Raw genomic sequence first — 71,703 nt, forward strand, 5'->3', positions numbered from 1 at the left:
GACGACAACAACAAAACAACACATTTGTATTGTTGTTATTTACAATTTAATTTTAGTTGCATTATAGAGAAGATAAATAAACACATAAAAATATCGCATACTACTATATTTTTATATGTGAAAGATGCAAAGTTATATACAGACACTGTTTGGTAAGTTCAATAAGCTAGCTTATAGCTTATTGACCTAGCTTATAAGCTTGTTTGGAAAAAATGTGAAGTGTTTGGTAACGAGCTTCTCTAATTAGCTTATAGCGTTTTTTGAGATGATATTTCAAGTAGCGTATGAGCTTATAGCTTATAGCTTTTTCATTTTATTCCATATTTACCCTCATTAATTTTCTTTATTTATTTTTTAAAAATTATAATAACTACCCACTAACACTTACCAAAAAAAAAACTACTCATTAACCATGTATTTTTATGTCATTTTGTACTTACAACAGCTAAATTTGCCAAACACTTTAATTTTATTCTACTAGCTTTTCAGCTATAAGCTACCAGCCATCAGCTATCAGCTATCAGCTATAAGCTAGCTTTTCAGCTATAAGCTAGCTTATCAGCTATCAGCTAGCTTATAGCTTATTTTTACCAAACAGAGCCATAAACTACCAGCCATCAGCTATAAGCTAGCTTTTCAGCTATCAGTTAGCTTATAGCTTATTTTTACCAAACAGAGCCACAGTAGTTGTCATCTATAAGAAACTTGGACTTAAATGACATCTGCGCTAAAGTTGCTCTAATCTTTTCAAATCATTAGTGTATGGCATTTTAATGTAGACATCTTCCTCAAAATGACTGTTGGAATGTTGATTATTTCAAATCAAGTTGGTGGATTTTTCACTTGATTCCAAATCAAGCATAATCTGCTCTGAACTTTTCTCTCTTGATCCCTCGTTTCTTTTCTACCACTGAATCTCCATTTTTATTCTTGAAGGTACTGCGGTTTATACAAATCGAAGGAATTTGGCTAATTCCAGTGAAACAATGAAATTTTCGGTAACAACGTATCGAAATCTATGACATTTCGGTTCGCAAGTACCGAAACAATTATTTCGGTAAACTTCTGTCGAAATGGCATAATTCCAGCGACCCAATGAAATTTTTGGTAACAACGTACCGAAATCTAGGACATTTCGGTTCGTAGGTACCGAGCAAGCTGACATTCGACTTCGATGAATATAAACCGAAGTTTTTTAACAAAAATATTTCAAACCACAAAAACAAAATGAAATTTTTGGATATAAAAGAAATCGGGGGTCGGGAGAGAAAAGTTCATATGCTCTATGTTACAGTAACTAATTTCGAAACAATCAAAATGAAATACGGTGGTGGTAATACAATGAACTCGTAAAGTTTACGTGCCAATGGGATTGGTTATTATACATAAGCTATCCTTATGCACCATGCATAAGTTACTTAGTGCACCCCCCAAATTACTTGTGCACCCCCGAAATTACTAGCACACCCCCAAATTTTTCATGCACCCCCCACATTACTTGTGCACCTCCAAATTTCTCATGCACCCCCAAATTTCTCATGCACCCCCAAAATTTCTCGCACACCCCTAATATGACTTTTGCCCCCCAATTTTATTTTTTTGGTCCCCTCCACATTTCTAGCCTAAACCATTTTGTTGTGGGAATGGTTTCAGAGATATGCACTCCAAAATCATTAAGTGTATAAGATGGTTTTAGAGTACAACCCTATAATTAGAATACAAACAATAATTGTGATTTGAAACCATTTAACCAACATAATGGTTTCCAGAATTTTTAAAACCATATAAACACACATAAAACCATTTTACAATACAAATGGTTTCAGTGTATAACTATCTGAAACCATTTAACCAACATAATGGTTTCCAGAATTTTTAAAACAATAAAAACACACATAAAACCATTTTACAATACAAATGGTTTCAGTGTATAACTATCTGAAACCATTTAACCAGCATAATGGTTTCCAGAATTTTTGAAACCATAAAAACACACATAAAACCATTTTACAATACAAATGGTTTTAGTGTATAACTATCTGAAACCATTTAACTGGTTTTAAATAATGATTATAATTGTACAAAAAAAAAACAATTATGATTCTAATTATAGGTTGTACTTCAAAACCATCTTATGCACTTAATGGTTTTGGAGTGTATATTTTTGAAACCATTCCCACAGCAAAATGGTTTAGGCTTGAAATATGGGGAGTTAAAAAAAAATTGGGCGCACAAGTCATCTGGGGGTGCGTGAAAAATTTTGGGGGGTGCGCTAGAAATTTGGGGGTGCGCGAGAAATTGGGGGTGCATGAGAAATTTGGGGGGTGCACGAGAAATTTGGGGGTGCGCGAGTAATTTGGGGGGTACGTGAGAAATTTGGGGGGTGTGAGATTAGGTGTGAGTGTGTGAGTTGAGATTGGCTAGGATTATTACATGTGGATGCTCAATCTAATGGATGTTATTGACTTATGTACCATGCATAAGGATTACACTTATGTATAATAACTTCTCCCGTCAAAAGAGTGTAGTAAACAATTAAAAAAAATCTACAATACCAAACTTTCTCCATGTCCCACTGGTTCCTCAACAACTAACCATACTCTCCTATGACAGAGAAGCCACGGATTCTTGAGTAGGGATGTTAATGTTAATAAATATCAATACAGGCTAATAATATGATATTAACGCTCATTTCATCGAATAAATAGATATTCATTTTTTTTTTATAAGCATAAATAGATATTCATATTCGCTCTATATTCGTGTGGATATATGTTAAGCGGAGATATTCACGGATATTTATATAGATAATAATTTATTTTTCCTAAAAAAAGATTGAATTATTTTTTATCTAATAATTAACTAAAATTTCATCATCTTCTTTTACATAAGCCAAAAAATTATTAACACATAATATTCATTCTTTTTACCAAAACATAATAATATTCATACATTTTCTTTAAAAGAAAATAATATCCATAAATTTAATTTCTAATTCTAACCAAAACAAAATTCATCACAAAATTATATTGAATTTAAAAGGCCCTTATATATTTAATAACTAAAAATATTCAAATGGTTTTTTATTTCATTTTATTAACGGTTAATATACTCGCGAGTGCCACGACCATTAAACTTGTATCTTTATCATGTAACGTTCATTTTATATGTAAATATTTATTATTTAACTATCCATCTTGTGTCTATGACAATTTTTATTCGTGGACCCTTACAAATACGGGTTTCTTTGACATCACTATTTTTTCTTATTCTTGACTCATTAAGTTAGGTCGAAATAGACTTTGTCAAGCATGAGCTTGAAATATCAAAAAATTGAAGGTCTGAGCCTGACATGTGGCCTACAAAGGCTTATTTTTTAGGCTTGAGTCTGACGTTTTTAAAACCATACATGACCTATTAGTCTGTTTAAAAGCCTATTTCACGTGAACATATTTAAATAAATAATTATATGTATTTTTAAATATATTAATGAACCAATAAATTAATGAGATCAAGTCTCATACGTCCTAGCTCAACTGACAAAAATGTCGAAATTGTTAGGCTGGACTTCGTGGCCCGGGTTCGAACCATGTATCTCACAATTATATGTGAGTTTAATTTCAGTAAATTACCACTTCATCTAAAAATAATAACAAGATTAAACTTTCTTTTGATATTTAACATGATATTTTAGAGAATTTGACCATATGTGACATCATATTCCAAGTTTAGTTTATAATAAGATATTTATACATGTGAAAAATTAATGTAGATTAATAAACTTAAACGACTGAGAAAAAAGTTGATAGATTTATAATTTAATCAAAGTACAAATTTTAATATATAATAATAATAATTATTATTATTATTATAAAAATATTATTCATATTTACTTAAATAAACCGACCTAGTAGGTCTAAAAGGTATTTTTAATTGTCTCGGATCTGACCTTTTTGGCTAAATAGACTCATAAAAAATATTTATCTACTCTATTTAAAGAAATAGACTAAACTATAAGCCCCTTTAATTTGGATTAGGGGTGCTCGCGATGCGGTTTGATTCGATTTTGTGCATAAAAGTCATCCTAACCGCGAGATAAAAATGCATGCGGTTTGGTTTGGTTCGATTGGTTTTTAAAAAATCATCCAAATCAAACGAAACCAAACCAATGTGGTTAGGATTGGTTCGATTTGTGCGATTTGTCACGATATAAAAAATATGATAATATTTCCAACTTGTTACAGAATAAACATAGAAAAATTTAATTTATTTTATTATTTATATAATACAGTATGCATATACAGAAATTGCATATACATAATAACTTATTTTTTATATCAACATTATAGATCTAGATCGCCTGAAATGATATGTTTTGACAACCTTCTGTTTTATGGACTCAATTTGGGTTGATTGCTAATAGTTGATAGAGCTAAGTTAAGTATTGCGGTTTGGTTTGATTTTCTGAAATGAAAACCGCAAACCAAACCAAATCATACGATTTAGAAGAAAAGTGATCCGTGCTGTTAAAATAAAATGCGATTTTTTACAGTTTTGATTTGAATTGGTTCGATTTACGATTTTACTTTTGGATTTGTTCGGATATGATCACCTCGTGTAGGACGCCCTACCCAATGGCAACCTTACTTTTGAAGTTGAATCTGACTTTAACAACTCCTGACGCGTCCCACGCACCTCCCTAAGAGCGTAGCCTTCCTCTTACTCTGTTTTGCAGTCCAAAAGATCCTTTCACACCAACGGCTACTTCTCATTACAAAATGCAACGCGACAATTATATACACTTCCAAACTAACCTTTTCTTTCCTTTATCGTCACCCAAATTATTATTAAATTCATTTAAGATAAACATAAATACAATATTCTACGTTTATTTTATACATTTTAAGTGTTCTACCAAGTTCAAGAGCCACCACCCAACAACAACATAGATTTATTCTTTCATTCATCCTCTTCAACTATTTTCCTAAAAAAAAACCACAACCTCGTACCTACCTAATTGCATTTTACACATGGATTGTTTGGTGATGCCAGTTTCATTAATTCGTCGAAGATCCACCACAGGTTCAAGGTTTGGTTATAAGCAACTAACCAATGATGGGTTGTTGGATCATCAAGATTCCGACAACCGCGTCACGGTGGTCGTCGGAAAAAACAAGAAAGTGTTCCTTGTAGACCCTAATATATTACAAGAAAATCCATTTCAGGTTTTGATGAATATCTCTATGAAGAAGGATCCAACAAAGACAGAGAAAGATAATTTCCATTTCACATCAACTCATGATCATGATCATGAGAGAGTTATCTTTGTGGATGTTGATGATATTTTGTTTGAGCACATGTTATGGCTTATGAACAATGATACATCTTCTTTGTTTCAGCTTAATTTGAAGGATATTGTTGATTTCTATATGTAATCTTCTAAATTACAGAGTATTATAGTTTTTCCCAAAAACAGAGGTACTATGTTAATTTTACAATTTTTTGTTCATATTTCATTGTTACATAATAAACCTTCGGTAAAATTATATATTATATTCAAATGATTGTTGATTTTATTTTAGATCTTTCTTATTCAATTTCTATTTTGTTTGCACTCAAATTAATTGATCCATCTAATGTAATTTTAATTTTAATAGAAAAAAAGGAGGTGTTTCATTGTTGATGGAAATATAATAATAAGATTAACTAATAAGTTTATGTGTAGATATAAAGTTAACCAATTTATTTATTTAGGATTTTACTTTTTTTATTTTAGGTGAAAACTGAAAACTACTCTAAAGTTTGTTACGTAAAATGCAAACCGAAATATAGTTCGCTATTTAGAATGCAATCAGTTTGACACTGTTGAATAAAACAACAAATTTAATTTGATTAATTGAGACAATAAAAGAATTGTGCTATAATGGCAAGAAATAAATACGTTGGCTGCATTATGATAATCGTTGCTATGACAATTCTGGAAAGAAATAAATCAGTTTCAGTTTAAAATGATTTGATCAAAACGTAAGAAATAAATAAATAATTTATGGTTGTATCCAAAAAAAATAAATAATTTATCTATATCTATTCTATACTATATAAAGAGCATACATGAGTTTTGGTGTGGACTTTTCATAATACCAACAATACCCTTGATTTTTTAGTAGTAACAAAAAAAAATTATTAACAAACTCACCATAACCTAAGACACATTTTTTTTAGCAGTAAAAAAATTTTATTAACAAATTGACCATAACATAAGACATGTCTTTTTTTTTTTTTTTTACATAAATTAGACACAGACAGCACTAGTGCTTTATAATGGCAATTGTGGCTATATATGTTGGCTGCATTATGACAATTAAAAGCAATTATTAAGAATTTAAATAACAATTATTTTTGTATGGATATTAGTCTCCAATTTAAATAGCAATAATAATGTGAATTTATATTTGTTTTTATGTGTATAATTTACTTCATTATTTGGTGTATCAGTTTTACTATATATGTACATTACATGTAATGTAATCTCTCAATATTAATATAATAATTTAATTCATAGTATTACTGTCTTATAAGATGAAGGTGATAAAAAAAAAAATATTTTTGTGAACCAGTTCGCATATATGTACATGTAATATCTCAATATCAATATAATTTAATTTATAGTATTACCATCTTACCTTATAAGATGAAGTGATAAAAAAAAAATTGTGAACCAGTTCGCATCCTAGAACGTGAATTATGATTTTTCAATTTTTACAATTTTCCACACTCGCAAACGTAGCATGTAAACAATGGTGTTTTAATTTTGCTATTTTCTACAGTCGCTTACCAAGTAACGGAGGATAAATTGAAAATATGAGGCGCGCATGTCAGGGGAAGTGAGAGGTAGAACTCATATATTGAACGTGTAAGGGGAATACAGCCTTAGCAAATTTGGTGATCTTATCAGCACCACTTTTTTTTTTTTTGAAGGATTATCAGCACCACATGTCCAATTAAAAAGGTGTATCAAATATTCATTATATCCACTTTATGAACAACTTAGACATTTCATTCAAGCTAAATTCTAATATGGATCACTTCATCAAGTAGTTCATAATAGACCAGTCATGAATAACATTATAACGAATACGAATTTTACAAAATTTACCGTTGAATTCAAAGTTTATATCATATAAATCATCCATAAAAAATTTAGAAAAATTGAAAATCATTTGATATGTTATTGAGACACATCAAGATTAACGATTTCAGTGGCGGAACCAGGAATTTTTTTCCGGATGGGCCGTTAATTTTTTTTCCTGTGAGTTTAACTTAGTTGACAGAGACATCACATTATATATGCAGGAGTCGGAGTTCGAACTCCGGACACTCTACTTATTTACATTTAAGGTGAATTTTCTAGTCATTAGGCTACTTGACAAAAAATGAAAATAGTTATGTTTTATTTTTTTGGTAAAAATAAAAATTATGAATTGATATATCGTATGAAAAAAAACATTAATTTTAAAATTATGTCTTTACATCAATGGTATGAGACAATCATTTTACCATCAAGGATGTGTATTAAAAATGATTTTAAAAACATATATAAAAAGAAAACAATCAAAGGCATGGTTAGAACCCATGACCTTCAACTCTTGAAGACAAACACGCCTCCTCACTACTTGCCTTCCTATATATATATATATATATATATATATATATATATATATATATATATATATATATATATATATATATAGGAAAATGTTAACTTGTGCCCTTAAGGCACATGTTAAGGAAGCAAAAATAGAAATTATTAAATGTTAATTTGTGCATTTTGACTTTTGAAGCATTAAATTTCTTGTATCATTAAATAATGAATTTCTATTTTTGTATATCTTAACATGTGCCATAAGGGCACATGTTAACAAGACCCATAACATAGCACAAATTAACATTTAATAATTTCTATTTTTGCTTCCTTAACATGTGCCTTAAGGGCACAAGTTAACATTTTCCTATATATATATATATATATATATATATATATATATATATATATATATATATATATATATATATGTATGATTATAAATATGTAATTTTAAAATATCCAACTATTACATGCCACCAAATTCACAGACAGACATTACAGTTAATTCATTGCAGGCTTAATATATATGTTAAGCTTCTTGTTTATTAAATAACGTAAATTTTGATGGGTCTCAATAACATAATAAATGATTTTAAAAAAAAATAAAAAAATTTATGGATGATCTATACGATATAAACTTTCAATCTAACAACGAATTTCGTAAAATTCATATTCGATAGATCACTTGTCCATGGTGGACCACTTGTAAAGGTGGTCCACCTTGGCAATTAGCCTTCCTTCTAACCAACTCACTATATATTTGAAGATGATTGTCTCCAACCCTTTGTGATCCTCTCAAACCACCATAATCAACAAATAGTTAATAACAATATTCAATAAATCTAGACATCAACATAAAAAAGCAGCAATTAGCTTACTTAATAGGAGATTGAGAAGGCGATACTTCAATATTTTTCTTTTTGTTAGGACAATTTCGTGTATCATGATCAGTTTGACGACAACCTGGAACATGATAATAACAAGACTTTTTTGCAAGTTGCAACTTCAACACCTCCTTTAGGTCTTTACCTTTTTGGTCTACGTACCTTTCGTTTTTGAACCAGCCTTGATCACGCCGGATTGAAAATCCATTTTTTCGAGTAAATACAGAGTAAAATTCATAAGCCTCATCATCATTGTTAAATATTTGTCCTTCAAAAAGATCACACTCATCAACGGTATTTGCTTGAGGCAAGGGTTCTTGTTGTGGCTCTTGAAAGGTAAAAGCATTTTCATATTCATTATCTTCACATACAGAAGGGTAATCTTTAAAAAACTCCAAAGGCCAATCACAAACATCATCTCTTACTTCCGATTTCATATCAACCCCCAATTAAATTCTAAATATTCATATTTGAAAAATAATAATTGTTACCAGCCATAAGTAGAAATTGACTAAACTTTATTAATACAAGAACAAGTATAAGAGGTAGTTGTTCAATTGAAGCAATACAAACCCCTATGTGCCACTTTTACTATATAAGTTTTTTTTTTTTTTTTTTTTGAATCGGCAAAATTTATTAAAACTTCCTCAATAACAAGAAGTACATGAGGAGCCAAAGCAGTACAAAAACAAAAGAATCCGCTAGCACATCCAACAAGGACTGCTACAAAGATCCAAAAGAAAGAAAACACCCCACTAACAAAAGAACAACAACTAGCTAGAAGCATGAAAAGAAAAGGAAAAAAAAACTAGTCCCCTACACAAGCCATGCAAATTGACAAGAAAAAGCCACCTCTAAAAATTATTAGCGTTGAAGACAATCCCCGAGGTCCCATGTCCATTCATAAAACATGCAAGGAGACACTTTCAATCTAGCCAAACTCCATTTCCAAGTCATAATTTTTTACTATATAAGTTTTTGATGCACCATAATTTCAATATCAATCTTTAACTAGTCAAATACTAGTAATTTCAATCATAGCTGGGTGTGGAGGTGTTATACGAGGTAGTTAAGGAAGTAGTTAGGTGGCTTTGCAAAGGGTTTGAGAACTTTTAGTGCATCTGTAGCAGAGTTGTGGGGAGATTTTGAAGGATTGACATATGTAAAGAGAATGAGGTTCTTGGCTATTGAGCTTAATATAAATTTTGTTGTAGTGGTTCAAGTGATAAAGACAAGTTGTTTGAATAGTCCGATTGATGAGGAATATTTGGCAGCTAGTGAATAAGAAGTGGAAAGTTCGTATTGTTCATATATATCGTGAATCAAATTAGTGTGTAGATGTGTTGACAAATATATTTTGGTAGTTGATGTAATGAGGATCACATCACTATCTTAATTTAAGTGTAATTTTCTTTCTTTTTTTTTTCCTTTGGATTTGAGTCCTCTATTTTATAAAAAATAAAAACTTATTTTTTTAAACATCTAGTGTGTATGAAGATCATATCTATCTTAAAATATTTATTCTCCCATTCTGATATTAGGAAAAATAATTTATGAAAATATCAATCAACAAACTCAGTTGTAAATAAATTGCCAACTGTTACTTCATCAAAAATAGAAATATTTCCTTTTATTTATATGTCATTTTCAAAGCCAATAAATACTAACCATTGTTTTGTAAATAATATACTTTTTGATCTTACTTTATCAGAGTTGACCTTGTCCGGCGGTGCTCCTCTTCAGCTCTGGTGAGTGGAGGGGGTTTTGTAATTGCAGGTGCTCCGATGCTCAAGTCAGTACAAGAAGTAGAGCAAAAGTTTTAAGAAAGAGTAGGATGTACCTGATTTCTATACATGAGAGGAGTATATATAGCCCCCGACGTTGGGTTAATGCCATTGATGATCATATCAATGCCATCAAGCGGTTGAGGAGCCATGATGTTCGTTGTCGGCCGTTACAGAAGACAAGCTTTCCTTGACCTTTGAGGAGAGATATGCGATCTTGAACCTTCAATATTTGGGTCGTGCTCGACGATATGAGGAGGAAGATCTCCTCAGCTTTTGGGCTTGAGGCCCAGTCCATAACACCTTTATTATTTATGGTAGACAAAAATAGATGAAATGAGGTGATAAATTATTAAATATATTATTAAAAATGACAAATAATTCTATCTAAAGTATAAAATTTATTAACTTTCATGTGTAAACTTTAAAACAAAGAAGATGGAAGAAATTGTAGTATCTATTTTTCAATGATTTTTATTTAAATATCTTCATGATGTATTGAAAAATTAAAGACCACAAAGGTTCAAATCAAATGCAAATTGATGAGAAATATAATAAAGAATTACATCTGTCCACACCACATATTTATTAGTTATTTAATTAAGAGCATGCTTGCATTTCAAAAAAAAAAAAAAAATGCTTGCCTAAAAGGTGGGTCAACTGATAGAAACTAATACAACCATGATTTGATATTGGGCCAAACTGTTTTAAATAGCCAAGCCCACTTAGCCTAGAAAAGCAAAAAACATAACTATTTATCAAGACTTATCTAATATCACATTAAAAATATTGAGTATGACAAATCATATCATATTTATTTTAATTGAGACGTTAATTGGACACAGTTGATATCGTATGTTGGACGCCATGTATTTTTTTTTAATAACAAAGATTTATTTGTGACTTGTGAGTACTGTAAAAGGTGCTCAAAACTCATTACAAAATTAAGTGTCATACACTTTGAAGGAATTGTAATGAACAATTCTACCAATCAAAATATATGAAAGTTTTCTTCTACCCTCACAGTTAACAAACCAAAACCAAGACCATGAATTCTTTTGATGTTAATACGACAAGTGTGGGGTGAATAGTCTCACATTGCTTAAAAAAATGGAGGTTAAACATTTTATAAATTAGACAATCCATAAACTTAATGCCTTAAAATTTTGGGTAAAATTGTAGTTGTCTAACTCACTTGTATAGTTGCTTAATTTCAATATGGATGATCCTTCAGCTGTCCCTCGTGACTCAACGGTGATATCAAAGTTGAATCGAAAGTTTCTCTGACAAAGGTGGTCAGGTGGTGTGACCCGTTGTATGCGCCCAAAGACGGTGAGATTGTTGTGGCAAATGTATGCAGGCACCGTATGAAATTGAAAATATTATCCCCGTGAATTTGACTCAATTGATAAAGATATCACATTTTATATACAAGAAACGAAATTCAAACTCAAACACTTAACTTATTCACATTATCTATATGACTCAAATTTGTGTCCAATTAAAAATCATTTACTGTAAGTTGTTTTAATTAAATCTAAACATGTCACTAGATTTGAGACAAAGAAAATTATATTAATTGAATTTGATTTGAAGTTAAATCCAGGGATTAATATAAATAAAGAGTAACAACACAACACTTACTATAAGTTCTTAGTTAGTGTAAGGACTATATGTCTGATTAATTATATTTTAATCAATAAAAATTAAAAACAAGTATATACAATGATATATATTAAGCCCGCAATGAATTAACTGTAATGTCTGTCTGTGAATTTGGTGGCATGTAATAGTTGGATTGTCGACATAAACAATGATACATAGTATATACAAGAACGTAAGAAGGATGTGTTTCTTTCTTTGGTTTGTTCGTATAAAGGCGAATATAGCTATGTCTCCATAACTAGTATAGCTATATATGTCTTATGTCTTATATGAAATGAATTAAATTATTAATTAATATATATTGAGTGATTAATTTGCCTCTGCTGCAGGGGCCTATGGATACTGACAACAAGAAACTAACACAATAGAGCATTAGAGACCTACTTTAACTATAGCTAGCATTCTCTAAACATAATATGACAACTATTTTTTGTACTCAGCTGCAAATTTCACATATACCGGCTATAATTACTTATTGCTTTCTTAATTTTATTGTATATTATAGGGAATGTGAAAATATATACTAATATATATCATACTTAGAATATATATATATTGAAGATTAGTTTAGATGAGATATATAGTTCAGATTTTTTTCAGTTTAATCATAGATCATATATACCCATTACAAAAGATAATTTTACTGTCCATTATGATCATATTTAGCTCACGAGATTAATTGCTTCTTAGCTTAATTAACATCACTTGACTATGATATGGATGATTAGGAAGAAGTAAAAGTGAAATCTAATAAGGAGATGAATGTTAAATGCAATATATTGATGGATATTGTATTAAATTATCTTCTTGAAAGTGTTTCTTAGATAAATCTTTATGGTTTTCGTGTACTTTTTATGAGTGGATAATGAAACCCTTTACATGAGGTTTATTGAACTCTGGTTGGAAAATTTATTTTAATCACTTGAGCATAATATTTTGATTATTATAATTCAAAGAAGAGTTTTTTTCAATATGAATTCAGTCTAATTAAAATGAATTAATCATACTATTTATAGTAAATTTGTATCCTTCATTTCTATTATTATAATTTTTTTACTATAAATAATAAAGATCTATTTTAAACTATTTTTTAGAGATTCATATTTAATGATAGACATAAATACCCTTCAAAGAAAACAAACATAAAAGGAAAGAAAACACCACACACTAGTTCCTCTAGATACAATCTAGGTGTGGTCCTAACATGTGCCCACTCAGTCTCATAAAATAAACAATGTATTTGTATCACGACTTGAATTAGATTGAGTTATTTTTTTTATTTTTTTCTAAACCATCACCTTAATATGCTCCACCACTGCTCCACAGTATCAGAAATCAATTTTGAGCATTAAATCAAAAGCCAAATTGAAAGGAGTACCTGCTAGGGTGGTTTTGACCGTAGAGACTCTCTTTGATTTTATTGACCGTCGTTGAAATTTACTTCTTTCTGTACATAGGGCCGACCTATATCCATGTATCAGGTGTGTGACGATATTAGATCTCAAATTTGTTAAGCTATTTTGAGGTCTTAAAATTTTGAAGCCCTATAATAATGAATATATGTGTGTAAAATTTTAATGTTAATAAAATATCAAATGTATATCAATAGTTTAGTGGTAGCCTTTCGTGTTTTTGACTGCAAGGTCATTTGGTTCAATCCCTATAATGTTTTTTTTTTCCATAATTTTAATTCAAGTCATTTTAATCATTGATTATAACGTCTCTTTTTTTATGTTATATAGATGCTAATTATTTTTTTTAATATATTTTTTTGTTATTTTCAGTTTAAATCTAGAGAATGATATTTTTAACTTTTTCTTACATTTTTTGTTAGGAACAATTTTTAAAATTCAAACAGAGCCTCTAAATAGTCGGAGACGGCTTTGTCCGTACATGCCATTGTGCAAGCTTACATCATGTTGTGGAGCTAATTCTTCCAAGGAAATATCAATGCATCATCACATGGTGCATAGAAGGTTATCTACTATACTCGTGTTAGGGTTGATTCTAATCTCAAATCCGTATCAGATTTAGTGATTAATTTTAGACAGTTTGACTTGAAAGAGCATGTCGCTATTGCTTGTCGCAGGGAGTTGAGGGTACACGATCTCTCTCCGTGTTGACAGTCGGTTATTTCCCAATTTTCATTGAATAAGTTTTTAGGAATCATTTTAGATTTCCTAATTTTAAATTCTCTTAAAAATTTTTGTCTTTTTTTTTCTGAGGTTAGGTTTGCCCCCCGCCCTCTTGTACTTTTTGTTCCCTTCTTTTATATATATATATATATATTTAGACACTTGACAACGAATTAAGGTTTACAAAGATGTCTCAAAAATCATGTTCTAGCATATATTTTAATATAATTTAATTTAGTGATCATTCTTAAAAATCTTAAAATCAATATATATTTATAATGCATACCTGCTAAATTAAAATAGACACAACTATATTTCAATTTGTATTGTAGTGCAGGCTTCAATTTTATGAATTTATTCTCAGATGTCAAAATTAAGGATATACGGTCAACATAGATTGGTTCAATTGTTAAAGCTTCTTTTCCAGTAATTTTCATTTTATATTTTGAAATTAAAAGTAGTTTCTATTTTGAACGTTGATGTCCAAATCATTTCATTGATTGAAGATGGTCTTTCAATATAAACTAAATGAACACGGCAACAAGACGGGAAATCAAACAACGTCGTACCAAGACGACGACTAACACAGCGCCACACTCAGACGATAAAATCACAAATACAAAAGAAAACAACTAAAAGACTCAATTGTGAAAATCACTTATTTAGGTTAAAAGCAAGGAAAAAAGATACATGGATGATTTTAGGCTAAAAATGACCTAAAATCACCCCTAGGAGTGGAGCAAGAAAAGAACTCAAAAGAAAAAATTAGGGCCGGCGTGGGGAGGTGTTTTCATCATCATTTCATTTTGAAATAAATAAAACATTATTAACTTTAATCTTTTAACTTATTTAACCCTTGAAGTGTATTTGGATGATAGAATATTGTAATTTTTTGAGAGAGTTCAAATTTTTCTTTATAAAATTTACAAAGAAAAATTTAAATTCCTTCAATAAATCTCATTACCTCACAATATATTTCCTCATGCAAAATGAGTAAGACAGAAAAACAAACAGACAAATTAATCAAAAAAAAATCAAATCTAGTGGTTTCTATATACGCTTTATCTTATGGAATTTATTAAAAATTAAAAGGAGGGGAAGAACATTAAGGATTAAAAAAACAATTGATGTGCCTGCCTGATTAGATATAATTTCAATGGCGTAGATGCCAAAGGAAAAAAATTGTCTCTATTAAGCCAGCTAGTTTTATATGCTAATAATTAACTATATATAACTTAGTATAATTAACTATATTAAGTTAGCTATAGCTAGGAACAAGTATACTTTTATTGACTATTATTAGTAAAATAATATGTAGTGTCAATCTCAATATGTCCCAACTGCTATCTATCTTGCTTACTTAGAATTTATTAAATTGGTGATACATTCGATTTGATGTTTTAAAGCTTGACTTTGTCTTGACCTCAAATATTAATTATAATAACAAACTCCCCTATTTAACCAATTATTTTTATCTACAAAATTTCATATCCAACCCCCCCATCACCAATATCTATCTATCTTTCTATCTTAAATGTCAGTGACAGTACCATGGCTACAGATATTGGCCTTCTTTCCAATATGACTCAGATCCAAAAATCTTCACAATCACAATCTCAACAACATCAACCAAACCCTAACTCCAACACAACCATAGCCTCACAATCACCATCAACTTGGATGTGGAACCCTAAACATCACCAACACCAACAAAATGATGAAGAAGAAGATGAAGATTCATGGGAGGTAAGAGCTTTTGCTGAAGATACAAGGAACATCATGAACACAACATGGCCACCAAGATCTTACTCTTGTACTTTTTGTAGAAGAGAGTTCAGGTCAGCACAGGCTCTCGGCGGTCACATGAATGTTCACCGCAGAGACCGTGCTCGCCTGCATCAAAATCAACCACCATTAAATTCCTCTCATCATCATCCTTCGTCTTCGCCGTTCATAAATATCCCTCCTCAAGAACTTGTTGCAAATGCTGGATTGTGCTTTCTTTACCATTTACCAAACCCTAATAGTAATAATGTTATTGGTTCTTCTTTCAATGGTTCTAATGGAGAATCTCCTTCAACTCTTCTTTCTATTTCATCATCAACATCTTATCCACCAAATAATTTGATGATGCAAATGCAAATGCAAACTTGTTCTCCTCCTCCATCTTTTAATTTTCAGGCTAATTCAGCTAGGAATATGATCAATCATAGCATTTCTTCTTTTTCTAGCAAAGTGGATCAACAAACTGCTATTTGCACCTCCATAGATGATAATAATGGTCATGGAATTGAAGAGCTTGATCTTGAGCTTCGATTGGGAAACAAGCCATGAAAAAGCTAAAGCTAGCTACATAGCATAGATATAGATGGATATTTATATTTGATGCTTTGAACCATATATATGGTGGTTAATTAATTTTAGTGTGTATTATGAAAATTAAATTCTTAACTCCAACAAAGTACTCTTATATTAATTTGTTCTTTCTTTAATTTGAGATTTTGTGGAAGAAAGTGTACTGTAATTTGTTGGGGTTCTAGGGGTTTCAATAAATTTTAATTAATTTCTTTGGTTGAATAATTGATTTCATTATAATTAGTGTGTATCGTGAATATGAAGGTGAAGATGGAGGAGAAATTAGTTTCTAATTTGGGGAAGGAATGGGAAAGGAGGAGAGGGGAGAAATTAAGGATAGGCACCAAATGTATAACTTTTCATAGAAAAAAAAAAAAGAAGAAAAATGTAAGTTGGTATTAATTATTTTTTTTAAAGGAAAAAAGATTAGGGTTTTGAATAAGACACTGAAAAAAGTTGCAGTGAAGTGTCATTTTCTGTTTTAGTGTTGTCTAAGTACACACACATTAATATGTTTCTAGGCATACATTTCCGTGGGGATTATTATTATTTTCAACTTTTTACCTAAATAAATAAAATGAAATTGTTTACTGTTCACACCCATTTTTACACAAAACTACAAATATGCCATTTTGTTTATTTTAGTACTTTCTTATTTAGGTTTCTATTTTTGACGACATTTGGTTTAGTATTTCTTCTTTTGGTTTTATTGTTGATGTATGTATTTTTATGGGTGTGTGTGTAATAGAAATGGCAAAAAATGTGTTGATGTATACAAGTCATAAAAATTTAGTATAGAAATGCAATATTTCGGCAAACAAATAATGTAATCCTTGGAGTATTGTATGATTTGCCTCCATATGTATATATTTCGTTTTCAAAGCGATGTTATTTATGATTTTTTGGGATATATGGAGACCAAAGTATAGGAAGAGATAAGAGATGATTTCCTAGCATGGACTATATATAACAATAACAATGTTATAAAAGAAGAAAAATGTTAATTTGTACAAGATCAGTTTACAAAAATCACCATAGAATTTTTTTTATCAAATCACCATAGAAATAATATAATCACCTTAGAAATAATATAAATGTTGGCTGCTTGTAATTGAAAGAGAGTATATATATTAATATTTGATCCTATTTTGACATAAATTTATGAAGAAGAAAAAAAAAAGTCATTTTGACATATACCGAATATAATTGAATTCTAGACTTCCTAAACCGACCAGAGCAAAAGATAATCATAAATAGGTTCAAAATTGAAAAAAGTATAACAGAACAAATAAAAATCAATTTTTTTTATAAGCAAAAGTTGAATTATAAGAAGTACAAGGGGTACCAACACTTACAATTCAGGAACAATCTCCTTAAATAAAAATCAATTAGAGCCAAGTCAGTTCGACCTAAATAATCTACTATCGTATAACAAACTACTATCGTGCCAAACATATGACATGTTACGCCATCCACTCGTACAACATATAAGGATGACTCAAGATCTTGCTAATAAATCAATTTTATGAAGAAAAATTTATTTTTCGACCAATTATATCTTACCTAAAATAGGTTCTATTGAAAAAAGAAAAAAAAATTAAACAAATAAAGATCAACCAGAGCCAAGTCAGTTCGACCTAGATAACCTCACAAGCTGCTATTGTGCCAAACATAGTAAATGTTATGCCATCCACTCATACAACATACAGAATGAATCTTGCTAATAACTCACTTTTATGAAGAAACTTTTATTTTTTCGACCAATAATATTTTACCTAAAATTTCAATTCATTTCATGACTTTCATATAAACTATACAGTTCGAATCAGGGACGGATCCAGGAATATTCTATAAAACGGGGGGTTGGAATAACTAAATAATAAATATTAAATAAATAATAATTATAATAGTATTTAAATATACTCAATAAAAAAAATACATCACAATTTTTATTTAAATTGTACACGATATTGCTCTATATCATAAAATTCATCAACAACTGAATTTGTATTAAATTTTTTAGCAATTCTTCTCTCGGTGTAAGTAATCACATAATTAGTTTGAAATTCATTTTCTATCTTGTTTCTCAACTTATTTTTCACAATCTTCATAGCAGAAAATAATCTCTCACTTGTAGCAAACAATCATAACAACTTAATTGAATTTGACTTTAGTAGTGTATAATATATATTATCAAAATATTTTTAAGTAAATTGTTACAATTACTATATTGTGGGTACATGTTTTGCACCAAACGGTAGTTACTAATCTTTAAACACGTCTCTCAAATATCAATTTATGTGTACATATGTATCAAAAACAAGTATATGAAAAAAAAATATACGACAAGAGGGGGGGGCCTCAGCCCCTACTTGCCCCCCTTATGTCCGTCCCTGGTTCGAATGTCACCCTATACTAGAACCAAACCAAGTCTAGATCTAGCTCCTCAACAAGCCCCCCTAAAATAACATACAAACTTGTAATTTAACAAAAAAACAAAAATAACAAATAATATTATATATAATAACCAAAAAGAAAGAAAAAAAATTTAATTACAAATATATTATACTCCTATATTAATATAAAAAATGAAAAAAAACAAGAAAAAACTACAGTGTACTTATGCATATAAATTATAATACACGTACAAGTACGTTATTTTACAATAGTAAATAAACTTGTGTAAAAACAATAGTAAATAATGATGATGAATTAAAAAAATTACAGTGTACTTATGCAAGTGATCATAAACACATAAAGGTACAGTACTAGTAATACAAACACCAATACAGAAACGATCGATCCCCCAGCTACAACTTTTAATACCTATAAAAAAAAAAGTTCATAACTTATAAATAATTATGTACAACATGTATAATAATTACCAAAAGCAATCTAAATCCAATGGAAATTGAAGTATTAGAAAATGTTGAAATAGCGATTAAAATTTAATCAGTGACAAAAAAAATGTAAAGAACATGTAGTAAACTATTTTCATGCAAATTTAAATATGTTGGTTTTCAAATCTTTTGAATGGGATTAGAAGTGATCCTCTAATTAGGTGATGCTTGTTTTGGTATTTTTATCGGTGTTCTGCTTATATATGACGCTTTTGTTTTTGTAGTTCCTCGAGCTTGTACCGATCTCTGTTCGTCTTGTACAGAGACCTGATTATTAATAATATTACATTTGTCGTTAAAAAAAAAAACTAATTCTATGGGACTATTAATATGGACCAATTTAAATGTGGACTCTCCTACTTTTATTAAGTTTAAATAAATTTTTTTACAGTAATAAAATAGAATTTTTGTTTTCAATGTTTTATTATACACAACAAAATTATTTTTTATTTAAAATAGTAATTCACATTTGGACCACTTTTGAGAGGTTCATATAATAGACACCATATTTTCTTTTACTCCTTTTCTGTTTAATTATAAGACTTTTTTGTAGTTTGTTCCTTTTTTTAAAAAAAAAAGAAAAAAAGTTTCCTGAACATTTGTTTGTTTGTTTGTTCTTATGTATAGGATATTTTAATTTTATAATTTTTTAGATATAAATCGAATACATAAGTTATTTAATAAATTTTAAATGATTTTTTTTGTAACATAGAGCGAAGGTTTTTTTTAAATATTTCTCATATTAGAACCGTTTAACATAGATTTGGTCCAAAGATGAATCGTACTATAGAAAATATTAATAAAATATGACTTTCACACTTTTATTTTTTATTATTATAAAATTTAGTTTTCTACGTTCCCGTGAGTTTGGCTCAGCTGGTAGAGACATCGCATTATATGTGCAGGAGTCAGGGTTCGAACTTGGGACACTCCACTTATTTACCTTTAAGATTGATTTTCTAGCCACTAAACTACTTGAGAAAAAAAAATTAATTTTTAACTAAAAATAGTAAAGATCGAACCACATGTAGACCATTTTTAAGATATTGGAGTACGTATATTAATACTACTAATTTGTTATGAATAGTAACCAAAAAAAATTTGTTATGACATACTAGTTTGAAAAGACAACATATAATGCACAGAAAATGACAATTTAGTAATATTCATGCAAATTATATACATTAAATTTGCAAGGTAAAAAAATTTGACCTACGGTCCAAATTTAAAATAGGCATTTTTTTCTCTTTTTAAACTATTTTATATTCGGACTTTTATTTTTTTTTCACCACCAGTATCTGATCTACTGGACCGCATAATAGGATTTGGAGGTCAGTTTTGACATCAAGTGATTTCAATGTCCTCCCGATCATAGTTGCGGGGATCGAACTGTGATCCTTCCTATCAAGTCCAGTGTCAATCACCAGTGAACTAACTAATCAATTAGACAATCGAAATTCGGGACTCAAGGAGGCTTAGGAAACAAACCATTGGGTACGTATTAATGCTAAAGAAAGAAAGGGGAAGCAGGGAGTAATAGAGGTTGTCTGAGACTGTGTCTTCACTGTAAAATCTGAGCTTAAGGAGCCGCAAAAAATGAGTAGAATGCGTAAACAACAAGTATATATGTTTCTTATTCTTTTTGGTACATGTATATGTTTCTTATTCAGCATGTTTTGCTCATAGCTGAATTAATTAATGACCCTTTTCTTCATGCAATACAACTCTGGTGGAGTATAGTACAAGTTTATTTTCTCAAATTATTATTATAGTATAATATTTACCAAATAGTCTATACCCTATATATTGGCACTATATATTTATGTCTACTAATACTATTTATTTATTTATTGTGTATACCCCAGCCACACCCTCTCCTGAAAAGTAAATAAACACACAACACAACACAACACAACACACATGAATGTCACTTAAACAACCTAGCTAACACACTTAATTATGTCGTGAATAATTAGTTCAATATAATTAATTAACATGATTTTGGAAATTAATTAATAATATGTGACATTAATTAAATGAGTACTAGTATGTCAGTGGTTACAACAAAACAGGGGACCCGAGGAACATGTATAATGTATTTTTGCTAGAAGTAATTAATTACTGTAGCAGAAGCAGTACTGGTTTGGAAAATAAAATTAATCACTAGTCACTACTAATACTCATACATAGCTTTCTCATTTCATTGCAAATTTAATATTTTTTTCGTACACAGTGGTCCCTAACTCCTAACCAAAACATATCCCCGAATTTAACGTGACTAGTCCTTTTTTATTTTCAAAGGTCAATTTATTATGTCACTTGAATTATCTATATATAATATAATATAATATCAATGTCAATTCATTCTTCTTAGAGTTATAATTCATGTTCAACAACCATCAAGTTATTATGCCAATTTCAGTAATTAATCAGCACTAAACTATTACCATATCACCCATCCCTGATCAAAACGCAGGCCCACAACCCTCCCTGATCACCAAAGAATAAGAGTCACCATGATACAACACTCTAACGGTTTCGATATAAAAAAGATTGCACCTCCCATTCATATAAAGGGCAGGAGTGTGTAAAATTTTTGGCCAAAATACCACCTCAAAAAAATAAAAAATCACTCTATCAATCAGATATTCATTAGATGATGTTTCTCGACCCTAAGTGAGTCCTCCTACCCACACTCAACTCAAAGCAAAGCTCGAACGAAATTCGTTTCACCTCATGTATAGGTGTCATTTTTAATAAAAAAAGAGTTTTAGACTATATCTCTTTTCTATTGAATTTGATACACGGACATAAATAATGGTGATAACATATTAATAAGTATTTATATTTAGTCTAACTTATCATTTTAAATTGACTTAAAAGGTGACGTGTATCACTTTTTATAAACTCAATTTAAACCATATGTGAGAATTTTGTTTTTTCCAATAAATATCGCATTCAATATATATATATATATATTATCGAATCTATTTGAATGTTATTCAAAATGGTGAATGTGAGAGATTGAACGATCTAGAGTCTCATTTTCTTTTTTTACTAAACAATATTGATTTAAATTGGTATAGTATAATATATCGGTAGAGATGGTTCCAACTATTTGGAAGTCCGATTTCGAATGTTAAAAATAGACCCCTTAATAAAAAAGATGCAATTTTTTTAAAAGAACAATTCGATCCTTATTTAAATTGTAAATAATATTAATAACATAAAAAATAGTCATCATTGTAACTAACATACAAAGTATTCATATTCTAATATAAAACAACCCTCCCTTCTAGCAATATAGAAGTAAACACATCGATCAAATTTTCATTGTATTTTTTTTTTCACTTTGTATTTTTTCTGAATCCCAGCCACTTTGAGTTGGACATTTCAAATTATTTTTTGACAAATACATATTCAAAAAATATTGGACCTTTCTATTTTACTTTTTTTTAATCAATCTTTTCATATTTTTTAGAGATCTACTACCATTCTTTTTAGGCTCCAAAAAATAGAGATCGGGCTATATAGCACACTTTGCACATGTTTATGGTAGACTTTGTACATCAAATTTAAACCAAACATCTTGAAATAAAAAAACTTATAACATTCAAATTAGTATAAAACAACAAAATACCTACTCTTAGAATTGAGAGTTTGACCTAATTCAATTCTACAAAACTAACTTTAAATAAAATTATGGAAAGACTCTGATACCATCTTAAAATTGAGAGTTAGACCTAATTCAACCCTATAAAATCGGTTTGTAAAGTGATGATTATTTCTACTTTATAAACTCATGTTTATGCAATCTTACATCTGATGTGGGACTTCTTAACACTTACAAATAATATGACAAACCAACCTTCCGGTGAATGAATAAGAGAGAACTTATAGAAAAAGTAAATCTTATCTAGAGTATGGAGCTGCCTTTTTGTCACCGTTTCAGATTTTATATTTATGTTTTTAGTTTGCTCTTTGTGGTTACCTCTGATGCTATGCTCTTTGTACTATGATCGTTTTAATCTTTTCTATATATTATATTTGTCATTTAAAAATTAACTTATCTAGAGTGTGACTGTAAATGTGATATTTTACAAGAATTAATTAATAAGTGCTAAATATAAAAGTAGAAAATCCTCATTGTGTATGATGTTAACAATAACATTGGCTGCTGCTAGCCTGTTACAGTGTTACTTACATTGCACAATCTCTGTATATGTGTGTGACAAACACCTCTCAGAAAATAACATATTCATCATGTTAGCCACACTTTAAGCACATAAATCAGCTTAGTAATTTTCAAAAAAAAAAAAGTTTCTGCACTACTATAAAGGAAGGCCACTCTTCAGTAATCAGCATTGAATCAGAGTGTAAAGTAAATCTTTTATCATTGGCAGTACTTTTTAAGACGCAGATACTGTATCTCTGTTAATGATCGGTTTCACTGCTACAAGCTTCTTTACATAATTTTTATAAACCATATAATGTGTGTTGAAAGAGGGGACCAGTGTAACAATCATATATATGAGATTAAGTTCAAATATTCTTTTTATACATAATTATATTACTCTCTCACATTTACTTCAATTATTTTCTTTATTTGATTTTCAAACATTTTTTAGTTCTACAATTTTTTTGGATCTCAATCCTAGTGTGGTTCACATGAAAATAGATATCTGATAATTTAAAGTTCAATCAAAAAGTAAATAAATTACTGCCAAATATTTAAAATTTCATCCTAAACTCCTTTTTTTTTCCTCCATAGATTACATGCACGAGAGATTCAACATACGTCAATACTAAAAATGTATATTTCTCTCGGTCAAAATTCAAACATTAATTTGTCACGTTATGTATGTTCAGTATCTTCAACAGGATTCAACAACGTTGATATATATAATTCGTGATTAAGTTATAGTTCTTACTATAATTAGCATTTTAATTGATTTGTTGATTGATGGTACTACTACTAACATGTTTAACTATTGATTTTAAGATGAAATTAATTTAAGACAATGAGAATATAAATAGTAGTGTACTGTATAGTAGTACAACAATGCAAGCAACTGGAATTAGCACTAATTAGCATTAGACTGTGGAGGACCCCAGGAAAAGCATAGGAGAAGAGGACAGAGTAGACAGCTAAGAGGAGGTAGCACATATATTTATGGACTCTGCAGCATATATGACTGCTTCCAACTCTCATTTGCCACCACATTACTGTTCATCTTCCTCTAGGCTCTATGTGCTCTTGTCCTTCACTCACTGGTCCCCTCTTCTACTTATTCTAAATTGGAAAACTAATAATCATTCACATTCTTATTTTAATCTGGTTTGGCGTCAGTAGTTCTGATATTAAGTGATTTCAGTCTCCTTCTGATCGCAGTTGTGGAGGATCGAACTGTAATCTTCCCTATTAAGTTCTGCGTCAATCACCAATGAATCAACTAACGATTGGTATTCACATTCTTATATATATTACTCCTAACAAAGTATTTACAATACAATGAGGTGATTCAAATTGTTAAGCATTGTTAAATTTGTGGAGAAGAATTTAGGTTTGTTAAAGAAATACTACAAAGAATTTTAAACCACAACCTATGTAACCCTACTATACATGTCTATGATGTTAGTACAAGCTAATAGTTTGACTGAAAATAATTGTGGTTGCGAAAACATTTTATGTGAGAGTTTGGATTCAATTTCTGATGCCCACACTTTCTTTTTACCATGTCTATTGAGTATGTGTTGATCAACATGTAAATAGTAAGAAAAAATAAAAATAAAAACTATAATACATATTACTAGAATTCCTCTTTTTATCAATATATATAATTTACCCTGTTTCTTGCATGTTATATTAAAAATTGGATGTGTGTCATGAGTTCCACATCGAGTATTTTAAAACGTTTAATGTGGTATTTAAGTTAAGAAGTTCTTCCATTTATTGGAATAATTTTTTTTGGTTGGACCTCCTCGTATGCTTAAATCTTAACAATTGGTGTTTTTATTGAGAGTTGGGTCACGGAAGGGCTATCTATAGGTTGGATTAAGGTGCTCCCCCTGATAGGTGAGTGAAGCCGTCGAAAAGGAGAAGGCTATAAACTGATAGGTGAGTGAAGCGGCCAAAAAGAAAAAATCTATCATTGGATCAATGCCGATAGAATCATGTGCTTAAATCCTAACAATGTGCGTAAAATATTTTTGGAAAAAAGAAATGAGAATAGAGACAGTGAATAGTAAAATATGAACAGTAGATTTGTTTCCCTAAAATATGACATATATCCCATTGTATTTATTTAGGCAAGGCAGGTTCTGAATCTGAACACTGCCCTCTCTCCCTCCCTTTGTTTTCTCTCTCTTTGTTTCCGTAACTGATATGGATGTTCAGAGATCTCACAACCATGAATTCAGTGTCCAATACTACTTTGTGTTGTAGTAGTAAATAGTAAATGTTTCTTTCTTTCTTTACATCTCCGTCTCGTGTGTGCATTCACATTACTCCCTGGAAGTAGAAAGAATGCTTCTCAGGAAGAATAAACCTACATTTACTAGGTACCACATAAATGCTACCTAATTAAAGCTACTTTGTATACAATACATAATTTTTAAAATTTTATTATTATCAAAGACTAGTTCTCTAACCGATAGGTAGCTGATCCAGTGATAATTGATATATGATCCCCGCAACTGTGATTGAGAGAGAATTTATGCCACTTGATGACAAAACTGACATCTAAATCAAATTACGCTGAATATTAGTTGTGAAAATTAAAAAATAAATAAATAAATAGTTTGCTATATATAATATAACTTCTAATTTTACTATGTAGTTAATCACGGGGAAAAAAAAGTCTCAATAATATATGCAGATTTTTTCGTCAAATTTAATATCTCAAAGTTTACGACACTTACATATTATATGCATTAACACTTGCGTTTGATCTAATGATTACAATTATATTTTCGTAGTCGAAGTAAAATTCGCAATATCTCTGCCGATTCAACTAAACTCACATAACATTTGTAGCCTTATTTATTTGCATACTTATAAATATGAGAGATGGTGATCTGCAACTCCGCATTTTTAAGCGGGTGATGAGAGTGATAATTTTTTTTTTTTTGACGCAATGATGAGAGTGATAATAGGAGTACAATTACAAATATGCCAATTTTAATTTAATCTAGATCATTTTTTATTTTGGTTTTCACCACAAGTTTAATCTGGCTCAGGAGTAAATTTTGACATCAAGTGGTTTCAGCCTTCTCCCGATAATAGTTGCAAAGGATTGAACCAATCGAGGTCCTTCCTATCAAGTTTAGCGTCAATCACCACTAAACTGAATCTATTTATTGAAGTATAGTACCACTCATACCTAAGATACTGTACTATTGGGTGTAAAAAAAAATAAAAAAAGGTGACAACTTGCCTACCCATTTCATAAAAATGGGTCAACCAGCCCATCCTAAATGTCTCAAATATAGTGGTGCATTCATTAAAGTGTGGTTATTTTTCAATTATGTCACTACAACTTTTAATAATTGTAAATTCACCCATCTAGTAAAAACAAAATTGAAAATTCATCCATGTTGGAATTCAAGGTTTTCTATCGTTTTCTTCCATCTTCTTCACCTATATTCCCCCTGTTATGGATTTCCAAAAAAAACTCTCTTTTTACTTCTTCTTCTCACTAAATGCTTCTTCTTATTCTTATAGAAATTCAATCGGTAACATACTATGGTATCAAATTCAGGCGTTTCTTCAACAAATTTGGGTAGTTCTTGAGCAAATCTGAATATTTATACTTGTTCATATTTTGTTAGATTTTGATTTTAGTATTTGATTTAACACTTCTTTATCGAAATTAAAATCAGAAAATATTAGAAATTTGGGTAGTATTTGATTTGTATGATATTTCTGGGTTGTGGTTTTTTTGTTAAAATTGATCTGAAACTTGCGAGTTTGAATATAAATGTACGGGTCAAAATCCGGGTCACTTTGACACCAGCCGAAGGTTGAAGATGACTCATTTGTTAATGACGCAGCGTATATGGTATATATATTAAGCAACAAAACTTATGAACAAACATATGCTTTGCCGCAGTGGTCACTGAGCGCATCCCGAACCGGGACTAGTAGGTTGTGTGTTCAACCCTTACTAGTGACATTTTTTCTTTAACTTTTTTTTTTTTTAATAATTGAAACTTTATTAATTATTACTTTGGTATAATAGTAAATTCCTTTTGAAATTTTGTTAATTTCTATTTTAAAAACTAACTTATTTTTTTACAAAGATGTTAACTTAACAATCAATTAGAAACTTAAATTTTGAATTGATAAGATTGAATCGTTTGATTGTCAAAATTTAAATGTTTAATTTATTTTTTAGTGTCATTAGGTATATATATTGAATGGTTTGATGGAAAAAAATTGAATTTGTTAATTATGGTAAAGTTAGTTTAGTCCAATCAAAAGAACTACAATTTCAACCATTTATGGCTTATAAAAAAAAACTCAACCATTTTTTCATTTTTTATCTCTTTTCTAAACTATTTTTTCCCTTTCTTTATGAATCATCACCCTTATACGAGGAAAATGAGAGAGAGAAGCATCAAAAGAGCATGAGAGAATCCAAATCCAATTGAGATCACCTCTGAAGCAATTGTTTGCCACTTTGTGAGAGAATCCAAATCCAATTGAGATAAAATAAAGACCGATAATTTAATTTATTTTTTTATAGATGGACAAAATGGCAAACTATTGAAAATTCAACACACACAAAATGGAGAGATCGGGGTTCGAATTCCGATTACGACATCTAATCTAACAAGTTTGACATTTTTGTCAGTTAAACTATAATGTAAACGCATAAAAGGATTATGCAACGTTTAGACGACTAAAATTGTTAACATGTGCTTTCTATTTTAATATATAAAAAATATAAATAAAAGGATTCCACGTTCATTAATATTTTAAACATGCCTCCTAATAATATAGTAAGATATGTATTCTATTTAAATGACAAAATTACTCGTTCAAATAATTTCATATCCATTAACATTTTTTCTAAATTATTTTGTAATAATTTATAATTTTATAAATGATTTTGTTATTAACTAATTAAATAATCATATATAATTTTAAATAAAAAATCACTGGCGGCATTGAATAAACAATATCAAGTTTTTTTATAAAAATCGTGACCAAACAAATAACTCTATTATATATGTTAGATGAGCTAAATAAGAGGTATGGTATATCTTATTTGTAAATAATAAAATTATCATTGTAAAAAAAGTGTATTTAGTTTTTTATAGAATTTAAATTAATATTCCTATTTTTGTAAATTTTAATAAATATCATAGTTTTCATTGAATTTTGATTTTTTAGATTATATAAATTATAAAATTACCTTTGTGCCAAAATCATGTATATACTTGAAAATTTATTTAAGGTTTGTTTGTTTTAGAAGAAATATGGGAGAGAGAAAGTGAGAAGAAAGTAGTTACTCAATCCGTCTCAAAATTATTGTCACAATTTGACTGTGTGTATTATTCATACAATTTACTAATTTTGGTAAGTCTGATCCCAATTTACTAGAATAACTCCATCTTTTTCGTGATTTGGGTGCCACTCGCCTAGCTAGCCTTTAGTTGTCGTTGTCGTCGACGTCGTGTCGTACTCACCAAATGCTTATCTAGTTAGGGTCGAGTGTGGTTTAATGGGCTCGCTTGCACGTTGGGCTTTGCCTTATATAATCGAAATAATATCTGATTGAGGTTAAAAATATTATGACGGTAAATATAATTAATTATTTAAAAAGAATTAAGATGTTTTTTTTTTTACAAAAGAATATGTAAGTTTATTTTTTTTTAAAACAAAGAAGTTAAAGGGTTTGAGAATTTAAGAAGGTCCACACTTTTTACAAAAGAATATGAAAGTTTATTATTATTTATTAAACAAAGAAGTTAAAAGGTTTGAGAATTTGAGAAGCTCGACACACCGTAACACATGAAATAACGAGTCAATTATTGAATTGTTTATCTGTTTTTAGTTCCCTACGTTCGTGTAATTTGATTACTTGATCCCCTAAATTGGTTTCCATGACGCGAAAATAGGCTAAAAAAATTTAATTTTTAGTTTTTGTCTCTTAAATAGAATTTAATCGTATGATTTTGTCAAGAATTTGAAGGTTGTTATAATTAGAGACAGATATAGAACGGAATAAACTACGACTCAATAATTAATCGTACATTGTTATACAATATCTATTAAGGAAAGTGAACATCAACATAAAACTCATAATATATGATATTATATTTCTGATATATTTTTTTAAAATAATACTATTTAATTTGTTTTTAATTAATTAATATAGTTGTTATATTTTATAAAAATAATTTAATGCCTTAAAAAAATTCAAAAAAAATATCAGTAAAATAAATCTCATTAAATAAAACGCAACGCAAAAAACGGCGTACAAAACGGATGCTCCTAGCGATCACACTCTCCCTCACTCTCTCTAACTCGCGAGTGGGCTTTACACGCGCATGAACAGTGTCACCTTCAACCTCAGCCGGGTCGACCCATACCAGAACCGGGTCAAACCGCGGGTTGTTGCTCCAGCATCATTATCTTCGGTTTTTCATCTCCATTTCGTCCGATTTTTTGTGGGTTTCAACCAGAATTCAATGTATAACACAAAATTATAAGTTTTAAACATCAAAACATGAGATTTAAAGCAAAATTTGTGAACTTTGTGAACCCATAAAAAGAAAAGGTTTTTCTTAGATTACTCCCTCTATGATTGTTGAAAAAACACAAAATTTGTGGCATTAGTTTCGAAAAATCATGATCTACAAGAGCCTTGTAATATTTCACTGCAATTTAAAGTTTCGAAATTTTGAAAAGAAAAAAAAACGAAAATTATCTTTTTTGACGGTATAAAAACGAAAATTATCTAGAAATTAAGAAAAGAAGAATTAGAGATGAAAAAATAAAATAATTTATTTGCAAACCTGAAGTAGATGAAATCATGAAACGAAAATCATCGGTGTTAATTTTGTGTGGGTGGTTTTGCAATTACAAGATTTTAGCTTACTAGTTTTGCAAAGTTTGTATTTTCATTACATAAATAATAGAAAATAGATTGGATGGTTTAGATTAAGCCAACTCAAATGGGTAACTCAGCCCATCTTAACAGAATGGGTAGATAAGAATTTGCCATAAAAAAATGTGGAGGTGCTTGTAGACCATGGTTGTAATAAATTATGCAGTTATACATAGAACATATAATTAGTGAAAGGTACATAAAAACTTAAAAAGCATTTTTTGCAAGGGTAAATTATTGTGAAAAGTGTTTCGTAAGTATAGATAAATGTTAATAGGTAAAGATGAGAGTTTAAATTCAGATTTTTTGATTTACTTAAAAGAAAAAGTATATATTATGAAAAGTGAGAGAGGGTGTGGGAAGTGGGATTGAGAGGTGTAGTCGTGATCAGTGTGTGGGCTCAAATTAGTAATGAGTAATGATTGCCTTTCTCTTATCCTTATCTGCATCTGCATGGAACCAAACCAACCCTCTCTCTCTCTCTCTCTCTCTCTCTGCTTTCCTTTGTCTCTTTTTTTCCTTTCCCTTCCTTCTAAACAATTGACTGTTCTTAATAGTGACACTTCCCTCACACAAATTCACACATACTTTGCTTCCCCAGATTCCGATTATGACATTTCCCACTTGGCCTTTTTCTACTTTCATAATCACATCACATTGCTTTTAATTACTACTTATTAATTCATTTCTATTTTGTTCAATTCAAACTTTATTTTGTTCTATATTTCCAATTTTGCTACATATTTCATAAACACATATCACATGCATGTCTCTCAATCTCACTTTTATAACATTGAAAAAGTCTTGTTTTAAACCCTAATTGGATTACCGGTTCAACTGATTGGATCGGAGTAAAGCTAATGTTGTCTGAACAAGCATAAATAATTGGTAGTTCAAATGAACCAAAGAAATAAAAAAAAAAACCTAGTTAAAATCCATCAACATACTTTATTGATGTGTTTTGTTTTTAGGACTAATAATTTTTTGGATCTCGTATTAGCGAATTAAAAAGAAAAATAAAAGAAAATTTTTAAAAATATAATTTAACATCAATTCTAAGACTTGAATACATAACTTTTAAAATGATTTTTTTTTATATTTGAATTTTTTACATGTGCTTGTTAGCATTTGTCTTATATTTTATACTAATTAATATATAGTCAGTTCTAAAAACAATTCTAGTATGCAATAATAAAATTGAAGTGCAAATAAAATCATTGTAATTGCAAAAAGAAATGTGAATATGCAAAAGTTGCCGGATATTCTGAATTTTTTTGGTACCATCTGCATTAGTGTATAAGCCGGATCTAGCGCTGCATAAAAAATCTGCACATTGTTGGTAATTTGGATAAAAAGCGTCGGATCTAGCGTTGCTCTACTAGCCGACACATACAATTAAATTTTCCTTTTAAATGTGAAAATCTACATTAAATATTTTGTATAAAGAATTAAATGCTGAAATTTTTGTAGTTTTTTATTTTATTTTAATCAATTTAGGATGTGCAGATCCTTCTGCACTCCATTTGCTTAAAAAAAGTGAATTAGCGTTAGCCCAATTGATGCCGATGTTTTTTTTTTCCCTAAAATTATTCTTGATTATTTAAAAAATTAAATGTTTGGCACACAAGTAAGGGTGAGAATAGGTCAAACTGGCCTATAAAGACATACGGTATGCTAATAAAATAAATTTTTAAAAAGGAAAACATTTCATAATAGACTTTCAAAAAATTATGTTAATAAGTCTAGCTCGGCCTAGCATATTTCCACTCCTATACACAAACATGTTCCAAAGATGAAAATCTCTATTTATTTTTCTCCCAAGCTGGGCTTATTGCAGGCCGAACGTATTGGACTTTTTAATGGGCTTGTTTTTTATTTGCTAAGAGTGGGTCTTTTTTTAAAAAAAATTGTTTATTTGTTGTCTCTATCAAAGTATCAAAGTAATTACGATGGTTTTTCTTTAGATCTTCCATGGTTCTCTTTCCTTCTTGGATCTTACTTTTTTGCCCTTCAATAAAAACTTCGATTTCTACGAATCGAATTTTTTTTGCCTTCGGTTTTTGTTAACCGAATTTTTCCTGAATTGCAAAATTAAATTTTTTGGGTATAAAAAATACATGGGCCTAAAGAGAAATCATCGGTAACTATTACTAATTTATTTTCTGGTTCTACAGTTCAGCCAGCTGAATCTTGATCTGAAGTTCTGACAGGATCTCGTATCCAATTTTTAAAATTTTGGTGAAAATTGCAAAAGCCTCTTATAAGTTAAAAATAAAAAAAAAAGTATAAATCAGGAAGATGATTGTAAAATAAAATCTTATTTATATTTCATTTGAAAAGAGTTGATTGGATTACAAATCTTGTACATTGTTGCAAAGGGTGTCGTTTTTCCATGACAATATATATATCTTAAGCCAAGGGATCATTCTGGAGCCACAAGAAGATCATTCCAACAGATTTAAAAATCTAAGACAAACTTTAAAATGTGCTTTTTTTTCTTTAACAAGTGACCATGCATATACTGATATGCATAATCTATATTTGAGGTCTAATCATAAGCTTTAAATTTTACACTCTAACAACTAAACTATGTCACACACAAGTTAAAATGTATTTTTTTTATATGAAATATAATATTAATGTATTTTCATTTTAATTGGACCGTTTTCTTTGTTAAGTAATTTTGCCGAACTCTTCCTAACATTACAAAAGGACCTTTTACAGTTCACATTTTTTTATATAATTTTCTTTGTACCATTTTCTTTCTTAGGTCTGAAGTAACTGTAACAGAACAAAGGAAGAAGAAGAAATTCAATGGCTACAACGACGAAGTTGTTGGAGACATTAGGAAGCTTAGAGAGGGATTCATTTGTATCCCTTCTATCCAACCTGATGGATGAATCCAGATACTTGCAGAACAATCCACCAGAACTCGTTCCTGAAGAGGACAGAGTAGTGAAGCATGTTTTAAACTCCCTCTTACCGTTAAGCACCACTACCGACGGTGGCCCTTTAATCCTCAACCATGTTACATATTTTCCCGGTAGAGGTAACCTCATTGTTGAATACCCTGGAACCGTTCCCGGAAAGATCCTCTCCTTTGTTGGTTGTCATATGGACGTTGTCACTGCAAATCCCGACGATTGGGTATTCATTGTTTACGAGTAAATCACTAATTCACCCATGAAACATGTACGGATCATGCATTTGCACCCTTGAAATTTGCGAATATATGAAGATAAAAAATAAAAAAAAAAACCCGAGTTTGAATTATGTCGGACAACTAATTGGACATTTTATTAACTCGTAAGGACTAATTTGATGACGGTAAGTAATATAATTCAAAGACTAATTTAGAAGCTAATTTGATAGTAAGTAATATAATTTGAGAGCTAATTTGACACTAAATTAAATTTAAGTTAGCAGAATGACTAAATTGTTCGACATAATTTACCTATTCGCAAATTTCACGATATAAATGTTAGACCCCTATTATTTCAAGGTGGAATTGTGAGTATTTATTTATCTATCTTAGAACCAATATTTTATTTTATATTAAGTGTGTGGAATAACTTGAATTTGGTGTTTGTGAAGGATTTTGATCCGTTTACTTTGAGCATCGATGGTGATAAACTTAGGGGACGAGGAACTACTGATTGTTTGGGACATGTTGCACTTGTTACTGAACTCATGAGGAAGCTTGGAGAAACCAAGCCAAATTTGAAATCGAATGTTGTTGCTGTTTTTATAGCAAATGAAGAGGATGTTGTTATAACAGGAGTTGGTATTGATGCACTTGTTCAAGATGGTCTTCTCAATAAGCTAAAGGAAGGTCCCATGTAAGTCATTTTTTACTTCAAAATCTATCTGATGCATACAAAATCTATGTAGCACCTTCCGACACTTCAAGTTAAAGATGCATTGACTATTGAGTGTCTGATATATATGACACAATTTTTGTTCGTTATTGTGGCTAATTTATTTCCAATTATTGTTCAGGTTTTGGATTGACACGGCTGATAAACAACCGTGTGTTGGAACTTCTGGTATGATACCTTGGAAACTTCATGTCACTGGGAAACTTTTTCATAGTGGATTATGTGACAAGGTATGCTCCATTGCTCTTATATTACTGACCTTGGAAACGCGTTTATACGGTCAAGAAGTATTTTTGTAACACAAATACGGAGTTGCGTCTGCTTAGAATACTTATATTATATATTTTGCTGTTTGTAGGCTATAAATCCATTGGAGGTAGCCATGGATGCTATAAAGGAAATCCAGCTGCAATTTTACAAGGATTTCCCACCTCATCCTAAGGAACAGGTTTATGGGTTTACAATCCCTTCAACCATGAAACCAACCCAATGGAGTTGTAAGTGTCTAAAGCAATTATAAATTCATTATTTTAATGAAATGTGAAATATAAACCCTTCAATTTCATTACATTGTATTCCTTACCCCAGATCCTGGAGGTGTAATCAACCAAATTCCAGGAGAATGTACTATTTCAGGAGATGTCAGGTTTATTCCCCTCCTTAATTAGAATTATTCAATGCAATTTTTTATGTGCAGTATTATTACTGATATATTTTCTTGTGCTTGTTTGTTGCAGGTTAACTCCATTCTACAAGTAAGTTACATATTATATAGTCTTTTGGAAGATAAGACAAAAATTACATCTTTCAACTTATTTATTGTTTATACAAATTTTCATACACAATGCTCTAAAAACTTGTTCAGTGTGAAGGATGTAATGAAGAAGCTGCAAGAATACGTGGACGACATTAATGACAACATACAGAAGCTAGAAACTCGGGGTCCGGTTTCAAAATATGTCCTATCTGATGAAAATTTAAGGGGGAGGTGTGGCTTTCTAACCTTACTCAACAGATTGTATTATCAATTTTGTTTCCAACTCTTGATTGGATTTCATTGTTCCTCTTTTACAGTCTTACTCTAAGTTTTGATGAGGTTTCGTCCGGTGTTGCTTGTGATCTCAATTCTAGAGGTTTCCATGTTTTATGCAAAGCAACTGAGGAAGTAGTTGGGAATGTAAAGCCTTTCTCAGTTGCTGGGAATTTACCTCTCATCAGGGAACTTCAGGTGAAAATTTAATCTCATTGTTGTCCATGAAAACTTTTGTATTACTTATTTCTTACTACTTAAGCTTTTTTCTGTCACAGGATGAAGGTTTTGATGTTCAGGCTTGTGGCTATGGTATGATCTACCTAAGAACAAATTTCTGTATTTGGAAGTTTATAAAGTACTTTCTCATTGCATTTCACATTAATTATGTCCAGGTTTGATGGAAACTTACCATGCCAAGAATGAGTATTGTCTTTTTACAGATATGTCCCAAGGATACCGGGTGTTAGCGAGCATCATCGCTCAATTAGAAGATTCAGAGTAGGTCAGGTACTGATAATAAAAATGATTAGGATTTGTTGTAGTGGACCATGGTTTCAAACTACAGTCTTCATCCACAAGTGCGACCATAATATTGTTGACGTGCTAGTTTGTGCAACTGCATCGCACTGCAATTGCATGTTATTTTTAATCACATGTATGTCTGCAAACCACAAATGTTGTAGAGCCCTCAAATTGCTTAGCAACCAGTTACAATTGATTGATTTGATTTTATGTTGTGAATTGAATTGTAATCAAGTTATTGAATTATGACCTTTTTTTTTTGCATAAGTAATTTATGACCCTTTGTTTGTAGTATTGCATATACAGCAAATTGATAGAAAGTGAGAGGAAATAAAATTTCGCAAATCAATGCATGAATTTAGACTAAACTAACTTTAGTCCAATTTCATGCATTGATTTGCGTAATTTTCTTTCCTCCCACTTTCTTTCCATAGAACCAAACGGACAATGGTACTCATACCACTAGCACTATTATAGTTTTAAAATTGTATAAGAAAAAAATATGATTGCTATTCGCCCTCGTAAATTGATCAGAATTATCCGCGTCCTCCATCTACCGGAACATATCTCCTAGTAGTACAAATTTTACAGGAAGATATTTTCTAGTATTGTGTTTTTTAGTGTGAGCAATTCAGGAGACGAAGAGCAACCATCTAAGAAAAAATATATGGGCCACAATGGACTCATCGATGGCCCATTTGCGCAGCCCAATAGAGAATGAACCGAAACTCAACCTGTTGTTACGGTTACCTTTACCCAAAGTTTGAAGTAACAAAGTTAGAACATTAGAAGCGAAAGAGGAAACAGAGGAAGAAGAATAAGACTTACTACGAAATTGAATTGAAATGGCTACAACGACGAATTTGCTACAAACATTAGGAAACTTAGAGAAGGATTCATTCATATCCCTTCTCTCAAACCTAATCTCTGAATCCAGATATGTTCAGAACAATCCACCAGAACTCATTCCTGAAGAAGACAGAGTAGTCAAACATGTCTTAAACTCTCTCTCGCCGTTAAGCACCACCACCGGCGGTGGTCCCTTAATCATCAACCATGTCACATATTTTCCCGGCAGAGGTAATCTCATCGTCGAGTACCCTGGTACCGTTCCCGGCAAGATCCTTTCCTTTGTTGGTTGTCACATGGATGTCGTCACCGCAAATCCCAATGATTGGGTATGTAATCACTTTTTAGATTCATTCAATAATTTATGCATCTGTTCGATAATATAGACAAGATACATCAGTTTTTGTTTGTTTATTTGACACATGCATTTATGGATTTATTATATTGAGTGTGTTTTGAATTTGGTGTTAATGTGAAGGATTTTGATCCGTTTAGTTTGAGCATCGACGGCGATAAACTTAGGGGACGGGGAACTACTGATTGTTTGGGACATGTTGCACTTGTTACTGAGTTGATGAAGAAGCTTGCTGAAACTAAGCCGAATTTGAAATCAACTGTTGTTGCTGTTTTTATAGCCAATGAAGAGAATTCTGCTATTACTGGAGTTGGTGTTGATGCACTTGTTCAAGATGGGTTACTCAATAAGCTAAAGGACGGTCCTTTGTAAGTTGTTAGTATTTACTAGAAAATCTCTTGTTGCATGCAAAACCTATGTAGCACCGACACTTCAGATCAAAGACATGTTCCGTGTCTGACACAATACCGATATATATGGTTACAGTCGATTACTTATTATGTCATGTGTCAATACTTTATGATGCATAAATTTATTTCTGTTCTTTATAGTAGCTATTTTGATTCCAATTGTGATATATTTGTAGGTTTTAATTTGTGCATTTTTTTGCTCAGGTTTTGGATCGATACGGCGGATAAACAACCTTGTGTTGGCACTGGTGGTATGATACCTTGGAAACTTCATGTCACTGGGAAGCTCTTTCATAGTGGATTAGCTCACAAGGTATGCTCTTATTTTTTATTTTTATTTTTTGAAGGAAGGTATGCTCTTACGTTAGTGTCTGGATTCTTATTATGATTTTTCATGTAATTGTGTCTGGAATGTTCTGATCTACTTCTATTGTGTATCAAATAGAATATAGCTCAGAGGAGGATCATATGATATGTTCTGTCTTGTTTTGGTCCATCTAACATAGTTTTTAGTCCGGATCCTCTGAGAACCTATAGCATGCATATGAGTAAACATAAGGAGTTCTGTTGAGATCTGCATATAGTTATAATTGTATCCATGACTTTTCGGTGAAATAATGAAAAATGTCTGTCCCATCCAGTCATCCTCCTGCTAAAATAATGTTAGGATGAAAGATCTGTAATCATTTTAAATAAAAAGAATATCTTCTCATGTAAAGGATGCCACATAAATGTAGCCATTTAAAGACAGAGATGCATTGCTATATGCATCCTACTATAATATCAGAACCTGTGAGAAGAATGCAGTGCTTTAGTCAATTTAGTTCAGAAGGGAACCAAACTTAATAACTACGAGCCTCTGTAGAGGTAGTTAAATTGTGGTACTTGGAGCTTGTAAGTAATATGTGATACAGTGATAGGGCTTTAGTTAATTTAAGAACAATTCAATCATGCAAATATTAGCTTGACGATTATGCATATTGATGAGTTTCAGTTTCACTTGATTAACTTAAGGGTCCTGTCTATGACCTGTCCAGTGGAAGCTGGGACTTATAGTAGTTAACTGCTCTTCATATTGCGTGAAACCCAGTTTTTCATGAAGAACCAAACTTAAGAGAAATCGGTTCTCATTTAATCAGAGAAAAAGATCTATCTTAGGAAATTTCTCGAGTTCATCAACTGTAGTGATCAGATTTAGTTCATTTGTAGCATGATTGGTGCTTACAACTTGAATGCGCTAACTTGAGGTGGGAGTGTTGGAAAGTATCTTCTATTAAGTTTCCTCTTTTACGATTTCCTTTTACAAACTTTCCTTGATTAATATATAAATATTGTGTATGAATATAAATGTTTATGCGGATGGTTTCGTCAAGAAATTAAGAAAATTAGTTCTCCGTCTTAAGAGTATTCATGAATTTGATCCAAGTTAAGGATGAATAATATGATTCCCAATCTGCAATCAAGATGCTGTCTTGACTGGTAGGTATTGCAGTTGTAAAATTATCTTACATGTTATGTTACTTGTAGGCTATAAATCCGCTTGAGCTAGCCATGGATGCAGTAAAGGAAATCCAGCTGAAATTTTACAAGGACTTCCCACCTCATCCTCAGGAACAGGTTTATGGGTTTGCAACCCCTTCCACCATGAAACCAACCCAATGGAGTTGTAAGTTTTGGGATCTAACTGACTGAGTAACTATTTTCATACTTGATTATTTTAATGAAAAACAAAACCCTTCAATTGTCATAATTGCATTGCCTATTGCAGATCCTGGAGGTGGAATCAACCAAATTCCAGGGGAATGTACCGTTTCAGGAGATGTCAGGTTTATTCTCCTGCTTAGAATTAAACAAGGATTTTTTTTTTATTATTAATGCGGCTTTACTGATATATCTTTTTATGTTTGTTTGTTGCAGATTAACTCCATTCTACAAGTAAGTTACATCTTATATAGTGTGGCCATATATCAAACTTTTGGAAGCTTTGGACTCACTTTTTGCTCTTCTATTTTACTAGTTTCTTGCAATTGCTAAATATACAGACTACAGATAGAAGCAAACATGTGAAAGAGTTTGGTTTTTTATGAATTTTCATGCCCAATGTTCTAATGATTTGTTCAGTGTGAAGGATGTAATAAAGAAGCTGCAAGAATATGTCGACGACATTAACGAGAATGTACAGAAGCTAGAAACTCGGGGTCCAGTTTCAAAATATGTCCTATCTGATGAAAACTTAAGGGGGAGGTGAGGCTTTTATCCTTATTTGTTAAATTGGCTTGAATCTAACAAAGAAATCCGCTCTGCTCAAGAGTTGTGTTGACATCTTTAGATTTAGTGTTATCAAAGAGTTTGTTTTACTTTCGAATATGTAATGACTTGATAATTTTGTTTCGATCTCTTGATTGGTTTTTTTCTTCTTTATAGATTTTCTTTAACTAGTTATGGTTCCCTTGCTCCTTGATTGCTCCTCTTTTACAGCCTTACTCTAACTTTTGACGAAGCTATGTCCGGAATTGCTTGTGATCTCAATTCTAGAGGTTTCAAAGTTTTATGCAAAGCAACTGAAGAAATAGTTGGCTCCTTGAAGCCTTTCTCAATTACTGGGAGTTTGCCTCTTATTCGGGAACTTAAGGTGAAGATATATTCTCTTTGTTGTCCATGAAAGATGTGTATTACTTGTTTCTTACTTAACCTCTTTTCTCTGTCACAGGATGAAGGTTTTGATGTTCAGAGTGTTGGCTATGGTATGATCTGCCTAAGAACAAATTTATGTATATATTAAATTTGAAAGTTTATAAAGTACTTACTGCATTCCATGTCATGTGCAGGTCTGATGGCAACGTACCATGCCCAGAATGAGTATTGTCTATTTACAGATATGGCCCAAGGGTACCGGGTGTTTGCAAGCATCATCGCGCAATTGGAAGATTGAGAATTGCAGAGGAACTAATAGTACCAAGTGTCTAGTGGCCTATGAAGATGTCTTGTTGAAAGATTGAGAATTGCAGAGGAACTAATAGTACCAAGTGTCTAGTGGCCTATGAAGATGTCTTGTTGAGATTAATATTGGTTAAAATTATGCAAATGATAATTAGTTTGTTGTTGCTAAATTTTCTTCAACATTTACAAGATGAAGGAACAGTCCACTGTTTAAATTTAGTTCCTAAGATGTCTTTAAAAATATTTACTGTGTGGATTTGTTTGGATGCATGTGCAAAAAGATTTTACACCGTCAGTCTATGAAAAGTAATTTCAATTTTATATGGCTGGAACAAGTAATAAAATCAATTGGGACTACTTTTCATTCCACATTTATATAATCTACACTTATTTTGGAACAACTACTTTCAAACGGCATATTTTGTCTAAAAGTATAATCCTAAATGACACAATACATGTTTCTTTGAATGTGGACATTGGAGGTGTGGAGGAAGTTTCTTCCAGATCAACATCATTTCTTTAAGCTGGTCCCAACTTACTAGAAATGATTCAGTGTATTTAAGAGAGATATAGGTTTGTTTGGATTAGCTTATTTTTCAGCTTATACAAACAGCTTATGCAATATAAATTAAGTTTTATGCTATTTTATAAGTTTCCACCGGTAAAAATTATATTTTTATAAACTATTTTATCATAAACTAACTTATAATAATAGATAAAAAATTATTTATTTACATAAGCAGTTTGAATAAGTTCAAAAATAAGCTAATCCAAACGAGCTTATAGACAATTAAATAAAATTATTTAGATGAGAGAGAATGATAGGTTATAAGAGCCGATAGAGACAAAGTTATCACAACTATATCATTGAGATGATGATTTCTCTTCTTTTCTCGTGTTGTTCAGAATCCCTCCAATCCTATTGTGTTTTTTTCCCAGAAGCTAAAAACAAAACATATATGATATTTTATTGCATTAATCCAACTTTTGGATTATCCAATTTTATTACAAAACAGCAAAAACATTGATGATTCTAAATTAGAGAATCCTATAGTGTAATCAAAACTTTGCATCTTCTGTATGTATGAGACCTCAACTAACACATAATTATACACATATTCTCTTTACATTATTAACAACTCTAATACATATACAAATTTTTCACCAAAATCTGTCATGAAGATCATTTCAAAATTTAGTTGAAATTTTTTTCTTCTGATTTGAGTTTTTGGATTCTTTGCCGTAGTCTTCGCTTGTGGTCGTGTATCTTCCAAAGGCCATGTCCCAATATAACAGTGGAGTAAATCCCATGTGTGATAATGGGAGAAAGAATATTATCTGTCTGTAAAGTAAAAATTCCAAACATCCACAAATCAGTTTCATTCCATAGAAATCTTAAGACAAAAAATTAATGAATATTTTAAAAAGACAACAAATGGTATTACTTGGATCCACTCGAAACCGAGGTAGAGAGCCAACAGCCCTTCTAGAAGTGGAGAATAGATTTTCTTCATTTGCCTTTTCTCATACCATGCTGCAAACCAAAATGAAGTGGATGATCAGGTTAAGATACGATGAAACAATGTTCGGGAAAACAAGAATGATGACGACATTTGTATGAATTGAATATAACATTCAACAGTACGAGAATAGGATTGAACCTTCAAACAGCTTTTTCAAATCTTGTCGACTAGAGGGAGATTGTAAAACCGGCGCAACAATGTAGGTAGGATCTGAAAGAGAGGGAGAAAAGAAGCGTTAATCATTAGTCAGGCAGAGAACAAACTAGGAAAAATAAGCTACATAAAAGGGAAAATAAAAATGGGATATAAGAAAAAGTAACCTTTCGGAGAGGCAGCCACATAATAGAGAGAACCAGTAAGGATAGCAGTAAGTACAGCTGCAAGCGCCTGAGCAAATGGAACAAATGGAGGCAGCACCCCTGACTGCATATTACCGTATAAAATGCTGGTCAGTTACCGGAATGAAATTCTTAGTTTGAAATATTTGCAACATAAAAAGTAATGAAAGGGTGGCCAAGGGCATTAAATAGGGTAAGATGTACACAGCCTTCAGCCTTGAGAGCCGAGAGGGTTGTTTCTGCGACTAGAACCAATGGCTGTTATGTCAAATCAGTAGCAACTAGTAACCTTATCATTGCACCAACGCTCACCCTTATAGTATAAGAAGGAAAAGGTAAGAAAATGGTACACATACCAAAGACGCCATTCCTCGAACATCTTGTATAAGATCACTGCCTCGTAAAAATATATCAGCAAGTGCCCCCTGTAGAAGTTTCAAATATAAGTTATTAAAGCTAAGATATAGTATTCTATGAAGACTATTAAACCAGCAAATTTCTTCTTTTATTCACAAAATGAAATTGTCTTTATGAAACTAACGTTATTCATCTTATGAACAAGCTTACACCAAACACATTGAAAGTATTCTTTGTTGGAGGAAAATGAGAGAATGAGAGAAATTTCTTAACACACAATCATCATTCATATTTAATATATATGTAATCTGATCCAATCATAGCTACAATACTCTAACTAATTATCTGGTAACGTTTTTTTTTTCTTTTTGAAAACTCGATGAACCGAGAAATACAAGCATCTCTTGGCAGATACAATCAAATACGGGCATAGAAGCTACAAAACAAACCTGAACTGCAGCCCTATAGAAGAGCTCCTCTCCTACTGAACTTGCAGCAACCATCAGTATAAACTGTAAATTAAAACCAAATTACATTAATCTTAATGGTTACACTAGATTAAAGATGATTTATTATACCAAAGCAAGCAAGTTTTATCAAATTACCTGCAAAGGTGACATCCCATAGAAAAAACTCCATAGTTCTTCATCCTCTACATCTCTAATGGCACGAGCATGGGGTGATAGCTTAACAACTTCGTCCTAATAATCACCACGTTGATGAAAGCTCAATTCAATTCAACAAGGAAACCAAATAACAAGGGAAACGTACAAGTTCCCATTTCTTACAAAAAATATTCCAACAAATATATAGCATCCTAAAGATTAATATTTGGATAAACAACCTAATTAAACACTTATAGCAAAAGCATTTATCATATACTAGTAAGTGCATATGTATAAGCTATTTTGATGACAAATTCAAATTGTATATAAGTTGTTTTCATAAGCTATCATGGATAGTTTACGGAAATAAGCTGAAAATAGCTGATGGACATGTCATACGCTGTGCAACTAAGCTCTATCAAATAGTCTCACAAGTTCTTATGTCACTAGTAGATAAGTTCAAATTAGTTTATCTAAGTTTCAAAAAGGTCATTTCCACTTGAACCAAAATATTGGATCGAAGGAAGTTAAAACACCACACAAACACACACGCGAGCGCACACACAAACACACAACCTAATCATAATTGTCTAAATGAACAAACTTACATCAAGTATAAAAAGAAGAGCCATAATTGGAGGAACTGCATATCCAAGCCCTTCAAGAATAGCATCTAATGATAAATGAAAACCCCCAAGAGAATCAATTCCAGTTATCGAACATATAAAACTCCCCGCAACAGCCATAGCACCATAAATCCCTGAAACAAATCAATTCATCAAAATCCAAATTGCAGGCACACAAATATTTAAATCCAACTAAAATCCTCCATAAATAAAATCAAAATTTCCCATTTTGGAAAAACATAGATTCAATTAAAAGCAAAAACATAAAGTTTAGTTTTCCTTTTCTATTTGGCCCAATAAGCTAAAAATTAGTTTTTCAGTAAAAGTAATCAAAAGGGTATCCAAAAAGTTCCAAAATTTGTTTCAAAAAGTTCTCACCGATTCCATAGCTGAGTCTAACAACAGCACCAATTTTTTCCCAAACAGGAAAATCAGCAGCAGAAGCATCATTGAATCCACGGTTGAATGTGGTTGTTACTTCCATAGCAGCCGGTGTAGTGAACCCGGTTCGAGTCTCTCCCCTGTCATCAATTGTATCACCGGTTCGTTCTGCAGAAGCTTTAATACAACGAAGTGAAACTACTCTTGAAGAATCCAAAAAGGTTACTCTTTTCTTCCTTTGATGAAATTCACATAGCTTGGAAAAGTGAGAGAGTGAAGTTGAAGAAGGGTTTGGTGTTAGTGTTAGAGAAAGCTCCATTCAATTGAAGAGAGAAAAAAAGAATTCAAATTCAAAATGGGTTCTTGTTTTTGTTGATGTTGTTGTTGTTCATATTGAGTTTGTGTTGAAACTTGAAACAACAACAGCAACAAAGATTCGTTTATCTTTTATTGATACTACGTGGTTTTTTGTGTGGTGGTGATTTTTGGTGTGTTTGTATATGACACGATGATGATGAAGTTTGAGGTTCAGGTTGAAATTGGGAGAGGTGAGAAAATAGTCAACTAAATTGGGACATGTATTTAAGATTATTTTGAGAATATCTAAATAACCAATCACTTTATGACATGTGGAGATAACGTTGTTAAATACATGTCTTATAATGATTATTGATTTTAGACAACCCAATCTTAATTCTTAACTTAGATTACTCTATTTATATAACTTCATCATTTGCTGTCGTAATAAATGTGTCTGTTTTTTTCTGTTGAAATATCTAACTTGCACGTATATGAAATTTTTACAGTTCAATCAAAAAATAAAAAAACAGAGATTTTACGGTAAGGGTGCTGCTAAATAGTATACTCCCTCCGTGACAATATATAAGTAAAAATCATATTTCTAGGTTCATTACATAATTAATGTATCTGACATATAATATAGATTAGATACATTGAATATGCAATGAACATAAAAAGATGATTTTTGCTTATATATTGTCACGGATGGTGTATATTTGAATAGTTAATACAATTGATTAATGAGTTTAGGTTAAAGAAGAGTCATGCGGAAGAATTCGAATTTGTGTGTTGTGAGAGAATTGTATGGAAGAATTTGAAAGTTAAATTAATATAAGTAACTACTCCATCGGATTTTAATTATAAGTAGATATTAACTTTTTAAATTTATTAATATAGATCAGATACATCAGTTGTACAATAAACATGAAAAATAAATATTTCCTTACAATTAAGGCCGGAGGGAGTAATGAATAAGTTATAGTCGGTTGATCAATATTTTAAAACTTTGTCGTATATTATTTAGTATTATATTATGCTGTCAAGTATTTATTTTTAGATGAAGCCTACTTCACAACATGTGTGAATAAGCCATATAAGTAAATTTGAATGTGGTATCTACAACTAGCTCGTAACTAACTTTGATTTCGCATATATATGACTTATTCTCATTAATTGATGGGTAAATACCTTCAAATTATGAATGGGTAGTTTAGAAGGAAAAAAAAACTTGTTTTTAACAAATTAAATAGACTATCATGGTCTTTAATGATGAGCATTATACTTATGAGTCATGTGGATATCACCGAGATTGATATTTGATTAACTAAGAAATTGAGTTCAATTGGTTAATGTGTTTTTTTATAATGAATTTTTGGTATAAATGGTTTGTTTGATCTGCTAAACAATACGGGACTAGATATGACAACTCTAGTTCTACTGTGTTTGATTGTAAAACTGTTTCAGGAACTGGACAAACTGGAAGGAATGGACAGGACAAAAACAGAAAATTTTGTCTCTCACTAAACCACAACACAACTATTTGTCGGCAGTACAAGTTGTCAAAAATATCAAAATATCATTTTGTTAACCAAATATTGTATAAGACAAAAAATTGTTCAATATCACAAAAGGTTGTTCTGTGCTTTTCTGTCATGTGTTGTGTTGTTCTGTCTTGTACTATTTTGTCCAATACTTATTCTTTAACTTATCAAACACACCCAAAATAAATTTATTAATCTAACATTTTCTTACATATTTAAGTAAGAGAGTATTAACGAAATACTATGCATGAAAATCACTAAATTTAGTCTAGTGGTAAAATGTTTGGATAAAATAATAGAGGTTATGGGTTCAGTTCTTATATATTCAAATAAAAATAAAGTACTATGCATGAAGTTTTTCTTTTTTACTAAGAAACATTATTATTGTAATAAATTAGTAGAAGAGATAGTTAGAAGAAACACCATTGATTAGAGCATAACTTTGGGCAAATTGTTTTTGTCAAAACAATGGACAAAAGTTTAAAAACAACAAAAATAGGAAAGTTGAACACGGAAGTGTTTTCGGCCCCACCAAACCCTTAAAGCCTGAAACACAACCCACAGAAAATGTTACTTGTCTTAAATATGGATATGTACAAAGAACTATGTGCGCAAGTTTATTAAATCTATTTATGTGAATAAATTTTTCTTTATTTCTTAAGTATCTTTTTTGAAGAATTCTTAAGTATCTTTTGAAAAGTACATAGTAGTAATATTTGGTTAACGTGTATACATGAATTGGTTTTAAGAGAATTAATTTTACCATTCAAAAATATTAATAGTACAACTTTTTTTTTGTGTTTTTTATTCATTTGTAATTATTTTCTATAGTAATTATTAATGCATATATAGTTTTGAATATATCTCCGAAACAAATTTGAATTTAAAGAGAGAAATTAGTTGAAAAAGAGTGATAGTTAATTAACTCAAATTTAAATGACTTAATATAAAAGGTGAGTGAATTTATAGGTTTATTTAAAATTTGCATGAATTTAAATGCTTGGAATAAAAAAAACTTTGAATGAAAATGCGAGAAGTAAGAAAATTTTTTTTCCTACCCCAACAATCTTCACTTTACCCCAACAATCCTATTTAAAATGACAAATATACCCTCATATATAATGTAAATCTGAAGAAAAAAAAAATCATTATTTACCCTAGTCAAAAAGTGTTCCGGTGTGAGTTTGGCGAATTTGAGAGAGTAAGTGCAATTTTACATACCGGTACACTTTTTCGAAGTGTGCCGGTTTGATTTCTTTACCGGTACACTCGAAAAAAAGTGTACCGGTATGAATATTCATACCGGTACACTTTTTTTCGAGTGTACCGGTATGCATATTCATACCGGTACACTTGAAAAAAAAGTGTACCGGTATGCATTCGACGTCTGAGTTTCATATTACATACCGGTACACTTTTAAAAAAGTGTACCGGTTCACAGTGATTTTTTATTTTTTTTTAAATTTTTTTTTTCAGTGGTGCGTACAAGAGGAGGAGACGGTAGAATTAGGCATAACAGAGGACGCGGAGAGTCTCGGCCACATCAGGAGGAGCCGGAAGACGATGAGATGCCGCCAGTGCATCAGGAGCAGGTTGAGGAGCAGGCTGTGCAGCAGGCTTGGCCTGGAGGGCCGATCGATACGAGTCTTTTGACTCGATACGAGCATCATGTTGCTCGTCATGTATGGTTTGGTCAGGTACTACTTTGTTTTTTTTGTTATTATTTGTTAAGTTATATTGATCATTTTTTTTAATTTGTATTGTTTATACTCTCGTTACAACTATTAAATCCTTATTTTACATACAAATTTAGTGTTAAAATATTATTATAGTTCATTTTCAATGTCTTATGATATGCATCCAATTATCCGGTCTAATTTATTATTCACAATGTTTTTTTATTAAATATATGTAGGAACGTGTCGAAGGTGACAAAATTGAGCTACAAATAGTATCTTTAGGAAGAAAGTTAGCTGACAGGATTCCTGATTACCATCCTCAAGTTATTCAAGGGTGGTTGAATATTTCGGGGTTGTGATGGCTTGAGCGGACTAGCTTGAAATTTACTGATCCGCAGCTTATATCCGCATTTGTTGAGAGGTGGCACCCTGAGACATCGTCATTTCACATGCCGTTCGGCGAGATGACTATTACTTTGGACGATGTGGCATGTCTTCTGCATCTACCTGTTAGGGGTCAGTTTTATACTCCTGTATCAGTTTCTCAAGAACAAGCTGCGGAACTTGCAGTTGAGTTGTTAGGAGAGGAGTATGAATTTGCATTGCGAGAGACTGTAGCGCAGAGGGGTGGTTATTTTTCACAGCAGTGGCTATATGAGAGTTATAATAGGAATGCCAATTTCTACGGGAAATATGACTGCGCAGCTAGGGCATGGATGTTGATGTTGGTGGGATCTACCATTCTGGCCGATAAGAGTTATACACGTGTGGATGCCAAATGGCTACTTCTGTTTAGTGATTTGTCTGCAGTCCATACATATTCGTGGGCCAGTATTGCATTAGTTTGTTTATACGATAACTTGAACGATGCATCCATGTTTTCTACGAGGGCCCTTGCAGGGTATGCGACACTTCTTCAGGTATGCGACACTCACTACAAAGACATAATTTAAATATTGCGTAATTAAATTTTTTTTCTCTTTGCTGTGCAATTAAATTTTGTTTTTATCTTTGTTGCGTAATTTAATTTTCTTTTCTCTTTGTTGCGTTGTTAACAATTTTCTTTTTTTTCTTTTTTGTAACAGTGTTGGATCCACGAGTATTTTCCTACCCTTGGTAGGCGGGCTCAGTCGGATCTTAATTGTGATAATCCTGGATTTCCTCGAGCTATGCGGTGGATGTATAAGCAAGGGAAGACCAAGCTCCCCGATTATCGGCCTATATTGGATGCACTGACCCCTGATGACGTGATATGGCGTCCGTTTGAGACTCACAGAGGTAGCATTCCTTTTGATCTGATTACTCTGTATAGTGGTCATCTGCGTGGATCCACGGTAGTTCCTTACTTGCCCGAGAGGTGTATTAGGCAATTTGGATTTGTACAGTATATACCACCACCACCACCTCTAGCTCCTGCCTACTCTGATATTGATAGCGACTAGATTGGTTATCACGCGTCCGTTGATCGGATCCTTCAGCCGACACGTCCAGTGACATATGCTAGTGAGACTGTACCTGATTACATGTCCTGGTACTATAGGGTATCACATCCTAGACTGTGTCGCCCTGTTGATGGACCACATAGAGCACCACCAGTTCCGCACTATGCACCTGCACCTGCACCTGCACCAGATGCCCCAGTAGACGATGCACCAGCACCATATGCCCCAGTAGACGATGCACCAGCAGATGATGCACCACAAGAAACTGCACTACAGCGTGAGCGGAGATGGAGAGGTATGGCTCGAGGCGCGCTTGAGACATTTCTTACGAGGATAGACGCTGATAGGGATGATGAGGATTTTGAGGAGCTTTTTTTTGCACTAGATGTATGTCGTGGTGCATACCCATGACTAGTTTTTTATTGTTATGTTTTTTTGAACACTGGTTTATGTACTTTTATTTTTGGATTGTGTATTTTGTTGAACTATTTTTACTATATCGTGTACTTTATTTAGATTATGAACTTTATCGATCAAATGTTTTTTATACTTCAATACATTATTTTTTGACACAAATAACGTTGCTAAAGTAGGCATTGCATTTTATTGACATAAAATATTTTTTAACACAATAAACGTTACTAACGAATTTAGATATTTGATAAAACATAAGTAATATAAATATTCGACATAAAATAAACAATTAAAAATTATTCAACAGACATAACACCACTAAGAGGTTTCACCGGAGGATTTAGAAGGTTCCAATATTGTAGGCGTCCGTTTAAGTTTGACATCCAAGACCTTGCTTCATGTGAACAAAATTTCTTCCAATCAGCTGTAACTTCGGGCAACGGAAACCCCTTTGACATGTTTACCGGAACCCAATGATTTCCATTGACAAAACCAATACAAAAAAACCTTGCTGAAGAGGAATATGAAGTCATCATAGGAAAGAAAGTCTTACTAGGTTTACCCAACGTGACGAGAACGACATTATACCTATTTGCTACCAAGTAACCCATAGCAGGTATGGTGAACCATCTAATTGCTACCAACGAATCTCTCACAACCTGCAAATCTTGTCTGAATAATTTCTCATACAAATTGTTATTATTTCTAAGCTCTTCATCTAACTCCCGGGGGACGATGGACCAACCTTCCTCTGTGTAACCAAGTAAAGATGCAACAGCTCTAAAACCACAATTTCCATCTTCAAGCACATCAGCAATGTGAACAATATGTGGATGCATATGATCAGGAAATTGCCCCAAATATTTCTGAGATGTCAGTTTTTTAGACATCTGAGATAGTTGTTTCTGAGATGGTTGAGATTGTTGCTTCTGAGAGGGTTGAGATAGTTCCTTCTGAGATGACTGTGATTGTTGTGTACACAACCTCTTCGATGTACCTAGATTTATGTAAAAACAAAAAAAGTTGAATATATAATAATAGAATATAGACATAAAAATATAAGCAATAACTATATTATCAAAAAAATAAATTAGTAACCTTGTGAATCACCATATTCTCTTTCAACGTGTTCAAAGTATGATGGATCACGATACACATCATAACCTTTTGGTGCTTTGCCTTTATATTTGTTCTTCACTCCTCCTCTGGTTTTTATTTTTTCAGGTGGTGGACACAATGAACTTGAGGCTGGATAAGCAAGTTCAAACACTTTACTCTTCAACGCTCTTTTACCAACAATATCAAGTGACCGAAATCGAGTCCATATGGCCTCCATTGCATTACTCATGTCCAACTCATATCCATCCTCTGTGTCATCCTCCAATGGTTCTTCCATAGTTAATTTCTTCCAGTGACCGTGAACTGAATCTAACGGTATCGGTACACCGCTGGTTGTATATCCACTCAATTCACAAGCACAAGGCAACTCACATGTTGACCTAAGTTTGCAACCACACAAGTTTTTATTTGTTCCAACAATGCCAATTCTCTCCATTTCATCAGAAATTAGTGTCATAGCGGCCCTGGAGACAAAGTTTCTCAAATATTGAAAAAATGGACTGCTATGTGTCTTTTCTGTATAGTAAAAACTTTTTTGAAAAGACTTCTTTATTTTGTCAACTTCTAGTCTTATGTTGTCATTCATGCCTTCCAAACACTTGCATAAGTCTTCTTTGCTGTGTTCCAACATTTTCTTCAGTCTTCAATGTGCAGACTCAACTCTAAATATCAAATTGCAAACAATAGTCAATTAAACGCCAAAAAAAGAAAAATATAATTTCAATTTTAAAATAAAAAAATTATACCTATTAGTCGTTGTGTTTCCTAAATGCATCACTCGATTGGTCCATGCTTCAACAAATTGTTCTTTGTGAGGGGCCAACCAGGTGTTATTGACATATTCGACAAAATTGCTTGAATTAACACATGCTTGCTGAAACGCATTCAACCGTTGCTGATACTCCACCTCATCCGGACTTTCAACAACATCTCTCCACAAATTTTTCACCTTCTGTTTCATATCCTTAGGTATTTGCACGGTGCATCTCGCATTCACATTTTTGATTATGTGCCACGTACAAAGCATATTAGTAGTATGTGGAAATATATCTTTAATTGCATTCATCAAAGCAAGCTCCCTATCAGTCAAAATTACTCTAGGAAATATATCTTGCTTTGTAATCAATTGCTTCAGCTTACCTAACGCCCAATGATAATTGTCCGTCTTCTCAGATTTCATGTAAGCAAATCCAACAGCAAATGTCATGTTAGTTGACGTAATGCCAGTAATTTCAAGTAGTGGCTGTCTATATTTATTAGTTTTGTATGTGCAGTCCATAACCAAAACAATGGGAAACAAGTTCAACAACTTGATTGAATCTGGATGCGCCCAAAAAATATCACTCAAAACATCGGAGCCATCATCTTTTCTTCTATTCCAGCTGACATATTTTGCATCATCTAACAACTGCAGCAAGTGTTGCAGCTCTGTTCTGGAGCCTCTTTCCTGTATTTGCATCATGTGTCTTTTCCTATATACAAGTGTGGCATCAACAACAGACTCTGGATTTTGATCTTTCAAATCTAAAACAATGTGTCTTGGTGCTACTTTACGCTTTGTCAAATCTTGAACACGTTTGTTTTCATCAGCGGTTAAACGTGCCTTGCGAGGATGACCATGATATTGGTCAGGTAGCCCGTGGTTGTGAACTCCATGAATAACCTGAACTTTCCATCCTGAACCATCTGTTGAAGGTGCAGCTCTAATTTTAAATGGACAGTTACACTTTTTCGATGCAGATGTCGTGGAACTTTCTGAAGAGTCATACTTTCCACCTTTGTCACAACCCAAAATCAACTTGTCATTTCTTCCTCTTATTCCGTTCTTTTTATCCGACCGAGTAATGATAATACCGACTTTATTGGCATCTCCAACATCTCGAGCCCATTTGACAATATCATCTGGGGTAGCAAATTTTTGATGAGTTGTAAAAACATCCGTAGTATCTACCAACATTTGACTTGTATCGCCGAGATAAGCCATATCTGTTTAAAAATAAAAAAATAAATTAAAATTAAAAAAATTAAGAATAACATACCGGTACACTTATTACATACCGGAACACTTTGACTACCGGAACACTCTAAAAAAGTGTACCGGTATGTATAATGATAAACGAAATATAATTAACATACCGGTAGACTTTTTAAAAAGTGTGCCGGTAACATTAACGTACCGGAACACTTTTTAAAAAGTGTACCGGTAAAATAAACATACCGGAAACGTTATAAAAAGTGTACCGGTAAAATTAACATACCGGAACACTGTTAAAAAAGTGTACCGGTAAAGTTAACTTACCGGTATGGATAATTGCTTACCGGAACAGTTTTTCGTGAGGATGAAAATTCTACCGGAACAGTATAATACGACAAAAATTGTTTTTTTAAAATATATTAATTTTTAATAAGGGTATATTGGGTATTTTTAAAAAAATGTTGGGGTAAAGTGAAGATTGTTGGGGTAGGAAAAAAAAATTTCGAGAAGTAAATGACTTGAAAGTTAATTTGCATGTAAAAATAAACGAAAGAAAGACCTTTTGTGACAGACCACGGTCATGGTAGTTACTTTTGTTAAACTATTTTCGGCAAATATACACTTGAAATCGACACACACTTTAGTAGTTTTCTGTTTTTGGTCTATAATTGTTGAACTCATACTTGTTTTGATCAATGGTCATAAATTATTGATTAATTCATAGTTGCTCTCGACGCTTCCTCAAACTCTCTCAATACAGTTCACTCATAAAAATCGCATGAAGACTTTTCCCCCAAATTTGAAATTACTATTATGCATTGACTAATCTAATGTATAAAGGGTGCGTTTGTAGATTAAATGATAAGTACCGGACATAATAGCACAAGACAGAACAATATATGACGGAACAATACAGAATAAACTTTTATGATATTGAACAATTTTTTGTCTTATACGATGTTTGGTGAATAAAACTTGAAGTACAATCAAAATATAAATTAATTTAAACAAAATATATTAACACAACACAATTTAGATTAGATACATTAAATATGCAATGAACCTAATGATCAGTTTTCCTGGCATATATTGTTCCTTTTCTATCTTTTGGAGTACAATCAAACACGGTACAATTTGAATTGTCTTGTCCAATTTCTTATATTTTTAGCGGATAAATCACCCAAAAATAACATCGTACGTGGACACATATACAAGCAAAATCAGTTTGGATTTGTGCTTGCTCAAAGGTATGTTGAATTCAAATTTTACTCACATTTTGATTAAAATTGAAAAAATCTAATAATTATTGTTTATTACGTAGGAAGGAAACTTTATGCTAAACTCTACCATAAGGTAAATTCTAAAATTTTATCAAATATTTAAATTTAAACAAAATATATTAAAACAAACTTTACTTTACACCAATTACTAACAGTTAACTTGAAGTCCAATTTATTTTTAGCTACTAGAATTAAACTCATTCAACATTAATTTATAAGATTCGTAAATTATCATGAACGACTAATAATAAATTTGTCCAAGTAATAAGAATTTTGGTCCCTTTAAACATGTGGTCAGAAGTTCAATTTTTTTTTTTTTGGTTACAACAGAAGTTCGATTAATAACTCATACTCATAGAAAAAATTCGGTTGAAAGGAATAACTCATTTTGTGTGCTCCACAGATTCTCCGACGATTGGGTGATGGAGACTTAATATCAATATCATGATAAAGAAAAAAATATCATCAAGGAATAGTATATATTAATGTCCAACATCATGAATACCTATAATTGGTTGTCGAAGGGAACAGTGACATTTTGGCGAATGTTACCAAACAAGTCATCTTGATTGGGTTATGATTTCCTAACTTATGATGGTATTCATAAATTTTTAAGGTTAAGTTTAACAAAATAAAAAACATAAAAAAAAATAAAAATAATAAAGCAACTAATGATCAACCAAAACAACAAAAAAAAACAAACCAGCATTAAGAGCATTCATTTTCTGGAAGGCGAACACCTTAGACACATTTCGCCAACCAGAAAGCGAATGAACACAGTCGCAAAAATAAAAATGCAGAAAAATGCAAGAAAAGATCAAATGTGTGCTTACCTTATGTTAATCTTTAATTCCTTGATTATTTCGACCGCAAATGAGTAGCATCCTTCATTTTGGACGAATTTTCGCGTATTGGGGATTGAGAGTTTTTGTGGTTTTGTTTTTCACCTTATTTTCAACTTGCATAAATGGGGGGAAGAAGGTGACACACCTTATATATAAGACGTGTTCACCTTCTAGTAAGCAAACACATAAGAGAGTATTCGCCATATAGAAGGCGAACATGTTTTTTTTTCAAAATTTCTCCTAGGGGGTGGATGCATTCCAAACGGTGACTTTTTTACCCACTTTATTTCTAGAATGCAAACAACACTCACATTTTAGAAGGCGGGGGAGTTAGTTTAGTCTTTTCAAGAGGTGCGTGAGGAATTTTAGAGGGTGCGAAAATCAAATCCCTTATATATATATATATATATATATATATATATATATATATATATATATATATATATATATATATATATATATATATATATATATATGAGTTAGGTTCCGTTGACACCAGGTGTCAAAGTTTAGTTTGACACCAAATCTCAACCGTATATTTTATTTAATCAAAGGCTCATAATAATTTATACGGTGTATCTTTCCCTCAATCGCATATAGTATTATTGGTGCATCATTACATTCCTTATAATCTTATGGAAAATTTATTATACACACCACACACCCGTTAACATTATTCTTGTCTGCATATCTATTTCCGTTGGTTAATTCCTTGCATCGATATATAACAGCATGAAGAAATTTATGCCAAATTTATATTGTGACACTGCTCAATAAAATTAGTTTTATGGTTTTTGTATAATGAAAACTCCTTTAAATTAATTTGAATTGCTGGCTATTGAGTGCACCAAAAAATTAAGAGTTGTCTATACTGTGTAATTGAAATCGATGAGGAGAAGAGACAATCTCTTTTTTTTTTAGGGTTTCTCTCATATTTTCAAACTTTGCTACGTTATACTATCTGGTAAGGAAATTCAGCGTGCCTTTAAAGGGAATTAGGTTTTTGAATGATTGAAATAAATAAGATTGATTGAGTGGAAAGGATATACCATAAATAAAAGTGTGTTAATTTAGAAATTATTATGAGCCTTTGATTAAATAAAATATACGGTTGAGATTTGGTGTCAAATTAAACTTTGACATCTGGTGTCAACGGATCCTAACTATATATATATATATATATATATATATATATATATATATATATATATATATATATATATATATATATATGAAGGTGTGAAAACACAAGAAGGGGGGGGTTGAATTGTGTTTTAGCTAAGTTAAAACTTTTTCAAGTTCTTAACTCAACTACGATTGCAGCGGAAAAGTAACACAATAAATAACAAGATAAAGAGAGAGAGAGATCACACAAGCAATTTATACTGGTTCCTCTCACAAAACGAGAGTAGTCCAGTCCCCTTGCACTTCCAAGGGAGTTCACTATAATCACACAAGATTACACCTGCTCAAGCACACAAGCAAGAGACTTCTCAACAATGCTTAAGCACACAAGCTTAAGACTTCACACTTAAGCACACAAGCTTAAGTTTCACACTTAAGCACACAAGCTTAAGTTTCCTCAAGTAAATAGTAAAGTATATAAAAAATATACAAATGCTCTTAGATGAACCTAAAGTGAGCAAATACAAAGTAGTACAGAGTATTTGGCTAAAGTGCAAAAACACTTGACAGAGGTTCAGAGCTTGTATAACACAGAGTTCAGAGTTTGTTCAGCGCACGTTCAAATCTTGATAATTGTATATATGATGTAGCTGAATCTTCTAGTATATATATACCACTAGAAAAGAGTCGTTGCAAAAAAAGAACCGTTGGAGTTGATAATCTTTTGTCTTCAAGCAGTCTGTCTTGATGCAGTTGGTTGTATCCAAAACTAAGAAAGAGTTTCAGGTACTTTGACTACTGCAGAGTGGACTTTCCTTATTCAGCTAACAAAACTGAAGACCCACGTTCTCAAGTTAGGACAGACAAAACAGAGGTAGCTGAACTGATCAGGCTTGAAAGGTCCTTTTCTTCATTGGTAGAAGAGTTGACTAACAAAGAGAATCTTCACAGCTTTCAAAGAGATCTTCAGAGGTTGATGAAGCTTGTAGACAGACAAGAAGTTCTGAAGACTTCATCCTCTGAATGTTGTAACTTCTGAAGTCCAACATCTTCTGAGCGCTTGTGAACTTCTGAATTCACATCCTCTGAACTTCACTCAGAGCTTATATGATGCTTATATCTGCGCACTCAAAATAAATTTTTAGTCCTTCCAATTGTTAATTAATACTTTGTTATCATCAAAACCTTTATAGATTTAGGGGCAAACATTCTTAAATCAATTTTGTTCCAACAATCTCCCCCTTTTTGATGATGACAAACATCAGTATTAATTGACAATTGTTGTTAAATTAACTTATCATGTTTCTCTTAGGTTTATGAGGTTTGCAAGCTCCCCCTAAGATTGATACTTCATAAAGTCTGAACTTTATGTTTTATCCATGATATTTTAATTTAGTATAAGATTAAGATAATTTTGAAATAAAATAAGTTTCATATCTTTCTTCAGAGTGAGAGGTTTGCAAGCTCTCCCCCTAAGTCTCATAAGGCTAAGTTAAAATTGCACTCTTAACTTATCCTTACTTATGAAATTTATTTTAGTTTCAACTAACTTAGTCTCCGCATTGAAATACGTAAAACAACTTAAAAGTAACAACTTTTAATTTAACGGATAAAAGCGAGATCGGATAAAAGCGTGGTTTCAGTTTTGAGCTTATCACTTATCAATTAATGCGTAACTACTCCCCCTTTTGTCATTATCAAAAAGTAAAAAAAATTGATATAATCAAGACAGTCAAAGAAGAAGAGTGGTTGTTACAAAGGTGAATTAATTTCAAAAAACGAAAACCAACGCGCTCAAAGGTTTATAAAAAGGAACAAGTTAACATGCCTGCTTCACATAAAAACAAGAATAAACAAGTGAAGCAAGAGAAGGTAGGAATAATGAAAAGATTCAGTTTACGCATCGCTGAGTTTAAGAGAAGGAAGAACGAAGAGAAACGCGAAGACGATGAGAAAGATAAAGAAGATAACAAGAAACCACAAGATGCGGAGATAATAATCATCTCATCAGACTCTGAAGCTGAAGAGAATGAAGATGATGCTGACTATGTTGAGTTCTTGGCTAGCTATGTTCCAGAAGAGGAACAAGAAGAAGAAGAAGAAGCACAAAACCCAGATCCCATAGAGATTTCATCAGAGGATGCTGAGGAGAAATCTGAGATTTCCTCTGAGTATTATCCATCTGATTAGGATTAGGTTGTCTGTTTTTCTTTTTCTTTTTACCAATGTACTCAACATTGTTGGAGCATTAATAAAAAATTTTCGTTTTTAAAAAAAACATCTTGTGTTCTTATGTTCTTATTTATCAAGACAATATAAATACCAAGTGAACAAGAAAGAAGTAAGCAAGCAAAACATAAACAAAACAACTTAAAATAGATAAACCAGATAAAGTGTTCAGAAGATAAAAAATAAAGCTTAAAACAAGTGCAGAGAATCCTAGGGTTTCTTAAGAAAGGCTAGGAGTTGGTCGAATTTATCATTCAAGGATCCCACATTGGAAACTAAACCATCCACCTTGGTTTCCAATGTCTCTTGAGCAGCTCTTTGACGTTCTAAACCTTCTTGCTGTTCCCTCAGGGCTTCTTGAAGTATCTGCAATTGATCAGCCACAGCAGGAGCTTGATCTTCAACCATAGGCACTTGTTCTTCAACCAAGGGTGCCTTGCCTTTATCAGAGGGTTCACCTTCCTCTGGGTAATCAATCATCAGGACATCATCCTGGTTCAGCACATTCAGTACATCCTCTTCTGTGACATCCTCATTATGTAGCTCATTTGCCAACTCGGCAACTCTAGCAGCAGCTTCTTCTAACCTTTCAGACTCAGACCTCTGAGCTTTAAGATTCGGAAACAGCTTGGAGTCTATCCAGATGACTTTGAAGGCATTCAGACGATGCTCAACAGCAGCAATTTCTTCCAGCCTAGCAAGTTCAAATCCAGCATGATTGAACATGGTTAACCTTTTCAATTCAGCCCGAGCCATACTATCCTTCAAGAAGCTTATCAAATCCAAGTCCCTCTTACCAACAACAGCCTTAATTTCTTCAGCAGCACTATCCAAAGCATTGCAAAGCCTTGCCTTAATGCTAGAAACTTCCAAGTCCACATCAGAAGGACAAACTAGAAACCTGTCCTTAAGCAGAGATAATCTAACTAAGTCTTCATGAATCTGAGCGGATAGATTACCAAAAGGGTTGGATGATGATGGTGAAGGATTGGGAATGGTAGAGAGGTTGGGTGTTTCATTGGCAGGGTTGTCAAAAATAACAACTTCTGCCTCTGAAGGCTTGGGGGCACAAGTATGAATACGCTCAGGAGAAGCATGTTCAGTACTTGGATTAGGATGGGGTTCAGGGGTTGGTTCAGATGATGAGATATCAGAAGTGGATTCAGGGTAGATATGTTCAGGAGATGGTTCAGGAGATTTATGGTCAGGTGTTGGTTCAGGAGCAATTTGTTCAGGAGTTGGGTTAGGAGATTTTTGTGGAGAAGGTTGTTTGATAGGGGAGTTTGGTTCAGTGACAGGAATATTTGGTTGAGGTTCAGATGGTGGAATGTTAGGTTGAGGTTGAGGTGATTGAGATTTAGGAGGTGAGCTAGATTTGTGTTGAGTTTCATGAGAAGGAGGGTGATTATTAAGAGGGTCAGGGCTCAAATGTTTTTCTAGTTCAGATAAGGGGTTATCAGAGGTTGGAATATCAGAGGTTGGTAAAACAGTTTTGAGCGGTTTGGTGTAACCTAATCCAATCTCATTTTTATTGAAGACATACTTAGAAGATTTACCTTTATCTTTGGAAGTAGAAGCAGGTCTTTTCCTCAAACTAGCAGCAAGAGTCTCCTCATCAGATTCAGTCTCATCTTCTGATGTAGATCCTTCAGATGAACTTTCTGAACTGTCTTCCTCAATAACAATAGGCTCTTTGGAAGCTCCTTCAGCAGCCTTGGTAGCAGATTCTTCATGCTTCCTCTTAGTCCTTTGCTCAACCATAGCTTTTTCTACCTTAATCTTCTTCTGAACCAGAAGATCTGGCTTAGGAAGATCAGCTTGAGCTTCAGCCTTTCTCTTTGGTTTCCTCTTAGGGTTATACATGTTTACAGGAGCTGGAGGAACCATACTTCTATCAACAACCAAACCTTCTTGTCTGAGCACTTCTAAGTAGTCCTGAATCACATGCTCAGCATCAGCTTCAGATATAACTGGGTAGCCTTCTACATACATACGATCTTCAGGTCTAACAGTGAACTCTTGTGGGGGAGCAACAGGCTTAGATGCAATCAAACGCATCTTGGACAGAAAATTGGCGTTCAGAATTTCTGGATAAAACTTCTTCTCAACCAATTCAGGGTGGAATTTCTTCAAGTTCTGAACAACATGACCTTGATGCAGAAGGTCTGACAACAGCCTAGGATAAACTATAGTAGTTTTCCTCTGAGATTTACTTGCAAAGATGGCTTCACAAATCCTTTCAAAGAAGTAATCTCCCAGATTTACCTTCTTTCCTGTCAGAAGGAAATACAGCAGATGACGATGCGTCCAGGAGATTGTATCAGTCCCACCAACCCTTGGACTGATAGCTGCTATGATGATCTTGAAAAGAACTCGACATTCATCAGTCAAACCCTTTACTTTCCCTTTTAAGGAGAAGTCTGTGCATATGAGATGCAGAAGATCATCTCTGAATCTTGTATCCTTTTCAAACACATCTAACTCTATCCCAGAGTTAGGCAGACCAAGAAGAGCATTGAAATGGATAGGCGAGAGTGCCATGTTCATCCCACAGATATTTGACCTAATCTGTACACCTGTATAATCCAGCAAACCCATTTCCTTCCTAGTTTTACCCTTCAGACTAGGATTCCTTTCTATTGCAGCAAGCTCTTCCTTCTTAGCTTCATGCTTATCAAACCCTTTGCTTTCATCCAGAATTTCTTCAACAAATCTGGGTAGATAGGACCGTTAAGCATGTCGAAGTACTTATCCCAACCTTGAGTGATAAAGTACGGCTTAACGTCGAAACCATTAGCTTTCAAACCGTCGAAATCAACTATCTTTTCTGACAGAAATGTGAGTTCAGACTCTGGGAATTCCATCTCGTTCCCAACAATCTGAAGGTTCTTGAAAATAAACGGTGGAATCCTTTTTGACGAAGAAGATGAAGTACCAGCCATTGTTGGAGATTAGGGTAAGGTTTGGAAAACTAACGAGAGAGAAAGAAAGTTTGTTGGAGGTTTAGAGAGAATATGAAAGTGTAGGTTGTGAAAGTGAATAGTGTGCAAGTGTATTGTGTAAGTTTTATTTAAATGCACACAGTTAACACGAAAATAGCAAATTTGGGAAGTTACGCTAATTGACAGAAAGTTGAATACCAAAAATCATCATTAACCACCCACTACCTGACACACGTAGACCACGTGCAGAAATTTACTCGGTAACTGCTATTTTAATGGACAACTGTTCAGCAGTGAATACTAAACGTTTCCCACTTAAATAGTTCAGAGCCTCTGAGTTATTTAAAAATCTCTATTAGGGTTAGGTACTTCAGAGCTTGTGTTTCAGATGATCTGAATCATAAGTTCTGATATACTTAACCTTTTACACTTTAATTGCCAAAAAAAATTTTCATTCAGAGATTGAAAACATGTTCAGATGTTTCTTTATAAAATCAAATCTTTCAACAGATAAAGCTTTAGTAAATATATCAGCCCATTGATTTTCAGTATCAACAAACTTAATATCTATAATGCCTCTCTGAACATAATCTCTGATAAAATGGTGTTTAATTTCAATATGTTTGGCTCTAGAGTGTAGAATAGGATTTTTAGATAAATGAATGGCTGCAGTGTTATCACAATATAAAGGAATATTGTTACTGCTTACCTGATAATCTTCTAACTGATATTTTAACCAGAGTAGTTGTGTGCAACACTTAGCTGCTGAAATGTATTCTGCTTCTGCTGTAGACAAAGCTATAGTAGTTTGTCTTTTACTAGCTCAGGAGATAAGGTTTTCACCAACAAATTGACAATTGCCACTTGTGGATTTTCTTTCAATTTTATCTCCAGCATAGTCAGCATCACAGAATCCATTTAGCACATAATCATTGGATTTCTTATAGAGAAGTCCAAGATTAGTTGTTCCTTTCAGATACCTAAAGATTCTCTTTACAGCTGTAAGATGAGATTCTCTAGGATCTGACTGGAATCTTGCACATAAGCAAACACTGAATAAAATATCTGGTCTAGAGGCTGTCAGATAGAGTAAGGAACCAATCATACCTCTGTAGACCTTTTGATCTACTTTTCCTTCATCATCTGACTTGCCCATGTTGGTAGTTGGATGCATAGGAGTATTCATTATCTTGCAGTCATCTAGATTGAATTTCTTCAGAAGTTCTTTAGTGTATTTTGATTGATGAACATAAGTTCCTTCCTTCTTCTGATTGATTTGAATTCCAAGAAAGAACTTCAACTCTCCCATCATGCTCATTTCAAATTCATCCTGCATTATCTTAGAAAAATTCTTGCACAAAGCAGCATTAGTAGAACCAAAAATAATATCATCAACATAAATTTGAATAATTAAAATGTCTTCTTTGGTTGTTTTTCTAAAGAGTGTGCAGTCAACCTTTCCTTTTTCAAAACCCTTTTCAAGAAGGAAATTACTGAGTCTATCATACCAAGCTCTTGGAGCTTGTTTCAGACCATACAGTGATTTCTTCAATTTAAAAACATGTTCTGGGTTTGAGACATCTTCAAAACCAGGAGGTTGCTTAACATACACTTCTTCAGAAATGAAACCATTTAAGAAGGCACTTTTAACATCCATCTGATACAAAGTTATTCCATGATTAACAGCATAAGATAGAAGTAACCTGATTGCTTCAAGTCTAGCAACTGGTGCAAAGGTTTCAGTATAGTCAATCCCCTCTTGTTGACTATACCCTTGTGCAACCAATCTAGCCTTGTTTCTTACCACTTCACCTTGTTCATTCAGCTTGTTTCTGAATACCCATTTTGTTCCAATAATGTTCTTGTGTGAAGGTTTGGGCACTAGAGTCCATACATCATTCCTTTGGAATTGATTCAGCTCTTCTTGCATTGCTACAATCCAAGCATCATCCTTCAGAGCTTCATCAATCTTTGAAGGTTCCATCATTGAAATAAGACCAACTAATGATTCCTCATTTCTCAGTTGAGATCTTGTCTTCCTTGGACTATCCTTGTTGCCTAAAATCAGTTCCTCTGGATGTGATGACTTGTATTTGAAAGTATTTCTTGGGGGCTCATCATCTTCAGACTCATCAACATTAGGTTCAGCAGATGCTTCAGTTCTTGGTTGTTCAGAGTCTGTAGGAACTATTGTGTTCAGAGGTTCTTCAGAAAATGGATGTTCTGAGTAGTTTGGAATATCTGAATATTGATCCTCTGATACCTGAAATCTAGACAAACCTTCCACAAGCTCTGACACTTGGTCAGGCTCTTTGTCATCAAATTTGACATGCATACTTTCTTCCACAGTATGTGTTTCAGAAATATACAGTCTGTATGCTTTTGAGCGTTCAGAGTATCCTATAAAGATACCCTTGTAACCTCTAGCATCAAATTTCTTTAGATGGACTTTGTTATTTAAAATGTAACACGTACATCCAAACTGATGAAAATAAGAAATATCAGGTTTTCTTCCTTTGAACAATTCATAAGCAGTTTTGTTCAACTTAGATCTGATATAGATTCTATTTTGAACATAACATGCTGTGTTTACAGCTTCTGCCCATAAAAACTTTGCTACATTTGTTTCATGCATCATGGTTCTGGCCATTTCTTGCAGAGTTCTATTCTTCCTTTCTACAACCCCATTTTGTTGAGGAGTTCTAGGAGAAGAGAATTCATGCAGAATGCCATATTTTTCACAAAAGTTTTCAAAAGGTTCATTTTCAAATTCTCCACCATGATCACTTCTAACTTTTAAAATAGTGTAGCCTTTTTCATTTTGAATTTGTTTGCAGAAGATGCTAAACTCATCATAAGCTTCATCTTTTGTTCTTAGGAATTTTACCCAAGTCCATCTACTGTAATCATCAACAATTACTAATCCATACTTCTTTCCATTGATAGAGGCAGTTTGAACTGGCCCAAAAAGATCAATGTGAAGAAGTTCCAATGGTCTTGAGGTAGAGACAATGTTCTTAGGTTTAAAAGAAGATTTTGTAATCTTTCCTTTTTGACATGAACCACAAAGTGTATTTGAGTGATATTTGATTTTAGGTAAACCTCTGACAAGGTCAAGCTTGCTAAGCTTAGAGATTAACCTCCAGTTAGCATGGCCTAACCTCTTATGCCAGATCCATTTTTCTTCACTCAAGGTCAAAAGACACATCACTTTTTGTTCATTCAAATCAGAAAGATTAATTTTATAAACATTGTTCTTTCTCAGACCTTTGAATATCATGGAGTTATCAGATTGTTTAGACACAGTACATGATTCCTTATTAAAGACAACTACATAACCATTGTCGCAAAATTGACTTATGCTCAATAGGTTATGTTTGAGTCCATCTACTAACCAAACATCATTAATAGATAGGGAAGAATTACCTACTGTACCTGTACCTATTATCTTTCCTTTTTGATTACCTCCAAAGCCAACAGATCCTCCTTCTTTCATAGTCAGCTTGGAAAATAGTTGTTTGTCACCAGTCATATGCCTTGAACATCCACTATCCAGATACCATGAATGTTTCATGATATTTCTTTGAGTGGCAGGCTGTATGAGAAACAACTTTAATCATTGCGATGGAACTCTTCATCAATGTTAATGATAAAGTCATCCCAGTATTCTTCCTCTTCATTTCCCAAGTTCTGATTGTTAACTTGAGAACTTGTCAGCCATTGATCTAGGACATAAGCCCTTCTTCCCTTGCATAAGACTTGTTTCCACACACTAGGTAGGACATATCCTTTCCTAGTTGGTAAATCTGAATGGTACATAATTTCAGCTTTTGGTACCCATCTTCTGGGTCCTCGCTTGTTAGTCCACAAATGTTTACTGTGTTGTTGAGTGTGAGAGAAAGATTTTGGTTTGGAATAATAACTCTTTTGAAAATGTTTCTTAGTTTGAGTTCTGTTATTATTCCAGGACTTGGATTGTTTATGCTTCCAGAGTTTGTATTTATCACCAGTCCATTGATTTGACTGGTTATATTTACTGACTCTAGAATCATAAATAACCTTAGTCCTATGTTGCCTCTGAGGTTTGAGGTTTGACTTTCTTTTAAGAATTTCTGAGCCTTTAGGTTGACTTTTCTCATGAACTAGAATTCCTCTGGTTCCAGAAGTTGAAGCCTCAGATTTTGAAACTTTCAGAACATCTGAACTAATACTGTCAAGTTCTGAATAGCTTTTATCTTCTGAGCTTTTCTTCCCAGATCCTGAGGAACTTGGTTCCTCTGAGTTGTCATTTCCCAAATCTCTCAGATTATTGTCCTCATCTTCCAAAGTACCAAATTTCTTTCCTTCTTCACTCTGAGGTACAACATAGTAAACCCAAGATTTTCCAACCTTTTTGGGATAGGTTTTTAGCTTTGAATATGTTCTACCATATTCATAGCCAAGTCCTTCTCCTCTATGTCTTAAAACATTATAAATTCTATTAGCAGCTTTGCTCTTCCCAAGGTTGAGATGCACAAACTGTTGAAGAGCTATTTCCTGCTCATCAATAGGTTTGTGACAAACAGCACAACCCTTTTCAAAGTCATTTACTCTATTCAGAGTTTCTTGATACAGACCTTGAAAATGTTCTGCTTGTTCAGTCAGAGTGTTGAGCTTTTCTTGAAAAACTTTTTGTTTACCCAACACTCTGAGATGTTTCTCAATGACCTTGTTAAGTGCAGTTATAAGTTGAGATTTAGAGCAGTCAGAAAATACCTCATCAGTTACTTCAGAATCTGATCCTGATTCTGATTCATCGTCTGAGTCTACATCTGAGTCAGCTGAAGCCATCAGAGCTAGATTTGCCTCTTCTTCTTCCTCAACTTCTTCCTCAGATGATAGCTCTTCAAAAGTAGCCATCAGACTCTTTTTCAATCTGCTCTTGAATTGTTGCTTCTTTGAGCTGTATCTTTTGCTTTTGTCTTTAGCAGACATTTCTGGACAATCAGCAATAAAGTGTCCTGGCTTCTTACAGTTGAAGCAGTTCTTCTGATCATCCTTTTTGCTGACAAAATTTCTGGAGCTGTTACCTCCTCTGAAATTTCTTTTGTTAAATCTGTTCCATTGCTGAAACTTGGTGAATAAAGCAAACTCATCCTCATTCATCTCATCCTCTTGACCATCAGCAGAAGATTCTTCTTCAATATCAAGAAGCTGAGTCTTAAGAGCCTTAGAAGTAGTCTTAGTTGACTGTAAAGCCACTGACTTAGACTTCTTCTTAGTTTCTGAGTCAGCATCCAGAACCATCTCATGGCTTCTGAGATTGCTTATCAGAGCTTCAAGACTCAGAGTCTTGAGATTTTGAGCTTCCTCTATTGCAGTGACCTTAGGTCTCCAAGCAATAGGAAGACTTCTCAGAATCTTCTGAACATGGTCATAGGTTGAATAACTTCTCTTAAGAGCTTTCAGCCCAGATACAAGGATTTGAAACCTTGTAAACATAGTCTCAATGTTTTCATCTTGTTGCATAGTGAAAAGTTCATATTGTCTTATCAGAAGACTAGCTTTAGCCTCTTGAACCTTTTCATTACCATCATAGGTAGCACACATAGAATCAAAGATAGATTTAGCAGTAGATTTGTTCTCTATTCTGACATAATCCTCATGTCTAATAGCACCAACAACAATGTCCTTTACTCTATGATGTTTTGTGTAGATTTTTAGGTTAGCTGGTGTGAGTAACTTTCTATTCTCCATGGACAACCTACCATGTTCATTCAAGTTTTCAAAAGTTACTCCCAACTCAACCAAATCCCATAACTCATGATCAATAGCAGTAATATTGCTATACAGTCTCTCTTTCCACCACTCAAATAATGAAGCATCACCATTGAATATAGGGGCTTTTCTATTGCCACTATGTTCATGTGATTCATTACTTAAGTAGTCATAACCAAAAGCATTTCTAGGACCACCACCAGCACCACTGGCCTCACCTTCACCAGTAGTTCTGGTACTACTATCATCTCCTCCAGACATAGTGTTCTCACAAGATCTTTACTGTCTCACTGTTAAGTGAAAGTAACAGACCAGGTGCTCTGATACCAATTGAAGGTGTGAAAACACAAGAAGGGGGGGGGTTGAATTGTGTTTTAGCTAAGTTAAAACTTTTTCAAGTTCTTAACTCAACTACGATTGCAGCGGAAAAGTAACACAATAAATAACAAGATAAAGAGAGAGAGAGATCACACAAGCAATTTATACTGGTTCCTCTCACAAAACGAGAGTAGTCCAGTCCCCTTGCACTTCCAAGGGAGTTCACTATAATCACACAAGATTACACCTGCTCAAGCACACAAGCAAGAGACTTCTCAACAATGCTTAAGCACACAAGCTTAAGACTTCACACTTAAGCACACAAGCTTAAGTTTCACACTTAAGCACACAAGCTTAAGTTTCCTCAAGTAAATAGTAAAGTATATAAAAAATATACAAATGCTCTTAGATGAACCTAAAGTGAGCAAATACAAAGTAGTACAGAGTATTTGGCTAAAGTGCAAAAACACTTGACAGAGGTTCAGAGCTTGTATAACACAGAGTTCAGAGTTTGTTCAGCGCACGTTCAAATCTTGATAATTGTATATATGATGTAGCTGAATCTTCTAGTATATATATACCACTAGAAAAGAGTCGTTGCAAAAAAAGAACCGTTGGAGTTGATAATCTTTTGTCTTCAAGCAGTCTGTCTTGATGCAGTTGGTTGTATCCAAAACTAAGAAAGAGTTTCAGGTACTTTGACTACTGCAGAGTGGACTTTCCTTATTCAGCTAACAAAACTGAAGACCCACGTTCTCAAGTTAGGACAGACAAAACAGAGGTAGCTGAACTGATCAGGCTTGAAAGGTCCTTTTCTTCATTGGTAGAAGAGTTGACTAACAAAGAGAATCTTCACAGCTTTCAAAGAGATCTTCAGAGGTTGATGAAGCTTGTAGACAGACAAGAAGTTCTGAAGACTTCATCCTCTGAATGTTGTAACTTCTGAAGTCCAACATCTTCTGAGCGCTTGTGAACTTCTGAATTCACATCCTCTGAACTTCACTCAGAGCTTATATGATGCTTATATCTGCGCACTCAAAATAAATTTTTAGTCCTTCCAATTGTTAATTAATACTTTGTTATCATCAAAACCTTTATAGATTTAGGGGCAAACATTCTTAAATCAATTTTGTTCCAACAATATATATATATATATATATATATATATATATATATATATATATATATATATATATATATATATATATATATATATATAATGTGATGGGCTTGCGGTAAATAAAAGAAAACAAACTCATGAAAATTTCTCTTTAGGCCCCCCGTGTTGCTTCCAAACCCCCCAAAATTCAAAATACCCTTGATTTTGGTTTCAGATTGGTTCGTATCCTACAATCCGAATTTGAGCGATTTCGGCACCTAGGATCTGAAATCTAGTGTTAATGTCCTAGTGTTAGTTCTAGCTCTGTTAGTGTTGGTGTCGCTGCTATCATATTGTTGGTCAACCAGTTGACATCACTAACACCTTCTTGTTGCTTCAGATGTAGCAAATTTAGAAAATCTTCACTAATCACAATGGCCAAATTTTAGTAGATCTATAATCTATTAACTCAAATACAAATTGAAATATGTGGATCTATTATTGTACCTTGTGAATATCTCTAACGCAAATAGAAGGTTTTGGTGTGAAGGAGAATAACAGAGGAGGATTTGAGTTCAACTTTGAGCATAGAAAACACAATTTCGGAAGTTACGTTCAAAACTTAAGCGAGTTAGGAATCTAGTATCCGAAATTAAGCGTGTTCGGATCGTAGAATCCGAAATTAAGCAGATGGGGAAAATTTTTGGATTTTTGAAAAGGGTTGTTGTTATTTTTTGGTGAGGATGAGAAAGATGCTTTGTGTGTATGCAGTTGTAGTGTGTTCTTTTTGTTTTTTTACGGCAGTTGTAGTGTGTTCTATATATCCATTTTCCTGTCTATTCTTGTTTCCAACATATTGATAGCACTTTGTTGTTGATTTCTTGAATTTTCAGCATAATGATAACGCACCACCGGAAATACAAAAGCAAGACAATATCTCATCGCCTCATCATGTTACCTTGTGTTTGCAGTTGCTAATATAGGGTGTGTTTATTGCTCAGCAGCGTTTCATTAAAAAAAAAAGGAAAAAAGTGCATTTCGGATCCTAAATTCCGAAATTACTTATGGGCAATTTTGACAGTTTAGGGGGCCTGGTAGCAATGCATGGGAGCTTAAAAAGCAATTTTCCAAACTCATGGATATTAAACTTGGCCCATGTGACGATGAGAGAAAGAAAATAGGTATGGGAGTTTAGAGAGCAAATTTCTTCCGACTCAAGTGATTATTTACACATTTAACCATAATTTTACATGTAAGTCTTAATTTTCTATGATCTCTAATTAAATATTACTAGACCCTTACCCGTGCAATGCACGGGTGTGATGCGCTGTTTTATATTATAACATAGAAAAATTGAAACAATAAGTATGATCAAAATAAATAATAATAATAATAATAATAATAAAAAAAAGAAAAAGAGTCAATAATAAAAAAAGAAAAGGGAGGAAACAAAATTGGTTAAGCATTGGAACATTATTATAATAATGGAAAAAGAGTCAATAATAAAAAAAACTAAAAATGTTTACTATAATAATAGAAAAAGTAAGGTAAATATTTCTAAATTGATATAGTATATATACACTTGCCTCTAAATGTGTCTTGAGGAATGGATTTATGGAGATAAAAACCATCACAATATTTCACCGAAAAAAATGATGAATATTTATGCATCGTATATATAGCCATATAGGTATTGAGTGCACATGAATAATTTAAAAATGAAATTGATAAATTTAATAAAATATAAAGGATTTTTAATACATTAACTATGGAACATGCATGATGTAAATGGATGAATTGTTTTTGCAACCGATGGAATATATGGTGAGTAAGTAGTAAATTGTGACTCTTTAGTATAAGTTTTTCATGGTTTAATGTGGACAATATGAAAAATCATTTATATAAATGTAGGTATATGAAAAGTGGATAGAGTCTAGAGATGATAATGATGTAAAGAGAAGTGATGTGGCATTGTAAGTGGCTGACGTGGCTAAATGGAAAAAATTCATTGGTTTAAGTGAATTAGGATTTACATAGATAGTAGGAGAACTATCTAGGAATTATATATATAGATGAGTAGCTATTTTTGTTAATGTTACGAATAAGTAAACCTAAATAATAATTTTTATTCTATGATTTGATTTATAGAATAATCCAATAAATCACTTCAATAATTATAAATCAAATCATAGAATAAAAATTGTCATATAAATTTACTCATTCCTAACAAAGGAAAAATTAACTACTCATAATATTTTACAGGAATAAAAAGAAAATTAAGAATTATACGTAAAATTGCACTTGAGTGATGGACAAAGAAAGCCAACATCAAAGAATTGTTAAGCTTTGTTTTCTCTTCTTTGGTCTTTCTCTTTTTTTTTTCTTTTTCTTTTTTAATTTTCATCACATGTCTTATTTTCATTTTCGCCGGCGGCCACGTGGTGGCCTTTTTTCTTAGTTTATTCAATTCACCCCCTTTTTGACTCATCAATTTATAATAAATTTTTCACCAATACCAGATTCATGACTGTTTAATTAAGGAAAATGACTCTTTTTTGCTTATTCGGGACACAATGTTACTCTTATACCAGATCCATGACCCCCTTACTATTTAAATTGACCCCCTTACCAGATCTATACCACATTCATGACTTCCAATGTAAGACACAATGTTGGGTTCATGAAGTCGAACTTGCACATGGAAATCGATAACAAATTTGTCCATTCCTGAAGGTTCATTCTTTCCCATTCTTTTATAGGGTTCATTCTTCTCGTTCGGTCCCGGCGTCCGAACATGCTCTGATACAAATTGATACAGATTGAACCTAACTTCACCTTAAAATCATGGTTCATAGGAGAGGATTGTCCAATCCTATATAAACTCTCACATCAAATTCATGACTTCCGATGTAAGACTCCAAGTTAGGTTCATGGAGTCCAACTTGCGCATGGAGTCGATAACAAAAACTAAAGGTAGTAGTAGTACTTAATCCAAACACAATAGAAAAGTATAAGGAATACCGCGGAGATTATTTTATCATATATACTTCCAAAATTCAACTTCAAATTAGAATTTATGGTCCTTGATTGAAAGGAAAGAAAGTGAAATAAGAGAAAAACACTGAAATTGATGAATAAACTTAAACTAAATCTTAGTCTAAATTTATTCTTAAACTCTGTGTTTTCTTTCATTCTCACTTTATTTCTTTTCAACCAAACGGATCATTAGAGTCTAAACTAATTCTTATATCGAAGGATCAAATACATCATATAATGAGAATTAAAATTAATTTTATATTTTAATTATGACTATCAAAATATCATTGATTCAAATAG

General features: G+C 32.3%; 9 protein-coding genes across 10 annotated transcripts; 6 read left to right on the top strand and 3 right to left on the bottom strand.

Moving 5' to 3' along the window:
• Positions 1-5,030: 5,030 nt before the first annotated feature.
• LOC123905236 lies at positions 5,031-5,435 on the top strand. The gene has a single exon (XM_045954857.1). The coding sequence runs from the start codon at positions 5,031-5,033 to the stop codon at positions 5,433-5,435; it is 405 nt and encodes a 134-aa protein (XP_045810813.1).
• A 10,164-nt stretch (positions 5,436-15,599) lies between these two features.
• Positions 15,600-16,785, top strand: LOC123908907 (probable transcriptional regulator RABBIT EARS). Its single transcript, XM_045959635.1, has one exon. It carries the CDS (start codon positions 15,665-15,667, stop codon positions 16,445-16,447), a length of 783 nt encoding a protein of 260 aa, XP_045815591.1. The 5' UTR covers positions 15,600-15,664; the 3' UTR covers positions 16,448-16,785.
• Positions 16,786-33,247: 16,462 nt separating this feature from the next.
• Positions 33,248-36,259, top strand: LOC123909100 (acetylornithine deacetylase-like). The gene is made up of 10 exons (XM_045959876.1): positions 33,248-33,632; positions 34,080-34,324; positions 34,485-34,593; positions 34,722-34,860; positions 34,952-35,009; positions 35,101-35,118; positions 35,229-35,351; positions 35,438-35,591; positions 35,672-35,705; positions 35,789-36,259. The coding sequence occupies exons 1-10, from the start codon at positions 33,300-33,302 to the stop codon at positions 35,896-35,898; spliced, it is 1,323 nt and encodes a 440-aa protein (XP_045815832.1). The 5' UTR covers positions 33,248-33,299; the 3' UTR covers positions 35,899-36,259.
• Positions 36,260-36,685: 426 nt separating this feature from the next.
• On the top strand, positions 36,686-40,767 carry LOC123910182 (acetylornithine deacetylase-like). Of its 2 annotated transcripts, XM_045961258.1 has the most exons (11): positions 36,686-37,096; positions 37,246-37,490; positions 37,737-37,845; positions 39,060-39,198; positions 39,301-39,358; positions 39,450-39,467; positions 39,654-39,776; positions 40,011-40,164; positions 40,243-40,276; positions 40,361-40,459; positions 40,527-40,767. In XM_045961258.1, the coding sequence occupies exons 1-11, from the start codon at positions 36,764-36,766 to the stop codon at positions 40,529-40,531; spliced, it is 1,317 nt and encodes a 438-aa protein (XP_045817214.1). In that variant the 5' UTR covers positions 36,686-36,763; the 3' UTR covers positions 40,532-40,767. The 2 variants fall into 2 exon arrangements, with proteins under 2 accessions (XP_045817214.1, XP_045817213.1); XM_045961257.1 differs by having other exon boundaries at positions 36,687-37,096; positions 40,361-40,767.
• Positions 40,768-41,415: 648 nt separating this feature from the next.
• Positions 41,416-44,989, bottom strand: LOC123907746. The gene is made up of 9 exons (XM_045958125.1): positions 44,300-44,989; positions 43,904-44,055; positions 43,296-43,391; positions 43,140-43,202; positions 42,690-42,758; positions 42,316-42,418; positions 42,134-42,205; positions 41,918-42,006; positions 41,416-41,814 (listed from the first exon to the last, which is right to left on the bottom strand). Exons 1-9 carry the CDS (start codon positions 44,619-44,621, stop codon positions 41,668-41,670), a joined length of 1,113 nt encoding a protein of 370 aa, XP_045814081.1. The 5' UTR covers positions 44,622-44,989; the 3' UTR covers positions 41,416-41,667.
• Positions 44,811-48,181, top strand: LOC123905237. Its single transcript, XM_045954858.1, has 3 exons — positions 44,811-44,850; positions 47,620-47,840; positions 48,059-48,181. Exons 1-3 carry the CDS (start codon positions 44,811-44,813, stop codon positions 48,179-48,181), a joined length of 384 nt encoding a protein of 127 aa, XP_045810814.1.
• Positions 48,182-48,218: 37 nt separating this feature from the next.
• On the top strand, positions 48,219-49,270 carry LOC123909052 (protein MAIN-LIKE 1-like). The gene is made up of 2 exons (XM_045959831.1): positions 48,219-48,742; positions 48,908-49,270. The coding sequence occupies exons 1-2, from the start codon at positions 48,272-48,274 to the stop codon at positions 49,262-49,264; spliced, it is 828 nt and encodes a 275-aa protein (XP_045815787.1). The 5' UTR covers positions 48,219-48,271; the 3' UTR covers positions 49,265-49,270.
• A 704-nt stretch (positions 49,271-49,974) lies between these two features.
• On the bottom strand, positions 49,975-51,428 carry LOC123905238. Its single transcript, XM_045954859.1, has 2 exons — positions 50,777-51,428; positions 49,975-50,675 (listed from the first exon to the last, which is right to left on the bottom strand). Exons 1-2 carry the CDS (start codon positions 51,426-51,428, stop codon positions 49,975-49,977), a joined length of 1,353 nt encoding a protein of 450 aa, XP_045810815.1.
• Positions 51,429-51,862: 434 nt separating this feature from the next.
• On the bottom strand, positions 51,863-52,781 carry LOC123905239 (protein FAR1-RELATED SEQUENCE 5-like). The gene is made up of 2 exons (XM_045954861.1): positions 51,938-52,781; positions 51,863-51,876 (listed from the first exon to the last, which is right to left on the bottom strand). Exons 1-2 carry the CDS (start codon positions 52,779-52,781, stop codon positions 51,863-51,865), a joined length of 858 nt encoding a protein of 285 aa, XP_045810817.1.
• Positions 52,782-71,703: the final 18,922 nt, after the last annotated feature.

The sequence above is a fragment of the Trifolium pratense genome, linkage group LG2 (genome assembly GCF_020283565.1).
Source record: "Trifolium pratense cultivar HEN17-A07 linkage group LG2, ARS_RC_1.1, whole genome shotgun sequence".
NCBI classification, from domain to species: domain Eukaryota; kingdom Viridiplantae; phylum Streptophyta; class Magnoliopsida; order Fabales; family Fabaceae; genus Trifolium; species Trifolium pratense.

Bases quoted from the DNA above. Each gene is read 5' to 3' on its own strand.
- LOC123905236 (XM_045954857.1), top strand. From the start codon at position 5,031: ATGGATTGTTTGGTGATGCCAGTTTCATTAATTCGTCGAAGATCCACC.
- LOC123908907 (XM_045959635.1), top strand. From the start codon at position 15,665: ATGGCTACAGATATTGGCCTTCTTTCCAATATGACTCAGATCCAAAAA.
- LOC123909100 (XM_045959876.1), top strand. From the start codon at position 33,300: ATGGCTACAACGACGAAGTTGTTGGAGACATTAGGAAGCTTAGAGAGG. The intron at 35,352-35,437 runs GTGTGGCTTTCT...CCTCTTTTACAG, and splicing joins GATGAAAATTTAAGGGGGAG to TCTTACTCTAAGTTTTGATG. The intron at 35,592-35,671 runs GTGAAAATTTAA...TTTCTGTCACAG, and splicing joins CTCTCATCAGGGAACTTCAG to GATGAAGGTTTTGATGTTCA.
- LOC123910182 (XM_045961258.1), top strand. From the start codon at position 36,764: ATGGCTACAACGACGAATTTGCTACAAACATTAGGAAACTTAGAGAAG. The intron at 37,846-39,059 runs GTATGCTCTTAT...TGTTACTTGTAG, and splicing joins ATAGTGGATTAGCTCACAAG to GCTATAAATCCGCTTGAGCT. The intron at 40,277-40,360 runs GTATGATCTGCC...TGTCATGTGCAG, and splicing joins TGTTCAGAGTGTTGGCTATG to GTCTGATGGCAACGTACCAT.
- LOC123907746 (XM_045958125.1), bottom strand. From the start codon at position 44,621: ATGGAGCTTTCTCTAACACTAACACCAAACCCTTCTTCAACTTCACTC. The intron at 43,392-43,903 runs GTAAGTTTGTTC...GGTGATTATTAG, and splicing joins CTCTTCTTTTTATACTTGAT to GACGAAGTTGTTAAGCTATC. The intron at 42,206-42,315 runs GTTACTTTTTCT...CCTCTCTTTCAG, and splicing joins TGTGGCTGCCTCTCCGAAAG to ATCCTACCTACATTGTTGCG.
- LOC123905237 (XM_045954858.1), top strand. From the start codon at position 44,811: ATGATGATGAAGTTTGAGGTTCAGGTTGAAATTGGGAGAG. The intron at 44,851-47,619 runs GTGAGAAAATAG...TTTTTTTTTCAG, and splicing joins TCAGGTTGAAATTGGGAGAG to TGGTGCGTACAAGAGGAGGA. The intron at 47,841-48,058 runs GTACTACTTTGT...AAATATATGTAG, and splicing joins GTCATGTATGGTTTGGTCAG to GAACGTGTCGAAGGTGACAA.
- LOC123909052 (XM_045959831.1), top strand. From the start codon at position 48,272: ATGCCGTTCGGCGAGATGACTATTACTTTGGACGATGTGGCATGTCTT. The intron at 48,743-48,907 runs GTATGCGACACT...TTTTTGTAACAG, and splicing joins GGTATGCGACACTTCTTCAG to TGTTGGATCCACGAGTATTT.
- LOC123905238 (XM_045954859.1), bottom strand. From the start codon at position 51,428: ATGTTGGAACACAGCAAAGAAGACTTATGCAAGTGTTTGGAAGGCATG. The intron at 50,676-50,776 runs GTTACTAATTTA...ACATAAATCTAG, and splicing joins AGAATATGGTGATTCACAAG to GTACATCGAAGAGGTTGTGT.
- LOC123905239 (XM_045954861.1), bottom strand. From the start codon at position 52,781: ATGGCTTATCTCGGCGATACAAGTCAAATGTTGGTAGATACTACGGAT.